The following is a 60948-nucleotide window of genomic DNA, read 5'->3' on the forward strand; positions in this document are numbered from 1 at the left end:
GTACTGTCTTGGAGGGTGCTAATTACTGTCACGCTTTGTTAATTACCATCCCCTTCATTTACCATCCCGATGCGAAAGCTCCCTACTAATTTATAGGTTTAAAGCTTGTATTGAGAATATAAGGTTGAGGTGTTACTTATACCCCTTTCACATCTCCTTACAAAACGGTCTACACATGCTGGAGTGTTGTCCACTAACATGTGGTGTGTGTCTCCATCTCCAGATGAAAGGGGTACTAGATTGCAACCTGGTTAGTGATACTCTGGTTTTGGAGTTACTATTTTTTACATTTTTATTTATACAACTTAGTAGCTTGCTAGTCTTAAGCACTACAGTATACAAGTACATTACATTGAACCTGATTTGCATTTGTATTTACATAGCTTGGTTAGATTTTAGATTTAAACATTTTTTCATTAATTTAGATAATATTAATTTCCAGGATGGCTTGCGACATAATGTTGGTAACCCCCTTGCTAAAGATTTCTTAAGCAAGATGGAAGATGGAACATTAAAGGCATCGGGAGGTACACAAGCAGATCGCATTCTTGAAATCAACAAATTAATTTCATTTTGGCGCAATGCAAAAAAGAGGATAACGTAAGTTGATTAATTTGCAAACATTTAATCCACAAAAAATGGTTTAATATTGTCATATTTAAAACATTCCTTTAAACGTTTAAAATTTCCATTGTTTAATGTAAAATATATTTGCAATCACATTGGATTGTTTGCTTTGACGCCACAGTTTAGATTGCCAATGATTACATCATTATTATTTGTATGTGTATTTTCAATATCATCTAGTATATGTTCAAAAGATTTAATTAAATGTATGCTTGAATTTGGTGGCTGACACCAGGCTATCAGAAGAATTGGTTTCATGTTTGGTTGTTTGATTTCCATAGTGATTAATTCTAGTTCCACTAAATTTTCTATAATTTTGTACATGAAACCATTTTTTTAATATTGCAACCCCACCGGTCTTTCCTAAAAATTTCATAATTACTTATAGCAATTTCATTATCATTAATTAAATAGTAGTATTTTGTTGTTATCTAAAAGAAACTTGAATTAATTCATTCATTATTGAGACCTGCAATTAACCTTTATTATCAAATATATCACATTAATCAGTGAATATTTTATTCTTATAAATATTATTAGGCCACCCTCATCCAGTTACTGTTATCACTGTGTTGAAAGCGGAAACTCAACACGAGTTTACAGACATGCAAAAAACCTTCATTTGATCATAACCATTTTTATTGTACAAAAACAATTTTTATTGTGGAAAATCGGTAAAGCAAAATTAATTTCATATTTTTGTTTAGATCCCAGTTTGTAGTTGGCCTTGAAAAGAGTAATTTGTCTCAAACGACGATTGAAAATGAACATTATGATGAAGATAACTTTTATGGTGCTATTCTACCACGTGTTATAACATGTGGTACAGTTACGAGAAGAGCTGTGGAGCCTACATGGTTAACTGCAAGTAATGCAAGGGTAAGGAATTATAATTGTTAAATATTAGAGGTTGGGATGCTTAACATGACTTTTTTTGTCCTATTCCACACTATTCATAACATAAAGCAATGAATATAATACATTTCTTGTACGGATTTCCTCCTTACCCTATCTGTCTCACATGTTCCGTGAAACGTAGATTGAGTAACATTTGTATTCAAAATTACAATATTGCTCCATATTTCTCTTTTATTGTTTTTGTTAATTTTGAGCTTATTTTTTATGATTTTTTCTTTTAAATTTGTCTTTGTATTTAATATGAATATGAAATGAAAAAAAAATGATATTATAAAGGGTTCTAAAACAAGATTTCTTATTTCATCTTCCGGGTTTATGCTGCCCTCTCTAGATATCGGCAACATTCATATTTTGCATTTTTCGTGTGAAGTTAAACTACAAAATAATAACGATCTAATTAAATGCATTCAGAAGTCATTGGCGTGTATTGTGGAGAAATTGTAAAATCAGTAGGCTATATTAAATTACTGTATATGTCAGAAATCAGGTAAAAATTACATTAGGCCTACATCTGGAGAACTTGATAGCCATAGATTTGTTTGAAATCAGGTTAAGCCCGATAGCCAAATGGAAGCTGAGTTGTTGAGTTAGCTGGCAGGTTTGTAACAGGGTTGAGCGCTATCTGTGTTATACCACTGTTAAGACCCGGGATAATCTAGCCCATGTTGCAAGCCGTTAAAACAGCCCACTGTGTCATGGACGGATTATCAAAATCCACTTCCCCTTTCTCTCTCTCCCTCCCGAGTGTGATTGATTCCCTAATTGCCTAATAAAATTAATTAGGAACAACAAAATATATGTATAAATAGTGAGGGTAATCAATTATTATTATTATTGTTGTTATTACAGTTCCACTGTCCTAACCGCTCGGCCACTTTACTCTGTCAATATACTGTAATTATATCTAATGACTGCATACAATTGTAACCCTCAGGAAGATCGAGTGGGCAGTGAATTGAAAGCAATGATACAAGCCCCTCCAGGATATCATTTTGTTGGTGCTGATGTTGACTCACAAGAACTCTGGATTGCTGCTCTTCTTGGTGATGCGAACTTCTGTGGTCTTCATGGTATTAAATGTTTTGTTATAGCTTCCTGTTCATTATTATTAGTAGGTTGACCAAGTCCCAATACACACATACTGTATAGATGGCTTGAGTAGTCTGATCACACTAAATTTTAATCTATTCCATCGTTTAAGCTATTTTTGGTGTATTGAAAGGAACAGTCGTACAACAAAATGCACTGATATAACACAGTGTTTTATCAAAAGCCATAGGGGGCGCTATATAGGCGTAAATATAGTCTGGGGATTGTATCGACGACTAGGCAGAGATACAGCCACTATAGAGCCTGTATTAAAAGGTGACATGCAATCTGGCCATTGGCCACAAGTTGTAACATTACTATATTGTTTTTGTATTATATAATATACAGTAATAATAATAATAACACTGATTTTAAAAAAGAAATTTTTACTTGGACATTGGAATATATAAATATACAATTCTTTATATTAATTAGTCATTGTATTGATCACAATTAGGATGGGTCTTATGGTATTTCTGTTTTTCATGCTAGGCTGTACGGCATTTGGTTGGATGAATTTACAAGGGAAAAAATCAAACGGAACAGACCTTCACAGTAAGACTGCGAGCACTGTTGCTATAAGCAGAGACCAGGCTAAGGTACCAGTATTCATACAATATAGCATCCTCAACCATAACCAGTTTTGTTCAGATTATACAACATGGCACTTGAGATTTTACTATGCAGTAGAGCATAGCAATGATTTGTGATACCACAAGAGGAACCAACTTCAAACAAATACTTGTAGTGAAGTGATAGTTAGTAGCAGGGTGTTGTTTCTGAGAGTAATGTGTTCTCATGTGTATTATTCCAAATTCCAAATGATTCCACATAAGGGTCAAATTGTGTAATTTTATTTAGGGACACCATTCTAATTTAATTCTGACCTTTAGGGCGATAATAGGTTCAGCATCGGCACTAACAGTAGGTTCTATTATACACATAGCCAACATACTATCTAATTTTAATTCTAATTCTGACTGGGTACATCCTGTTACATAGTTACATTATATCCAGTCCTAATTTTCCTGATAGTGTACACTTCTCCATTTTATTTTCTACACTATCCATAACTACTTGGGGTCTATATGAATGTATTCCTTCACATCTTAAGCCATCTTTAACAGGGCCCTTCTTAGCTTCATTAATCTTTCCTTTGGCTACCATCTTAGGACAATCCCCTATTTTATGTCCCTTCTCCTTACAATTAAAGCATAGGCCATTAATCCATTCATTCAAAGGGTCTCTCTGTTACAAATTTGCCTCCCCTTTCCGTAATACCTATTGTATGTTTGCTATTTTCTTAGGCCTTATAATACATAGACAATTTCAGAATTTATGGCATTCCAATAGCCACTGCCACCTCTATTTCCTATTAAAAAAAATGTCACTGACTTCTCCGGCACGTCACAAATTTTCTGCTGCCACCATGTAATGGTAGTTAGTAGCATGGTGTTGTTTCCGATATTTCAATCACAAACATAATATTATGACAACTTATTATTTATTCCTATCTGTTAAAGTTATTTCCTACAAAGTTTTAATTTCTCAAAATTCTAATTTCTCATGATATAATGCAGAGGATCAAGTAATACATAAAGTATTTTTTACAACAAAACTCTGTATACTAGAGGTTAGTATAATGTCGATTTCTATTTTTTTTTCAAAAGGTTTTTAATTATGGAAGAATTTATGGAGCTGGTCAAACATTTGCTGTTCGTCTATTAATGCAGTTTAACCACCGATTGAGTGTAGAAGAAGCAAAAGAGAAAGCAAAAACTATGTATGAATCCACTAAAGGAACACGTATGTAAGTTGATGTAGTATGTAAGTTATATGATAAAGTTAATACAGCACTGCAAAAACTAAAACTAATTATTAATATCAATAAGTTATACTTAACTAGACCCCATAATGAGCGAACTACCTAGATCCTAGAATGAGTCCCGGCCTATAGTCTACAGTAGCCTAGGCCCCATAAAAAGTAGAAACTGTGTTTACAATGAGTTAAAATTGTATGCAAAAATTTAATAATAATTAAACAATTATTGATAATGTTAACATGTCTTTCAAGTAAATGTTTTCCCTTGTAGATGAACCACCGCATTTATCTGTAACAATACAGTAATATACAAGATGTTTCTTGTGTCTACACAATATAATGTATTTACAATTTATACATAAGATGTTTTGTATATATGCATTTTAATGTTTACCCTCTTGATACTATTTAACTACTAAACTAAACTGGCTTAACATGATGTTTAAATGTGATTAAAATGTATATATATATGTAAGTGTTTTGTACTTGTTTGGGTGAAAGGGCTAGGAAAGAAATATTTAAATATAGTCCTCTCTGGTATCATTAAACCATGTTGATTTTTTTATTTTATATATATCTCCCTTACTTTTTACAGGTTTAAATTGACAGAAGCAGGCATTCAGTCCATGGAATCTGTGAACATCAAACCAGACAGAGATAACATCTACATTGGCTATAACAAACTCAGAACTTTAGCAAGAAAACTTCATACTAAGTACTATTTAAACAAAATTATGTTCTATGTTATTGTACATTGAAGTTATTGAATTATCCCATAGCACACTGTAGTGCGCAGTCCAGGGAGTTGGATGAGACATACATAAAGAAAAGGAAAATAAATCTAAATTTATAACTCCCATTTATTCAAAATTGATCTTTTCAATTGTTTTTTCTTGTAAAACAGTCAAGAACTGGTAAATGATGAACTTACCGATGGAATGGAGTGGACAGGAGGCAGGTAACAGAAACAACAACTATACAAACTGTATTTAATTTTATATAATACCTTAATAAATTCCTGTCACTTGATTGGACGATTGTGGGTCACATGGCATGCAATAGTACTTTTTAAAAGGCAAAGATTTTTTGTTTTTCCTTAGTGAGTCAGCCATGTTCAACAAGCTTGAGAGTATTGCTGGGTCATCTAAACCTAAAACGCCAGTCTTGCAATGTAGCATCAGCCGAGCATTAGAACCAGAGAGTGTTAATAATGAGGTATGTCAACAATTTTATTATCAGATCAGCTTTTAGTATTAAAATCAAAATCAAATTCAAGAGTAAATTGAATTGTGGCAATTTTTACAATGTCAAAACTTTTAAAATATTGAATTGAAACATAATCTAAAATATACTTGGTCACAGTACTACAATATCACTTTGAATAAAATAAAATATTACCGCTAAATCATCATAAAAAGGGACTTTGTATGTTATAATACTGTCATGTTTTTATATCATAGACCTATGTAAAATGCAATTATTATACTATACAATGATATAAGTATTTTTGTCACACCTTCATTCCTCTGAGCAGAATTCATTCTTAAATGCTAGTAGACAGGTCCAAGCCAGGCAAAAACTGCCAATTTTTTCTGTCAAGGTTTTTATTCCCAGTGAATTTTTCATCAGTATACTTTTTGAAATAAGCTTGGGGCCACCCGGATATTTTCTACAAATCTAAGATGGTGGCCAAAATTAAAACTAAATTGTATTTATAATTCGTATTAAATGCCCTTTCCAAACTTATTAGACAGAATATGTCATCTTAAGAAGGTAACATATAAATGAGTATGTCACTTTCGACTCAAAATCCAAAATGGCTGCCATCATATTTATTATGGTTGTACATAATATTTATTATGTCATATAGAGGTAAAAATAGCAATGCACTTCTCAGGCAAATGAATCGAACATTCCTAAATAAAATCAAGAAACAACCATAGATAAAAATAATTCTCAATGCTAACGTGTAAATAGTTAAGCAACGGTGACTAAATAACGGTATCTATGCGTAACAAGTAACTTTGCGTGAAATATTTTATACACGTGTGTTCAATTGACAATCTGCGAATTGCATGATTAAGTATATATGAACTATGAACTATCAATGATAAATAAATACATGTCTCTCTCAAGTTGAGAACATTTATCGAATGTTATACATCGGTCCTGGCTGTATTAACAACTGTTCAAGGTTAGGCCTACGCCAACATCATTGGCCTTGAGAAGAGATAAACAATGACTATTAAGAGCCTGGCCCACACGCATGACGTAAACCATGGCTTACGCCTTGTGTGTGAAGTAGGCAATGGCGTTATTAACGCAACTCACTGCACCACGTCCTTGGCGTTATTAACAACATACTAACACCAGCGACTTGAATAATTTTGAGCTTATTTCAATATTTTTACAAATTACTTCATGTTTTTTACTGTATGTATTGTACATTTTATTGCTATTCAGCTGCTCTTTGATCTGAAAGCGCATAAATTGTTTAGGGTGAAATAAAATTAAATAAATGTGTTTTTCGGGAAAGAATTTAACTCAGAAACTGGAAATCGAGCACTGACTATAATTAAGATGGCCGTATTTCAAGATAATATAAAAAAAATAATAAAAGACGGTCATCAAGACAGTGTAAAATCCAGGAACCCTGGGTTAGTACTTTTAAATAGCAAGAAGCTGAAGAATGCATAGAATGTTTATTATAAAATAGGTACTCTACTTTTTATTGCAAATAAATCTTAATCATTTATAATTTATCAGTTTCTGACAAGCAGAGTAAATTGGGTGGTTCAAAGTTCAGCTGTGGATTACCTTCACTTAATGTTGGTATGTATGCGATGGTTGTTTGACGAGTATCAAATTGATGGCCGTTTCTGCATCAGCATTCATGATGAAGTGCGATATCTGGTGAATAGTGAGGACCGGTATCGGGCTGCTCTGGCACTTCAAATCACAAACATACTTACTCGTTCTGTATTTGCATATAATGTTGGTATGCATGATTTACCGCAGGTAAACTAAACATAAATATGTAGTTTAAAGTTTCTAAAGCCTGTTGTCCCTTAAGTAAATGTTTTTGCGTGATTCAAAAGCATCAGCAGCACATGCATCTCTTTCTGTAACAAGTTTTTTGCTTCAGCAAAATTTTGAATAGTTTCTATTTACAAAGCAAAAAAAAATTTGGCAACCAACACCTAAGAAAATGAGTTGTTACAATAGGCTCAGTAGATATGCTATGGAATGAAAATCAGTCTTGCAGTGATCATGTATAAAATGGTAGCACAAATTTTTTCTCTGCAAAGTGGAAAACAGGCTTTAAAGTAAAAAATCGTTGATGCACTGTATATTCTATGATACATGGATATGACCTGCTTACTCTGCTCAAGTCAAAGTCATTTGGTGAAAAGTGTACTGTATTTACTTTTTTATTGACTAATTTAAAATGAAACAAGATAAATACTTTTTCATTCTTCTTGTAGTCTGTGGCTTTCTTTAGTGCTGTTGACATTGACACTGTATTGCGGAAAGAGGTGACAATGGACTGCAAGTCTCCATCTAACCCTCATGGCTTAGAGAAAGGCTATGGAATTGCTCTGGGTAAGTTAAATGTACACACAGTAATTAAGTAAAACGTTAATGTAGAAAACAAAGTGACTAGATTTTCAATGCTAAGCCAATGATGAAAATTTAAAAAATTAGAAAATCTGCAAAATCAATCTGACCCAAAAGAAATACAAATATATAAGTGCTATTAATTCAGCTGATTCAAAGGTCATGTAAACACCAGTCATGCATAATTCTATAATTATTAATTTGTAATTCTTTTGTTCTACAGGAGAGGAAATGGACATTATAGAAATATTGAATATAACACAAGGATCTTTAGAAAAGCAAACTGAACAAAAGTAGAAGAGAAACTGGTAATATAAACACAATCAAAGATACAGAATACAGAACCATTAAATCAAAAATGTATTGTCAGTTGTGGATTTTACTTGATTAAAAATTGAGATGTGTAAATAAAATTAATGAATTTGTAAATCTCCGTGTGTAGAATCTTTTATCTGTAACTATTTAGTTGAATAATCATTGTTGCATCATATGCAATAATTGAATGAACAGGATGGAAAATCAAACTATTTTAAATCATTGTTCAGTATTTGCAAGTAGATTTCTAAACAGGCACTTATTTGTTGGTTTCTGCTAAAAAACTACTGCAAAGTTGTACATCTTGTCGTCTTAGTGGCATTTTCCCATATTTATAACCTCTATTTTATGTCATTACAATTCTGTGAATGAAAGCAATGTGGAAATATATTTTTTTTTTAATCAACAAAAAGCACAAAAACTAATTTTACAAGATAAAATGAATAAAACATAAATATATGTAGTAGAATGTCTCATTTGAGAGACACTTTCCTTTGAAACCAACTTGTGTTTAGGGGTCTCCTCCTCAATAGAGGTTTTACTGTATACTGAAATAATATTTTGTTAAATCGAAAACCTATATTTAATTAAAAAAAAAAGCTAGTGTATATATTTAATGTAACTATTATATTATGTACCATATTTATTCGTATAAATACCCCGGGGCGGTTATTGTTCGGACAGGTTTTAGGGGAGTTTATTTGAGGGAGGCGTAATGTGTATAATCAAATAAATTTCCCCCAGATATGAAAAAATACAATAAAAAAATTTAAAAAATACAACACAATTAATATCAAGTGCTAAATATTAACAATTAAATATATATAAAATGCTTGATAATTGAAGTCAATGAATTCTACTACAAATAGAACTGTGTTATAATACAGTATTGATATAATGCATGTGGCAGGGTGTTTATTCAAATAAATACAGTAAATATTAACAGTAGGAAAATAAAATTGCAACATTTAAAAAAATGGTTGCAAAATGTAAGATACACTTCCTTATTAGGTATTGTTATGTTTTACAAAACATCAGAGGGTCACTCTAAATAATTACGTAATTAAAAACTCCATTCATGACAAACAATAATATAAACATTAAATATAAATAAGTTTTAAATAAACACAAACTAAACCAAAAGAACAAAAACAAACATAAGTAAATATGCAAACATTCCTTTTTAGGATAATTTAAAAAATAACCAGAAAATAACATTATGCATACTGATCACAATAAACTTGAATACTACTGTAGGCATATTAATAATATTTTTTACAAAAAAGAAACAATAATTTCCATATTATCCACAAGCAACAGAAATTTATATGGTGGGTCTGGTCATGCTCAAATTACTTTAAAGGTTCCTATAGGTAGAACTTCCAAAATAAAGATCAAAACTATATTTACAATAACAACACTATATTATTATGTAATGTATTACTAATTTAATTTTGTTAGCACTTCATATTTACAAACAAAACATGGTATTTAATGCAAGTAAACATTTAAATAATTTCTAATAATAACTATTATTTAATTATTAATAATTATACAAATTCACTATGAAATAAATATTATTTTCCATTTAAAAACATTGAAATATACAAAGAATAAAAATATTTTGGTGCCCTATTATCAACTAGTCTTGTTCAAACAGTAGCTTCCCATAACAACTGAAACCATAAGGAAATGTTTGTACTGTAAAATTTAAATGGATGTGAAAGAGAAAGTATAAACATTACAGAGGCATCCATTATTGTTACAAATAATTATGTAGCCCACAATTACTGCACTACAAGACAACAAAGCTGATTTAATGTTTTAATTAAAGATTTTCAAATTTACATGATTTAATTGAATCTTTACAATTCAAATCTCATCTATTAATAAATTTACAAAATAATATTTGATATTTTGGAAACCTAAATTCAAAAGATGACCTTGTATACATGTTAATATCTAAGGCAATACATACATAAACTTTGAAAGACATGGCATTTAATGTATAACCTAAATATTAAGAATTCTTTAGGTTTTAATGTTCATGGAATAATCTACTAATAATACATACTAAATCATATTTAGGTGATCATTTAGAATAAATTAATATTATTTATTTCTCTCTGTACACTATTTTGTTTAACAATTATCTCTGAAAGTTAGATGTCAATGCTCACCAAAATTATCAGTCATACTGTACAGTATCTCTATAACTCGTCATCACATATTAATCAAATTCACTATACATGTATATACAGGTCATGGGTAAAAATATTAGCAAAAAAAAAAAAGGTACGCGCACAGAAGGTCATGCTCGTAAAATCGTGCGTTAAAAATTTAAAAATGCTTAAAAATGTTTTGATCAAATTAGAGCAGGAATTAGGCCATTTCCGTGACAAGACAATTACACACAAAACAAAATATGAATTGTTTTTACAAATCGCATTCCACTCATCGTCCTTAGTGCATTTACCAAATTTGAGACCGTTCCAACTTCAAAAAGCAGGTTAAAAATGCGCACATTAATTGAAAAAGTGCTGAAAATGGTAACAAATAAGGCCTTTTTAAAATGGAAAGACATTGAGTTGTAGATATGAATTCACATACACATTTGACAGGTTTTTTTCTCTTTCTTCATAGACCATCATATTCAACAGCATCTCGCTTATCTGTGATTGATTTTATTTCCAATTTTAATATGTCCAAGCTCAACCAATCTTTCTCTTATGTTTTTTAATTTTGATGACGCCTAAAAATTTGAATAACGTTGGTTGTGTAAAATTAAATCTTTTTGCTGAAATCATTATCTTCCGAAATTGTCATCTTCATCTTTGATTTTGATAATGTCGTCATACCAAAAGAAAATAGAACATATGCATAGATACCAACCGTCTTGGATCCTGCATTTAAAATGATTTTTAAACATATATTTTGAAAAACACATGCATGACCACATATTAGTGATAATTTCACAATTCGAGAAGAAAATGCATTCAAATTAATTGGTATATTTTAAAAGTATACAACATTATGCGAGTATTCATATTATAACAACACACCAATCAACTTTTCTTTAAAATGTTAATTATAATACAGTAGTTTTCCATGCCTCAAAGGTGTAGGATAATATTTGTTTTTAAACTGAACAGAATCAACTCATGGAATAAGTAAATTGCTTCATGGAATAACCTACTACAAAATATGATGTCTCCAGGAATAAAGAATTAAAATTGAAGATGGAACGTGGGATGCTCGCTAATACATACATGGATTAAAATAAAGGAATGGTTATAGAACATTTTGACTGCAATGCTAAACAGTAAACATATGCTAAAACATAATCATTAAATGTATTTGCTGCATAAATGAAAGCTCAGCCTTGATATTGCACATTGTATCTCGAATTGAAATCATTTTGACTAAAATTAATTTCCGTTTATATGATTATCATTCTTTTAAAAGGGGGCTTATGCGATCTATAATTAAGGAAACAGTATCACTATATTTCACTTTTGATTTCAGACACATTTTACAGATTGCACCCGAAGTACAACACCATATATCATTGGGATTCTGTGTTCATGTTGGATACTATTTGTTTAACATAGTAGATTATACTATTTTAACTATTTTCAAATTAGTTCATTTGTATTTAATAATCACCATTTAAAAGCATTTTTTAGGGGTTTTTTTTCATGTAAAAATGTCAAAATAGAGTACTAAATTATTTCTACACATTAATCATGATGTGACCAAATGAATCAAGGCTTGAAAAATAAAATTATCCTTAAAAATAACATTCCTGTCAAGAAAAATTACAATATCCAACACTTTGCCATGACATTATGGCAACAACTAACATGCAAATTAAATTACTGAATGGAATGAAAACAGTTAACAAGAAAAAAGAAATAGTATAAAAATATTTTATATATTATTAAAATTTGAAAGTTACAATACTATAGCATATACGTGCATATAAAATCCATATATATATAAATACATAAAACCTGTTCTCATCTTTTACTTTTTATATTACAATAAAAACATTTGAAGATGTGTACATTTTAAAACGGAGTTTAATTTTATGAAATACAGTAGAGTAAACAAATCTTGTCCAAAATTATTAATTATTTTTTTAAACATTGCTACTTTGGCATGATTTACTTCAACTCAATAACTATATTTGTTAGTACATATTTCAATGTGGTAAGTAGTAATGTATGGACACCTGCAATAGTTTAATGAAGAAGAAGTATTAAATTTAATTCACACATTTATAAATGTATAAAGTTGCATAGTTATTGCCCTACAAGCAACACCTGTTAAAACTTTATCTGTTGTCAATATTTCTCCCAAACTGCAACGTGACTAGATGACTTTCACAATGATCTGAATGAGGATGTACACTATGTAATGTGCCATGCAAGAATTCAACGGTGTAGTGAAATTCTATCACATTGTACAGTTTTGTACCATTTAGCACTCATCCATATTATATGGATTTAAAAGTGGAAGCATTTCTTCAGCCAATTCTTGTTGATTTATTTCCATCATAGTCTTTTCCATTCTATCGATACCTTCTGTCATTGGCATATCATTTTCTTCAACACTCAAATTTGTTTGTTCTTCCATGTAACACTGTTGATTTTCAGTTGGCTCTTTACATAAGGCACGTTTGGGTGCTTCCAAACGAATGTGCCGTTTTCTCTTTATAGCTCTAGCACTGTTGTTGAGCTGTGCAATTATTTTTACTATAGGATGTGTAGAATCCAAGCCTTTTTGACTTTTATTGTTTTCTTTTCTTTCAATATTTTCAACCATACTATTAAGATGGTTTCCACTTATTTGGTCATTAGTAAAACTGACGTCTTCAATTGATGTTATTGGTTCATTTACATTTTCAACAATTGCATCATCGATGTATGATTTTTGAGCTGAAAGATCAATTGCATCTACATTTGTCGGGGGTGTGGGTAATGAGTGATAGATAATTTCATTTGGCTTTTTGTCTTCAATCCCATGTTTTACCTTCATGTGTCTCTTCCAATTACCTTTAAGGTTAAAGCGACTTGAACAGACACGGCATTTAAATGGTTTTGAGCCACTATGAAGAATCATATGGTTTGTTAGGTTTCGTTCACGGCTGAACGATCTTTGGCAAACGCTGCATGTAAATGGCTTGTCTTCTCGATGAACGATCATATGGGCTTGCAATGTATGTTTTTCTTTGAAAGCTTTTTGACATTGTTCGCACTTGTAAGGTCGGACGTCACTGTGTGTACGTAAATGTCGTTTAAGGTTTGCATCTTGACAAAACCCACGACCGCATTTAGGACATTTATATGGTTTCACACCCATATGTGTAAACATGTGTTTTTTCAAATGAGCTAAAAGCATAAATTCCATTCCACATTCTTTACAAATATGAGGGCGCACTCCACTATGTCTCATTTTATGCAACAGCAACTGGCTAGGATAAGAGAACTTGCGATCACACTGATCACAATCATACCGTCCATGATTACCTTGTAACAGAAGATGTCGCTGAAGGTGACCAGGAGTTGCAAAATCTTTGCCACACATAACACATATGTTGTTCTTAGCTGGGTGGGGTTTAGCCATATGAGCGCGGTACTCGCTGGGATAAACAAATTTTCTACCGCACTGATCACATTTAAACGGTGCATCATCACTGTGCCGTAACATGTGCTTCTTCAAATGTCCACTTTGCTTGAAGGTTTTGCTACAAACCTGACAAGCATACAGATTCTTACCTCCTATACGAATGGTACGATAGAGTCCTTTACGCGAAATGCCACCTGTCCTTGGAATAGTACTGGAATTATCGGTTTCAATCTCAACTTTTGCGTCATCAGCAGTGATTTCTTTTTTCTCTCCATGTTTTATCTTGATGTGTGTTTTTAAGTTACTTTTCAAATTAAATCGTGAACTACAAATGTTACACTTAAATGGTTTTATTCCATTATGTAGTCGTTCATGACTTTCCAAGTTAAATTTACGACTAAAACCTTTACCACAGTGTTTACACGCAAATGGCTTGCTTTGGCTATGAACAATCATATGGGCTTTCAATGTTTGTTTCTGTGCAAATTTTTTATCACAGACTTCACATTTATATGGCCGTAAACCTGTGTGTATGAACATATGACGTTTAAGGTTGCCTTCAAGACTAAATGATTTCTTACAGACCGAACATTCATGTTCCTTCTCTCCTGAATGTGTTTTTTGGTGTTGTTTCAGATGAGTTGGTTGTAGGAATTGCATGCCACATTCACCACAAATGTGTGGTCGAATGTCTTTGTGCCGCTTTATATGCGCCGACAGCTGATGAGGAAACTGGAATGTTTTATCGCATTCTTCACATCGCAGTGGTCCATGGCTCTCGTGATATGCAATATGCCGCTGCAAATGTCCTATGGTAGAAAATGTCCGTCCACAGACGCCACAACAATTGTCTTTGGTGGGATGTGGCTTTGCCATGTGAGATTGCAGCTCGCTAGCATATGCAAACTTGCGTCCACATTGGCTACAGACATATGGAGCAAGTTCAGAATGTGTAAGCATGTGACGTTTCAAGTGGCTCGTCTGTGTGAAAGATCTACTACAAACGTTACAAGAGTGTGGCTTAACTTTTTCATGTGTTAGTTTGTGCGTGGCAAGATGTCCTTGTTGACGAAATGATTTTCCACAAACATTGCAAATGTAAGGCCGTATGCCACTGTGTGAGAGCAAGTGGCTTTGTAAACTATGTTTTGATTGGTAGATTTTAGGGCATTGATTACACTGCCAACATCGTTTACCATCACGTTCAATTGCAAAACTTTCATCTACAAATGCAGGGATATAATTGTTTGGGGTTTTCTTCAACTTCACTTCAGTCTGCAGTTGCTCTCCCTCAGATGTCTCAGTCAAGTCTCCTGCCAGTTCTTCAATTTCTTGTTTCACAAATACTTCATCCAAGGCTGACACTGTTGTATTTTCGTCCTCCATTGTTTTTTGGTGTCACAAACAAATCTGAAGAAATAGATAATAGAAATAAAATCGTTAAAAAAATTGTTAAAAACTTAAATGAAGAATTAATTAGGTTATATGCATTATTATATATAACCTTATTGTTTGCAACATGGACCTATAAATTAGTCAGTCTACAAAAATCCAAAACTCAGTCGATATATAGCTTTGCGTTGATAAAGCTTCTGAATGATATCTTCTGAGAAATAACTGCCTAAAACGTGGTGCAAAAAACATAAAAACTTCAATTAAGTATTTAGTATCCTATATAGGCCTACTGTACTCCGTTACCTGTGTAAGAGAGAATAAAAAATATATACATATATATAATAATTAGCATAATAAATACTCAATGCTAAGTTATGGTTATATTGTGACCATCAATATCCTTGTACTGTGTAAACCACAATTTGGGCCTGATTGTCTTATTTGTTGGGCCTGACCAGAATTTGGAGGGGGGAAAACATGCAAGTCGTGGGAACAGTTTAGATAGTACAGTATTACATTTCATTTCATGTTACACAAAATCCAGGTACACGATTTTAATTACTGTTTTATCGTCGTCAGACGGCAGGCACCCTCTCGTACTAAGACAAGTGAGACTGAGAGGTTGCGGTAAAATATTGCGTTTCATGCCATGTGACCAAAAAAACTAGGTCTGTATTAATTTTTATTTTATTTATTTGTTACGATCTTTAGTACTGCATACTGTAGTTTCTGGATCACTGGACGTTTGCTATATGATTTTAATTAGTTTAACCAGTTTATTGAGGTTCACCTACATCTACTGTATATTTATTTACAGGAATTTGTTGAGGAAATTAAATATATCAATGTAAATAGGTGGTATTGATACAGTTAAGTACAGTATGTATCGGCTGGTGGGCCTAGAAAAAAACAATTGGATGCTATAATGTAAACTACAGTACACTACCAAAGATATTATAGTGCATATTAATACACTTCATAGCCACACATAAATCCTGTAGGTTCCATTTTTTGATGTACTGTACATCGGAAGGCTATACTTTTTATGCATGCTGACTGCCAGTGATATAAACAATAGGTACACGGTTGTCTGGCGGTGTAATTTGTACGAATCGCTGTAGTGCGGTATTCGCGTCAATATCATGTTACATCTAGGGACCAAAAATTTGTATTTATATTTCAGTTGAAAATCGGCAATTCATTTGCAACGCTTAGAATTTACAGACATGTATAGCTCGTACAGTACGCTCATTCGGGGAATTGAAGAAGGTATTGTACTGTATTAGTTATTTATGAGTTTATATTCATGAACAAATTTTTCAATTTACGAATAACCTTTTGTACTGTGGGGCACGTATTTGGAGGATTTTCAGAGATGAGGCGAGGGTATTGGGCATGTTGGGATGGGGTTCGCAGGGTGAATCCGTTCGCAGTAAATGGGGGGTTCGCCCGAACTATAAAAAAAAACCCTGGCTACGGGCCTGTAACATAATCAGTATTAATTTAGATTATTTTTTATATTTAAAAACATATAAAACATACAATTAAATATTATATTACCATACTATTATTAGTAGTATGTACTTTATAACATTTTATATCATAAAGCCTGTCATACATTGTCAGGCACTACCTGGCGAAGATTTATAGCATGACCCATAATTTAAAATATTTTGCTCAGGCCTTTGTTGGGCCCGAGCATCTTACAATGGGCCCGGCCCCGATCGTCCGTGGTTCCAAAACAACATCAATAAGAATTCGCCACACTAGCCTAGCTAGGCCACCACCAACACTCAACAAGCGGCTGGTTGTTGTGGTGGAAAGGTAGGCCTGGAGATCACAATTCTCGTTGAAAGTCTCCATGGTATAATCAATTATTTTTAAAAACACTCACCAGACCATGTCTTGATTATTCCATCGTATCAGATGTAGGTACCATATGGTATCTTTATACTTCTTTGTCTCTTTTTTTCACTCAAATTTATTCTGCCTTTGTCCTCATTTTCTTTCGCTTTCTTTTTTCTGCTCATTATTTTCCCTTTCTTTCAATGACCTTTGGCCTTTCAATTGCAGCGAGCGCCACCTAGAAGCAGAAGAAAAGTAAGTGCAATCAAAGATCTTATGTGCAATCCAAATCAACAGTTTTCAGTCGCGCAAACGCGACTCTACAGCTCACTATGTCGGTCGGTCGGTAAACACTAACTCAACTTTGCGCACGGGACTGCAGCCATGTATATGGCCTACCTCGATGGTACGAAAGCCACATGAATATAAATATATTTTGACATAGCAAAAATAAATAAAATTATTTCGAAATTAAAAAAACAAAAATACAGTGCACATTGGCCGCCGGTTCATTTCGATCACCGAGTATGGAACGCCTAAAGTTCCAGTGGGCCATGTCTAATATTAGAGCTTAAAAAGAATTTCATAACGCCTGTTTGTTAACGTTAATTAAATTCTAACCATGTCTGCATTAATTGTTTTATTTATGTTAACGAACTTTCAAATTCATCCTGGCAATTTTTTTTTCGATTCTCGTTTGTTTGCCAATGAGGCCTACTTATTCATACATTTTCTTCTTGATTTGTCAAATATTTGTTGAGTTTAAATCAGTTAGTAGATGGTGTAATTTAAATTAACTTAAAAAATACTTAAATAAGTTTTCAATCAAATTTTAAATATATTATTATCCAAGGTAATTTTACTACATCAAAGCCTGTAGACGACGTAAACAGTGGAGTCCTGCAGGAATCGGTCCTCGGCGTACCAATTCTATTAATCTTACTCATAAATGACCTTCCAGACAAGATAATCAGTTTAATCAGGATAATGTTTGCGGATGATGCCAAAATGAAAAAAAAACATTAAAGAGGAAACTGATTCAACTACACTCCAATACGATCTTGATAGGGCTCAGAAATGGTTGATGAAATTTAATATAAAGTTACTCAGTGAGACATTGTTGGCATTGGCTGAAGAAAAAGACCTAGCTATTTTTTTTTTCCATAAGTGATTCTGATTGTAAGGTAAGCCAAGTCGGCAGTGTGCAACAGCAGCAGGCTGAGCAATAAACAGTATGACAACTGTGAAAAGGACATTCAAAAACATTGATAGGGAAAGTTTTCAAGTAAGCTTCAAGTCATGATATCCGTCCACATATGGAATATTGCATTCAGTCTTGGTCACCGTATTACAGTAAAGAGAACGTACAGAGGAGAGCCAAGCCACAAAGATGGTGAGTGGGTTAAGGGAACTACCTTATGATCAAAGGCTGGAATAGTTGGCCTCCAACCACTGGAGATAAGAAAGATACTTAATAGAGACCTTCAAGATTCTAAAAGGTGTCAATGATATAACCCAGACGACTTCTTCACCATCTCTCATAACAGAACAGAACTCTTGGTCACAGTCTGAAGCTTTATCGTCCTAAACTCAAAGCAAATCTCTTGTGCATAAGTAACTTTTTTTTTCAATCAGAATAATTAAGCATTGGCCGCGTCAGTTATTCAATCCCCACTCAGTCAACACATTTAAGTCTAGACTTAATTTTTACAATTTTTTAAGACTAGACATGGAAGCAAATAGGCACTAGCCTGAACTAATTCCATCAAACATTAAGTGTAAGTGTAGTATTAACAATAAATCAAAGATGTTTCTGCTTGATAATATCTACAAGATACAAGTCAACTTTATTGTCAAAAAAGTTTGAGATATGTTTTGTATATTAGTCTTGTCTTATCATCTGCCACATTTGGCAGGTCGATGACAGTCTTCTTTCCTTCCCCATGCTTCTCTATTTAGTGCTTCTTCTTTTAGTTCCAAATATGTATTGTTATTGTTTAATCTATCAAGCATAGCAGCTATCCTTAGTAATATCATTAAATAATACAAGTTACTATCTTTTTAAGTGTTGATTAAATAAATTGCATGCCATCAGTGTTGAAAATCTGAAGCAGTTTGTGGGAATTGTTTTCTGTGTTTTCTAGCCCTTCCTGATCTGCTAATAATGTCTGAGTGTAATGGGTGGATGAGTCTTGTATAATTGAGTTAATTTTAAAGTATAAACACTTTAAACATATCATCTAAAGATGTCACTTCGACACCGATAACTTTGCTGGCCTTATTTACAATTATTTTAATTTCACTTTTACTGTTAACATTGATATAAGAAAACCAAATAATAATACATAAGAAAGGATTGATTGAACAACAGAGGAATAAAACATATAAATAAGATGGGAGCTAACATTAAACCGTTTCATTTTATATACAAAGTACATTTTTTTATATATTCACCTTAGTAGGCCTACGGAGTTCTTTAGTGTTACTTTCCCAGTTTAGTTCATTATCAATTATTAATCCAAAGTTCTTGTGTCTATCTACTATTTCCTCATTCTCATCAATTACATTATTTTTCTTCCTAAGGTAAACAATAACCTCTTTAGTTTTCTTGGCATTTACTTCAAGAAAATATTGTTTACACCATATTATTCATTAAACAAGGATGTGTTATTATTTCAAATTAAACCAATTAGACAAGTGTCATCTGCAAACTAAATGATCAATATTACTGTAAAAATCTGAAGAATATACTGAAAACTCAGATCTAGAAAACTCAGATATATCTGAGATCTGAGTTTTCTAGATCTGAGTTTTCTAGACACCCAAAACTTCATACTGAAGATGGAAAACAATTTCCAAAAAATGTATGATCGTATAAGAAATCAACATGAGGGTGCTATTCTACTACTCCAGTCAATGTTTAACTAATTTGTCTAAATAGGATGACTTTATGACATAAGCATTGTCACTGGCTTTCATTTAATGTATAATTTAGCGTTCAACGACAAGTAGTTTATTGTAAATTTCAACCAAAAATAATGAAAATAAGTATTTTCTAAAGTTTTGATGACTTATGATAGGTTTATAAGAAAAGCCCCCATTACAATGAATATAAATATTATCATTGGATTTCAGTTAATGAATGATTTAGCATTCTCAGTCTACGACAAGTATTACGAGATAGCATTTTTTGTTTGCGATATTATATCATGTCATAATTATTCTAATAAATTATTCATGATTTCTGCCTTAATTGGATAGGAGAAAAAATAATGCGTCCTGGAGTATTCTAAGCAAATTACAAGTTCCTAATTTGCATATCCAAATTGCGATATGTTAATTGTTAAATTGCAGATATATGTTTAAGACGTTGTGAACGACTTGATTTATGTACTAAAAATTAGACCTATTTAGTTGATCCAAATGATATTGGTTTCACTAACTGCAAATGTGTAATAAGTTATGCAAAATTTGAAAGTGGAGCTTTCTTAAAACTAAGTTTAAGATTTTAAAACTGCGTAAAATTCGATACTATTATTAAATAAGTAGCATCTTTGTACTTTTTGATTACACATCTATAATTAATTCAAAGTGAAATTTTTGAATGAAAATTAATAGACATGTTCGTCACAGGATTTGTTGTCTGGAAGTAAAAGTTTCTGAAAATGTTTAATTTTATTATTGTGTCTTTTGCACGCATAGAAATTCGCCTATAATCTCATTCAACAATGAAATGTAAATGACACCATTTGGTGTGTTCTGATTAGATCTCAGATAGGATTGTGAGAATCTTGCATTTATTTGGCTTTGCAATGAATGAACAGCTAGAATATGATTAGTGTTCAAGTTGTTTAATCTATGGAATGTTGAATTAGCTAATAATGTGTGCATAGATATCCTACAGTTATATTTGAGCAGAAAGGCAACATTTAAATAGAAGAAGCGTGTTTCCCAACTAAATACTGAAAAACTCCTGCTTCGATACACTGAGTGCAGTTGTGAGGAGGTGGTGTATATCAATATCGGATCATTTTGGACAAAGCTACATTGTTGTTACCGTTGGATGGAACTTCAGTGTTTTGATAGTGAATTAGAAATATGATGGTGTGTTTTATATATACTAAATATATATTTATATTACCCCACTAGTGTAACACGATTATTCTTTTTAATTTTTAAATAAAAACTGACACAGACATATAAAGTAAAAAGACATTATAAGAAAACGATATTTCCAATTCACTATTAAAACGGTAACGGTAATAACAAAGTGCGATGCAAGGAAGCATGCAATGCACGCCCTTTACGCATATTTGCTAAAGTGTGATTTTAGGCCCAGTCTTGTCAATTGTCGGGCGATCGGGTCTGGACGATTGGTAATCACACGCGCTCCAGAAATCTCTCGCAATGTTTATAGCCAATCATATAACATAGTCTTTTTCTATTCTTTGCGACATGTTCTTTGATCGGCATATCAGTTATACCTTTATTCAACGCCAGTTATTGAACTGTTTTGCTGGCCATCGCTGAGTTTGTAGTTCGTGAGGTGGTTCACTTTTCCCTGGTGCGGATGAACATTTTGCGCAATATATTATATTAATAATGCTCGTACGAAAGGAATATTTTCTACCTTTTTTCTCACTCAAACGCAACAAGTAAATTAGTAATGCTTATAAATTGAGCCAAACGAGAGGTACACGTTTTGATTTTCTAGAGAATTGAATGTCAAAAATGTCTATCGCACGCCGCCCAGAAAGATTTAGTTTGTGCGTTCGTCTACCGGATTATCGACGCGCGTGGGTTGACAAAATATTATACTTTCACTCTGCTATGTTTGAGGGACATGTTAGATATTTAATTGTAAAGTGAACACCCTCAAAATAGACTATAACCTATTGGATACAAAAATAATATAAGCTTTAGGGCCGGTTTTTTTAGCGCCAGCTGTTATCGTTCCAAGGAACAATAGATATAAAAAGACTACCGGGCCAGGCCTACTTGGGTAGGCTACAGAAACGTAAAATAGTGGCCGTGGTTAAGTTACAAATTATTCGAGGACACAGTGTGAGTAGAATATCTTGACCGTAGTAGACCTGTGCCTAGCTAGGAGGCAGTGTTGTGCATGTATACTACGGCTACATGTTTAAAAAACTCATGGTCTAGCTGACGTTTTTTGTCGGTGGGTTTTTGTGGACGCAGTTTGACCCGCTGGTTTTACCAAATTTCTTCTGTGAGACAATAATTATAAACACCTTGCAACGGTACGAAGTATGCAGTGTACAAAGACCTCAGTGCCAATACAAGCACTGAGTCATTCGATGTTGATCGAATCGATTATTGATATCGGAAGACTGTCGGTAGAATAAAAAAAAGGGACGCATACGATTACGAATGAAAATTAACCACAAACAGGTGAAAATGTGGCCACTGCTGTTAAAGTGAATTCAAATAATTTGACAGGATATGAATTGAATGAAATACAAAAACAATCGTTACATAGATATAGCCCACGGAAACTCCTTCGGGCCACTATACTGTATCTTAAGAGGTGTTATCTGGCGGCCGCCAGTTATTATAATAGCTCTTTAAACATTTAACTAGTGGCCCGAACGGGCTTCCGTAATTACAGCCTATTATAAAAATATAAATAATTTATTTAATATCATAGCTTAGTATAGCACGTTAAGATATGCCTCGTACTTTTGTTGAAATTGTCAACTATATGCCAGCATGCCTCCTCGCACTTTTGGAAATGATAAAATACATCATAACTATTAGCATAAATATTAGACGTGCCTCGCATACCTCACATGCCTCGCTGCCCCGCACTTTGTCAACGCTAACACTGAAGTGTAGTGGCCTACTGAAAACTTAGTTCAACACGATTGTAAAACATAAATGTGTTGCGTGACCAGAAGCTAATATAACGGATATTGTTGTACTGTTTTGCAACTCAAGTCACCAGCTGGTTGGCTTATTTTCAGATACATATAGCGTTTTGTTACAGCAATAGATGACAAGTGAGGCGCTTTCAAAAAGAAAATCGATTGATTGGCATTATGAAAGCCAGTGTCTTACGGAGAGTCGGCAGTACGTTAGTGTGTGTGCTGGCTGGTGGTGGTGTTTTAAGCGCCGTTGCTGGTTGCACCGAAAACATAAATACAATATCTAAGATGGGGGTTGATTATGCCACAGAATCAAACGCTGTCTCAGAACAAGTTTGGGAACTTTATAAATCAACTGATTGGAAAGAAGCCAAAGTAACTGTAAGTAAAAAGCTTTATTATTGATTACCTATAAGGTTTGTTTTGATTTTGCATTGCCTGTCATTTCAGACCATTACAATTAGTAGATGATGATAGACTGACATTTACAATTATTATTAATTTAAATTAGTATCAAAACCAATTAGATACAGTTTATTATCAATTCTTTATAATTGTATCTAACTTTAAATGATAATAGGTTTATACTTTTTAAATTTGAATGTGATTTGTTGATGTTACTTTTAATAAAAGTTTTCAACGGTAAAATTTTAATTGGTTTCTGATTGAAGACAATGTTCAGAAAATAAACCAATAATATAACTAATTATGTCAGTAACAGCTAGACTTTAATTTGATAATGACATTTATATTTCTTTCTAATTCTCTTTACAAAAGGAAATATCTGATATAACTAAGGTAAGTTAATAATAATAAAATATTCTAAAGTGTAATTGAATTTAATTAAAGCCCCATTCCTTACAATTTTTGAAGGTTTTAAAAAATAATGCATATATATTATTTTAAAAACAATAAACCAGGTCATTTATGGTAAATTATGATAAAAAGAGAGAAACAATAACTACCAGGTAGTTTACATCGAATATCCTCTTGTGGACGGTCTTTTAGGCCCAGCCTAGCTAGGCTTAGTTTGGGTGTCACGAAACCTAAGATCAAGTCTAGACCCCCTAAGATCACGAAATCTAAGACCCAAGATTACCAATCTTTCGCACCTGCCTTGTATTTTAACTCCAAATTTGTTAACCATCTTTATCCTGAATACCACACCTTAGAACAAGTACTTTTATGACTTAGACAAATCAAATAAAAAGTAACAATAACTCCTTTAAATTTTACAGATGTTTTTCTTACGCATACACTACAAATTTGCATACTCTTTGTTCAATATTTGCATTTCTATGGAATGCCGAAAGAGCAACATTAATAGAGGGCTAAAAACTATGTGGAATCCATTTGAACACATTTTTTGGTTATAAAAGCATGTTCAATGTCAATATATTTTGTCAAATAAAGTGTTACTGTTGATACTGTACACGGTTTTGTTAACTTTAAGAATAAAATAAACAAATTCATCATATCCCCCTTAGGACGCCCTTTTTGACTAGGCCTGGGTAGGTAGTGATGCTGATTTTAAGATCGATTAATTTTTTTTTAAACAAAAAAGTATCAGCAGTTACATATTAAAGCATTTATATTGACAAATTGACAAAATATATTGAAATTAAGCATGCATTTCCCCAATAAATTCATTAAAAGTAGACGTATTCTGACACCAAGTTTTTAGCTCTCTATTATTTAAATTCATTAAAATAAAAGTAGACGTATTCTGACACCAAGTTTTTAGCCCTCTATTATTTTTGCTCATTTGGTGCTCCATAGAAACGAAAATACATAGAGTTTATTATACGAAATTTGCAAAAAGTGTGCAAACACGTCTGTAAAATCATTAATTTAAAGGATTTATTTGTAACTTTTTATATGATTCTCCTTCTAAGGTGTGGTATTCAGGATAAGTTAGTTAAGTATTTACTCAACAGCAAAAGTATTGTGAGTTCATTTCTGTTTGTGATTATAAGTATTTAATTATATTTATGGTAAATTATGTTTACTACTATGTTTAAATTATGTATAGATACACAGTTATTGTTTTTAAGCTGTCGTATATCTCTAAGAATTTGTAATCTTAGGTTTTAGGTTTCGTGATCTTAGGTCTTAGAGGGTCTTAGGTTTCGTGGCACCCGGCTTAGTTTTGTAGGCCTAGCTGGTAAACAGCAGTTAACATACAAACGTTAGCTATAGGTCTAGCCTGACGTTGTCTAGGTGCTGCATTAATTGTCTTTCTGTTTTTGTCAGAAACTGTAAAATAAAAATTGGGGGAAACCCAATATTTTCACTGAAAAGTTACGATTCTTCCATTTGTTTTGGCCTTCATGATTGATCGAATCACAAAAGAAAAACAAAAATATCAATCCGCACGCAATGCATGTTAGGATTTATAGCGGGCCTCTTAAATTATCAGAATCAATTTATTTTTTTACATTTTTAACCATTTAAAGACAAGTTATCACAATAGGACCATATAGTATTTATTTTTACAATAAATGTAGTTTTATGACCTTAAATTAGATCTAAAAAATGTATTTTGTGTCTGTTTGTGACAGCTTTCTGAACTGATTGATTGTTTATGGGTTCATATTATTTTGTTTAGGCTTTATTGTTTGATATGATTATTACTTTTCATTTAATCATCTTGCATATTATGGCCACTAAAAATGTTTAAATATATATAGTTTATATATATATGTATAGTTTATATATATATGACGTTATCCAAATTCCTTCACTTGCACTGATGAAGGGCTAGTGTTGCCCGAAAGCTCTGCTAACTTTTCTGGCTGTTTTACTTCTCGTTTTGATTTAGCTTTTCGTTTTTATTTTGTATCTCCATTGAGATCCAGCCACTGATACCCACAGCATTGTCATTTTTTCAGTAATTTGCCTTTGGATTTATATATATGTATAGATGTATGCCTGCTCTGTGCTCTGTTGTTGCATTCTGTATTTTTACTGTAGGCGTACCTCTTGTGCTTTTGTTGTGGCAATAATTGTATAAAGTGCAATGAATTCTCTTAACCCTTTTTTTGTCAATTATCAAGTCAAGTATTTTTTATTATTACCAGTACTATATTGAAAATATGTCAACTGTATTGCTTTCATTTGTTATCATCAAGAAGTAATGTATTAACGTCTAAATAAATTCCTGTCACTTGATTGTACGATTGTAGGTCAAATATAGTATGGTGTGCAATAGTATACAAACAATGAATGTTTATAACTGTGATAATACAAATAATTTCAAGAGGGAAAAGATAAAATTCTATTTTTAACAATTGTACAATTTTTTCATTTTTTCGTGTATGAAAAAAATATTTGCGTACCAAAATCTTAAGACCATTACTGTGAACAACAAAATTGCGTGAAATCCAACAGTTTCCCCCTTCCCCCCACCCTTCTTTTTTTTACACAATAACAAAATAACATTCAAAATCGCACGATATCAGCAGAACTAAACTGTAACATTTTTGGAGAGCAATGTACTAATTTAGACCCAAAAAAAGCACTTAAATTAGCTTTAGATCTTTTTGTATTATTTTGATTTATTAATGGGAAAAACATTTACTTTACTTTACGAGACGTGGAATTGCTGGATTCAGCCAGATCAGTTCTATTGCCTCGTGATGGGGTTTCGTAACTAATAACATGGAGGCTGCCAGCCAAGCTCGTAGGCCAAGGATTATTTAATTGTTGACATAATTAACAGTATTATTATATTTTATTAAATATAATAATCTCAATCCCGTTTTATTTTCTATCACTTCACTTTAGTAATAGAAGATTATTCTTTAATATGGTATTCTTTCTATTAAAATCCATAGACCTTGCTCACGCTGTAAGGACCTTTTTTGTTCCCTTTAATAGAGTTAACTGTAATAAGGATGGTTTCGTCCATCGATCGCCCCTCTCATATAATAATTTGTTAATAATAATCCTTCTATTGATATTTTCTATTGAAGTCTAAGTGCCTTTAAAACATTAACTCAATTTTCAACCATTGGTTGTCATTTGCTAGTTGTCCTTTCCATCTAAAGGGCGAGCGTTCATATACCCTTAATTTTAACCATTTTCAAACGTAACCAATTTTTGTCTTCTTGTTGTTCTTGTTGTTTCTGTGTTTTTCAAAAATATATATTTATATTGTATCTTATAAGACATCCTGTTACTGGTCTTTGGCTGTTAGATGTGAATTAAAATAAAATTAAAATAAGTCCTCCTAAACTACGAATGTTCGTACAATGAACACCACACACACCATATTCAAAAAATTGCAACGCCCCCCCTAGGGCGTTTATTAGTACCCATGCGGTATATATATATATATAATAATTGTTTTGCAATTTACAGTAGTCAAAGATGTTACTCTTTCAATGTGAATCAAATTTATTAATCGATCTGAATCAATTGATAGGAATCTATTTAGACGTTATGTAAATAATGAATGTTATTATAATTCGTGGAATGGAACAAATAATTTCATTCACCTCATAAAATTATTTGTACCATTCCACTCATAAACATTCATTAGTTGTCATTTGCATTAATTAGGATATCAACTTGAATTCTATTGAAATTATTTGAGAAGACAGGACACAAATAAAGTCAGTTGGTGATTTAAAGCTGCCTTAGTTATAATTTTCTTTTATAGGCAGAAGTGTCCTGTTATTAGTCCTACTTAATTTGCATAGTAGTAACCAGTATTATTAAACTGATGAATCATGTTAGAAATTTACATCTGTATATATATGGAGTGAATTCTTTGAATAGTAACACTTGCTATATGCCTGTACATTCATGAATTCATATCTGAATTATGGTTGCAAAGACTCTTTAATAAAATCAATACAAATCAGTGAAGGATGTAGTTGGGCTGTTCCGTAATTGATCACTTTGTGTGCATTCATGTTTCACAAAAATCTGGAATCACTGAGGCATGCTTTCTTTACCAGTTTCCTTAAACACAAGACTGTACAGAGTCTACAATAATCAAGTTTATTTATAGTACAGTACAATCAAAATCATGTATTAGTAGGATTAATATAGTTATTGCACCACTATCCTAATTTAATAATACAAATATTCATTGTACCTGTCAGTATTAGATTGTTATGCACTTGTCAATTGTATGACCCACTATATGACCCCCGGGAGAGGTGCGTCATGGGTGCGTCATTTACAAATAATTACTGACGCAGGGGTACGTAAAAAAATCTAGATGGTACGTCACATCAATGAACAATGGTATGTCAATGCAGTCCGTCACTTTACCACACACCATATGATCATAAACAACATAGTCACAGTGCGTCAAAATGCGTGCGTCGTGGTCACCTAAAGGTAAGTAACATTTGTTACGCATTCCTGGTATTCATAAGATATTACGCACATCAAACAAATTACGCACCTTTCCCGTGGGTCCTAGTCGGTCATACAATTGACAAGTGCAATATGATTATTTAAGAAAGTAATACTTTTTAAATACTCAATAAAAGAGGGCATCAATGTTCTATTTATTACATTGATTTTGTGTAAAGATGATTCATTGGAATTGATGATCTAGCATATTTAAAGTATTGTTATGTTTTTTGAGAAACAGGTTGTTCAATGATTTTTAAAATTGATATTTAAAATTGTTTAGCCGTTTCTTTAAAGATATATACCAGCATATCCTACAGTTTTTTACTTTTTCATATATTTGCATAAACCACCTTTTTAGCTGTACTTAGAAATAGTAAAGTCCTTACCTGTTGTCTTCTTAGAATAGCTACTGTATATTGCATACTAGAGAAGCTCGCATTGTCTCTTTTCTTAGAAAAAGAAAAATCTAACTGTATTTTTATTTACTTGGTTTTACAGGAAGTGCATTTTTGTATATTTATTAACAAATTGAATAGTTATACTGGTTTCTTTTCATAGAAAGAAGTGAAAGTTTCTTACAAGAAATCTACAGAGTTTGATGGTCATGCGTAAGTATCAATGTATAATATATAATATATAAAAACATCAGGCATAGAACATTCATTCTAAACCGCCCGGTGGTATACTGAAATTTAATTCATTTGAAACGATAAAGATGAGGAAATCTGTGAGAATGAGAAAAAGTCGCCCCAACCGAGACTCGAACCCGGAACCTTCTGCTTGATATGCAGATGTCCTAACCATTAGACCACTGGGGCTTTCATGGCATTGTTCAATTTCGATTGGATGGCGACTCTTTAACATTCTCGGCGTGGTACGGCGGAAAAGTATTCATTAAATGATTATTTATTAGCATCAGATCAGAAAATAAACCTCTCTAGGCCTAAAGCACTTGACAGGTAGATTTTGAATATATGTAATATGCATTGTGTGAATTGTAACAATCATAGGTGGGCGTTGATCATTATTACACAGTGATTGATCATAATTATTTTAATCAGATGATTTTTTTTTAATATTGAAAACACAGCTATAAACAACTTTCTCTAAACCATGTATTTAATATCTATAATTAATCAATGTCCTGAATACATGAATGAATGTTTTCTTACATTGTCAGATAAACACATTTATTCCACTAGAGGCAGTCTGCATAATTTCCATGTCGGTAAAATAAAGGGTAGAATGACTTCCATGTTTTATTATGTTGCCAAAACCGCATGGAATAACATACCACCAGATTTAATGTGAATGTAAATTAATCACAGGGGGAAATTTAAAAAGACTGAAAATATTGTTAATTAATGATTGTTTGTTTTCAGTTTTTGTTGCTAAAAATAAATTCAAACAATTGTTTTGCTATAAAAGATGGGTTTTGATAATTAATAAACAATTATATAATCTCCTTGTTAGATATTGTAATATTCTGAGTCTCGTTTGGTCTTGTTTGTTTCCGTTTTGGTGTTTAGTAGGACTGGCACAGTCTTCAAACTTGGTGGGTGGGTGCAGCTCAGTATAAGAAAGAACAAGTTTTTGTTTGTTAGGTCGAGCTGAAACTTGGGTAAAGTAATCCTGAGGATATATAGAGTATGAATCTGATAAATGATGTTTTTAGATGCACAAAAAATTGTTTAGAGAATGATTTACATGATATAATAACATAATATATAATATAATAACATTATTATATTCTGGTTTTCTAAGACGGGTTAAATATTTGAAATTACTATGGATATTTGCCAGAGGTTTACTTGGAAGAAAGTACAATTGCTTAGAATTGTAGCCAAGTTCAATGTAAAGGATTAACAAAAGGACAGCATTCTGTGACCTTTGTTTATGAGCACTACATTTATATTGAAAGCAAAATCATTGATGAGGGCCATTATATTTGTCGTTTGTCGTAGTCAGAAAAATATCTTTTTTTTCACACAATTATACTGTAGTATTCATTTGAAGTGTTGAAAGCCCCTAATATTAAGCAAACAACATAATATGTTTTCATGAATGGAGAGAATTTATCCAAATTGTCAAGACAAGTTTTAACCAGATTAGTTTGGATGAGAAAGTCAAAAAGGTTATTACCTAGAGACCTGTTTCTGCTCCATAATGCAGAATAACCCTTTATTGGTTATTAAGAAAAATATGAAATTTAGAACCACAGTTTGGTTTAGGCCAAATATAAAACAAGAAATATTTCTTACAAAAAACGCTGCTTGACTTGTTGACGTAACAGTTATAATGATTGTTCTTTCTTCAGGGAAATAGTGATTTATTATCAATTATTTTTGTTTAACAATCAGTAGTTAAACATTTTGTGTAACATGAATATAGTCTGTCCTACTCTACAGAACAAAAATATAACCATAAACTAAACTATAGTACTGTACATTCCAGGGTAGGGGAGTTATTTCCTTAGGTCGTAGTGACAACATACTATAGGGATGGATAATGATGCAAAAGTTAATATTTTTCAAACAAATTATACATTGTCTGCATTTTGTATCAATATTATAATAAAAAAATAATTATGAAAATCTGACTTTTTTTAATCGAAATATAGGGTCTAAACATCGCCGAAAGTTCATTTTTAGCCATGAACGAAGTAAACAAATTATGCCTTCAGTTGGAAATTGTAATTAATTATTAATTCAGCTAATAAAAGAAATTCGCTAAATCTGAATCTCAATGTTGCATACAACAAGTAGATTGTTCCATTTCTTCAAAGATTGAAATATGACAGTACTGTTTATAAGAATTTCAGAAATTTCTTTAAAGCAAGAGACAAAATTATGGTATATAATACTACCACCAGTGAAGAGGAGCCTGTTGAAACTTGTTCAGAAGTAATTCCATTCAGATTTTTATCTCTATGATGTCTCAATTGTTATTAAGATCTTATTTAAAGGTTTCATACTCATGCTGTGCAGCAGGCATGGCCTTTAATGTAATCGAATCATTAATGATATTTTCAGATATCTCTTCAAATCAAACTGTATGTATAGGGCTATACATATTAATTCCTTGCTATGGTGATTGTTTACACAGCTAATCTTGTTGGACTTCCTGTCTACTAGGATATTGCTAGTCTCTGTGAGCACTGTAACAAGTCAAGTCATACTGTAATGTAGTAAAAACCTCTTGTAGTGGTTTCTTCTTTTTAGTTATGATATCCGCATTAGCGGATAACTCCTTGTGGTTGTATGGAATCATCTTTTTTTAAGGCTACTGTTATCTGCTATACATACACATATGTATTAGTAGTTTAATACACTGATTGATTTGATACACAGTGCATCAGACAATTATTGGTTATCCGCACTTGCCGTATAAGTTGCAGTTATGAATTCATGAACAATTTTTACCTGAAAAAAATAGGATTTTTGTCTCTTTCGTCATACAGTAGCTCATGTGCACTTCAAAGAACCTAGTACATCTTTCGAGACGAGTAGGGGGATTACCCCGGGGTACTAGTATACACACAGCCACTGTCACACTCATCAAGAGGGCCTCTTGATTGTCAGCATACGCTGTTTAGGCCACCCTCTATAAATAATGTCAAATAATAATAATAAATAATAATAATAATCATTTAATAGAGTGTATCTCGCTAATATCTGTAATATTTTCTTGCTCAATCAACTATCTTCTGCCTGAGTTACAAATATTTGAATGTTGATGTCATAATGTAACAAAATTTGAATAACCTTGGTCACTTAATTTCATCATTACAGTATGTTATAATAGCTTCTCTGAATTGAGTCATGATTAAAGGTGTTATGGAAGCTGTTGAATTGTAGATATGGATTCATGTAAAAATTGTGCCTATATAGGAAGTTGTGACATCATCATATGGCCAATTTAATTTAATCTAAATTACAGAATTTAGATAAGATGAATGAACATACGGAACCAACCAACACCTATACTACACGGTATGTAGTATACAGTATCTTCTCTGTACTAAATGAAATAAAATAGACTGGTCAACTTTCTGTAAAATAGAAAATGGCGTGCTATGCAATGATTTACACGCATATGTGCATTTAGAAATTTAAAATGCGCAAATCAATTTCTAATCTACAATTTTTTTGCCGTTTCACACACAAAAATAAAGTATTAAAGTAGAAAAAAATGAAAAGAGTAAATCACTCTCTGCCAATATTATGATAAAGTGTCTGTATATGTTGTGATATTTATGATAAACCTTATAATAACTCTGTCCTGTATGATTAATGGAATTAATCTGATAATAGCTATAGCTATGTTGTAAAGTGACAGTTGAAAGTACTACATATAAATTATTTATTTCCTTTTCAAAATCTCCCTCAAAAGTTGACTAAATCATCTTATTTTTATAAAATTTAATTTTCAATTGAACAAAGAAGTGTTGAAAAGAAATGTATTTTGTGTATTGTGCAACAGATAATGAACATATAGAAAATCCTTCATTGGCATCCAACATGTTTATACAGTAGTATTGTGATGATATAATGTATAAATAAGATTGTAAATGGTACTCATTATGGAGAAAGACATTTTAAATCAGTTACAACCTGCAAAAGAAGAAAAAATAGCATGACTTTATGTGGGAAGTGGTGAGGTGCGGAGTGGTGAGGTGGGAGGAGTGGTCAGGTGAGGTGGGGGGAATTGGGGAGTGATTGTTGTTTCTGGTTTACATTTTCAATAAAGTGACATTTAGTACATCTACATACACATTAGTTCACTTTCATAATAAATAAGACAATGGTTTTTTTTCGCACCTTTATGCAGTTATATTCAAGAAGACGTAGGCATGGGGACACTGTATCACACGCGGAAACTATATTACTACGGTTGACATACCGTACTGTTTCTAATAAATGCCCCAGGGGCGTTGCATTTTTTCAAAAGGAGGGGGCGTTAATTGTTGAAAGAGAAATAGAAAGTAAGACTTCTATGACACGCATGACGTATCGTATGTAGTTTAAGAAAATACAGTATCTAAGAAGAATTGATTTTGCGTGAAAGTAACCAGTAGCACATCAGGACCTGTAACCCAAAATAATTGTATTCTTCCGGGCGGAATTTTTATGTGCTCAGATATCGATTGAAACAACCTATAAATTATTCAAAGAGCCGGGCTCCCAGGGGCCTTCGCCACCTGGACCCCGACTGAGGGAGCCCTTGGCGCCCCTCTGCCTAATGTTGCTCGTTTCGCTCACAAAGTATTTCATTTTTATACATCCCCCCACTATTAAAAACAGATCTGCGTCGTTGGTACAGTAGGCCAGATTTTATATTTTATTTGATTGTTAAACAAAAATAATTGACTAATAAATCATTATTTCTGAGGAAAGAACAATAATTATCTGTTACATCAAAAAGTTGAGTGGCGTTTTTTGTAAGAATTATTTCTTAATGCTACTGTACAGTATATCACATAAATATCTGCTGGTCAATATCATGTTGAAAGTAAAACAGAGACTACACATCTTAATAGTTGAGTCTAGAGCATTAATTTCTGCAAATGTTCTTTATACCCTAGCTAAGTGTGAATTTGATACATTCAACTCCTTTGAGATTCATTTTATGGTTGCATATCAAACACCCAAGTACATGTAAACAGCTACTATGACATTTAGGTTTAATCTAAAATCTGTAATTTACTTTCTTCATCTATCATTAAAAGGCAATTTCAGGTTGTAGATTTGTTTATTTTTCTATGTTTCTATTTACCAATGGATGGATTTTGTATTGTTTATTTTAAATACTCTAACAAACACATTTGTTTGAAATATTTAAATTTTTGGTATTGATAAAATCTCGGAATATCCTTGTAAACCTAAGCTAGGGGACACCCTACAGAAAGATATCTGCGTCAGTGATGTGTAAAGGTAGTCGAGAAGGCATGTTGCAGCTATTTTTTGGTCCAAAAGAAACACATGTATTTTGTACAAAGGGTTTGGCAATGCTTACATTTGAATGTCTTATTTACAACCATCAAAATCAGCATCTTTTAGGCAAAACAATCAATTTCTACCAATCTTATCGCAAAGGCTTATATAAAAGTACAGAAACAGAAATTCCCTTTAATATGATATTTCTCATCGGAGACAAAAGTCTGTGGTTGATATTAAAGTTGATAATTAATTAGTTTATGATGTGATTATTCATATCGATGAAGATCTAATTAACAACTAGAATTTAATTCGTCACTTTGACGAATTATAGGTGATCATTTTTATAATTTTAATGAAATTAAATCTAACTAGAATTTAATTCGTCACTTTGACGAATTATAGGTGATCATTTTTATCATTTTACTGAAATTAATTTTTTTTAAAACATGCACGTACGTTAACATACGATCGGAAAATGTTGATGTATGCCATCCTATTATATGCTTATAGTGCTGAGTTGTGCCTATATGCCATATACAATATGTACAGTATATACTGTATATCTATATACAGTGTAGCATAGGTGAAATTGCGGGACACATGTTCTAATTTTTTGGCATGATGACGTTATCAAACTAAACTTTAAGATGACAATTTCGAAAGATAATTAATTGAGCAAAACAATATAAGATTTGGAAAACAATTTGGCACGTAGAAGCGCTGTGCGCGCTCTTTGAATTGTGTATAACTTTGACGAAAAATATGAAAAAACTACTTTTTCACTTCAACTGGCCATATGTTAACGTCACAACATCCGATAGGCTTAATTTTTATATGAATAAATATCTACATTTCATCAGCTTTCATAATAAATTATAATCATCAAGGTAACCTTCAATTCTGAAGAGCTGTAAGATATTCAAATTTACTGCGAAGGTGAAATTACACGGCCTACGTTATTCAAGTTTTTACGCGTGATGACGTCATTAAAATGAAGATAGTGTCAACTCATGATAAAGATAATTAATTAAGCAAGCACATACTGAAAGTTGTGCGAAATTCGAGCACACATAACCAAGATGCGCTCTGTTGAATGTGATAATCTACACAAAAAGATAACAAATCCTAATTTTTAAATTCAAGTGGCCATTTGATGACGTCAAAACATTTTGTACGTAAAATGTGTACATGAATTCATATCTACAACTCAATGGCTTCCAGAATAAGTTAAAAAAATCGGGGGTCATCTTGCATTCTGAAGAATTATTTTCATTTTAAAAAAGACCTATTTTTCACCATTTTCAGAACTTTTGTAAAATAAATGTGCGCATTTTGTCATTTTTAACGTGCTCGTATAGCGTTATTTTAAGTCGGAACTGACTCAAATTTGGTGAATGTACTAAGGATGGTGAGTAGAATGAGATTTGTAAAAAAAATTCATATTTTTTACGCTTTTTAAGTATCGCGCGCGCAAAAACGCATTTTTGCGCAGTAATTTTTTGAAACACGCAAATGGCCTAATTCATGCTCTAAATTGATCAAAACTTAATTTTGAGCTTTTTAAATTTTTAACGCGCGATATCACGCGCATGAACCTACGTGCGCGTGCGTTTTTATTTGCTAATATTTTTACCCTTGATCTGAAGTTTACGTGTAGTGAATTTCATTAATATGTGATAATGAATTATGGAGATATGATTGATAATGTGATTTCGCAAAATGGCGTATAAATGTCGTCACGGATGAGTGATCACGCTGGAAAGCTTATTAGGATTAAGTTGTATTATTTGAAAGATATTCTGAAATTTTTGTAATCATTGACATTAAACTTTTTGAGATAATTGTTACACAAAATAGTGTACAGAAACAATAAAAAGAAAAAAAAAAATAAAAAAAAAAATAATAACTAGAATTTAATTCGTCACTTTGACGAATTATAGGTGATCATTTTTATCATTTTACTGAAATTAATTTTTTTTAAACATGCACGTACGTTAACATACGATCGGAAAATGTTGATGTATGCCATCCTATTATATGCTTATAGTGCTGAGTTGTGCCTATATGCCATATACAATATGTACAGTATATACTGTATATCTATATACAGTGTAGCATAGGTGAAATTACGGGACACACATGTTCTAATTTTTTGGCATGATGACGTTATCAAACTAAACTTTAAGATGACAATTTCGAAAGATAATTAATTGAGCAAAAAAATATAAGATTTGGAAAAAAATTTGGCACGTCGAAGCGCTGTGCGCGCTCTTTGATTTGTGTATAACTTTGACGAAAAATATGAAAAAACTACTTTTTCACTTCAACTGGCCATATGTTAACGTCACAACATCCGATAGGCTTAATTTTTATATGAATTAATATCTACATTTCATCAGCTTTCATAATAAATTATAATCATCAAGGTAACCTTCAATTCTGAAGAGCTGTAAGATATTCAAATTTACTGCGAAGGTGAAATTACACGGCCTACGTTATTCAAGTTTTTACGCGTGATGACGTCATTAAAATGAAGATAGTGTCAACTCATGATAAAGATAATTAATTAAGCAAGCACATACTGAAAGTTGTGCGAAATTCGAGCACACATAACCAAGATGCGCTCTGTTGAATGTGATAATCTACACAAAAAGATAACAAATCCTAATTTTTAAATTCAAGTGGCCATTTGATGACGTCAAAACATTTTGTACGTAAAATGTGTACATGAATTCATATCTACAACTCAATGGCTTCCAGAATAAGTTAAAAAAATCGGGGGTCATCTTGCATTCTGAAGAATTATTTTCATTTTAAAAAAGACCTATTTTTCACCATTTTCAGAACTTTTGTAAAATTAATGTGCGCATTTTGTCATTTTTAACGTGCTCGTATAGCGTTATTTTAAGTCGGAACTGACTCAAATTTGGTGAATGTACTAAGGATGGTGAGTAGAATGAGATTTGTAAAAAAAATTCATGTTTTTTACGCTTTTTAAGTATCGCGCGCGCAAAAACGCATTTTTGCGCAGTAATTTTTTGAAACACGCAAATGGCCTAATTCATGCTCTAAATTGATCAAAACTTAATTTTGAGCGTTTTAAATTTTTAACGCGCGATATCACGCGCATGAACCTACGTGCGCGTGCGTTTTTATTTGCTAATATTTTTACCCTTGATCTGAAGTTTACGTGTAATGAATTTCATTAATATGTGATAATGAATTATGGAGATATGATTGATAATGTGATTTCGCAAAATGGCGTATAAATGTCGTCACGGATGAGTGATCACGCTGGAAAGCTTATTAGGATTAAGTTATATTATTTGAAAGATATTCTGAAATTTTTGTAATCATTGACATTAAACTTTTTGAGATAATTGTTACACAAAATAGTGTACAGAAACAATAAAAAGAAAAAAAAAAATAATAATAAAGATTTTATACAATAACAATAGGTGATCATTTTATTCTAAATGATCACCTAATAAAGATTTTATACAATAACAATAGGTGATCATTTTATTCTAAATGATCACCTAATTATGGTAATATAGGTATGTGTGTCTCTTCCTCCTCATGAAATTGAATGTTTTGTGCTTTAAATTAATTTCTTAAAGAGGTGATTTAGCATATCCAGAAAGCAGTTACTTTTATCTTGAATCAATCATTGATATATAATATTATATAAATCAATTATTTGTTATACAATAAAAAGTAATCTAATATGCCTAATATTTAATATGCCTAAAATTAATATGATTATATATAAGAATATGATCTCATATCTTGGTTGTTTACTTGATGAAGAACTGTCTGTAGAATCTATAGTTCAAAAAGTTCTTAGTAAACTAACTCAAGACTTACATCTTTGTATAGACAAATTCTATGTTCTATGTTTCTTATGGAAAATTAGTACCTTATTTTACTGAAAAGTTTAAAAGAGTTTCATCTAACCACCACCATTCTAGAAGTAGTGTCAATGGTTTTTCAGTTCCTAAATCTGATAGTCAAATATCTAAAACTTTTTATTAAACAGGCATAAAGGCATGGAATAACCTACCTCAATCCATTCAGCAAATTGAAAACAAAAGTAATTTTAAGAAAAATGTTAAATCACATTTCTGTTCAACCAAATAACTAAAAGTCAATCATAGTCTTTTTAATTAACTTATTTTATATATATTATTGTTTTTGTTATATTTATGTGTTTAATGCAATACTTTGTAATGTTTATATTTTTTATTTTAGATTATAAAAGGATCCCAATGGAATTAAGCTAATCAGCTTTTTGAGCTATCCTGCCTCCCTTGAATAAACGCCCCCATAGAACATCATTTGGAACAAACTTCCCTCTTGAATAAACGTCCTCCTGGGTCCTTTAGTAATAATATAGTAATAGTGTTTGATTTTTAAAACAGTGAAATAAACATACAAACTACACTTAATGATCATTTGTTCAACATTTAATACCAGTACTTACTACCTAGAACTTGTAGCTTTTAACTGTGTAGCCTTACAGAAAGGGAACAAATATAAATTGTGGCGGGCGTATATCATGCAATTTATATTTATTGCATTATATTGCTCTTAGATATGATTTAAAAGAACAAAAGATAGAAATGTACTTTCATTATACATAATTCTTTCAAATAAAGAGGAATAAATTTGGGATAAGATCAAAGATAACGAAATGAATATGCCGCTATAAAAGCTTTCAAAAGATTTCCAGATCTAATTATTTTGAAGATCTAATCCCAACGATAGATGTAAAGATTCTGGGATTAGAACTCGACATGGTGGGTGCAATTAAGACTTAGTACCAGTTCCGATAGATCTTGCTAAAAATACCCGGAAACAAAAGCTTAATTAGACGAGATTTAATGGGAAGAATTAAGGATATTGGCATTTAATGGGTCTTACAGGTTTTAGCAGTTTCTAGTTTAATTAATTAGTTTTCTAATGAAGAATACAAAATCTAAAGCTTCAAGAAAGTACTGGTGAAGGCCAAGTGTTTTATTAAAGAGCATTAACATTATAGGATTGACTCATATAGTACGCTAGCATTATTACCCGTCTTCAACGGGTGGGAGTCCTGCTGAATTACAGATTTCAATTGAGAAAACTTGTCAAACGCATGTAAAATTATATAAAATACAATTGAAATTTCATTTTCTTTGTTTTAAATGCATTGATCAATTTATTGATTTATTGAAATAAAGTTTAACAAAACATACGTCTGGTAGACTGAATGCTTATATAAGTATGCAATGTACACCGTGAGTAAAATGCATTTTTAACAAAAATAAATACTTTAAAGATGTATTGTCCCTTTGACTAATTCCAAAAAAATAAAAAATAAATATTTCGAAAAAAAGTGAGTCATTTTGAAGTATCATAATAGTTATTAACTTTCACCAAAAATTAGTTGAAAAAAAAATAATTTAACTGAAATACAGACGTTTTTTTGTTCAAAAAATAACTTTGATTTCCAGTCAAAGTTTTCTATCAAAACATATCTCATAATGCAACGCGCTTGTTTGGCTACTCTGTATGTATAATCATAAAACTTCCTCTGTGTGAAAACACCTTCTCAATCGTGACGAGTTGTAAACAATCCTAATTAGCATCATGCATAATGCATACTCGTGGTTTGAAATCTTTGTTTACTTTCACTCGCGATGATTTTCAAGACGAAATGCAATCAAATTAATTTACCTGTTAATTACGTTTTTGGTTCGAATTTTCGACTTGAAGTGAATAACTTTAATATGACTTTGATATATGGCCAATTTAAATTTAGAATATTTTGTTTTTCATTTTTTGTGTTTCAAGGGACAATACATCTTTAAACATTTTACACTATATTTTATATACACTTGCAAGTTTTAGGTACTGTACCATTCATAATCTGAAGTTCGAAAAGTACAGTTATTTACGAATAGGTATTGCTAGAACATGTGGGAAAATAGTGGTACCTCTGTAGATATGTAAATAATTAAACATTATTATTTAAATTCATGATTACCATACAGTACAAAGAAATGTTTCCTTACAGTAGTGGCCGTTTATTACTGAAATACAATCCACACTTTTATCGATAGGCTTATGAAAGGATTACTCCATGAACTTAAATACATTATTTTTACTACTATTTAACTGTAAGACTTTCAATTACAAAATTTACTTGGATTGGATAGACAAAAATAGAAAAACTAACATTTAAGCTATATAGAGACAAATGTTACTATACTGATCAATAAACTGGAAATTAGTAGACTTTTATGAATTAAATCAACTACAGGTGGTCCAATGTTGACAATTCCAAATACCATGATACAATGGGAGGTACAGTATTATATTCCTCATATAAACTGATGTAAGCACTACAAAGTAAAATTTTTAAAATGTTTAATTTTATATACATTTTGATTACAAATTAGGAAATCCAAAGTAAACAAATTATGATAGGTGCTAAAAGCCCTTTATAATATCTTTCTCGAGAGAAAAATCCAAGGCGGAGATCTTTACAAAAGTTTTTCCATTGTGCTCGCCTATGTCAGAATTAAGCATAATTTATATTATGGTAAAATTTTCTATACAAATTGGCCATTAAAGCGTTTCTAATTTTATCTTTCCAGGTATCGTGCAGAATGTACAATTGAAGATTCACCAGAAAAGATTATCAACTTCCTTTTACCATGCCCAAAAGGTCAAAGGGGAAAATGGGACAAGAGCGTCAAAGAGTCATCCATCGTAGAAAATATAAATGAGGTAAAAATGTAAACAGATTTTTATAACTTTCCATTTTCACAAATATTAGGATTATCCCTGACATATGCTTTTGCACATTTTGCAAATGTTATCACTTTGTAGTATATTGTTTGTAAATTAATAAAATCAAACCAAACAAAACAATTATTGCCAAAGAGTAAAATGAAATATTGAATGGAATCTTCTCTAGTAGTTCTAGAGATAAATTTAGTGATATTCATTTATTCGTTGCAGTGAAAAATTATTTACATTTATTGTCATTTACACATAGCTAGGTTGGGCAAAGTTTGATTTCATTGGGCTACATATTCCGCGACACATCATTACCTATCTTGTTGAAAATACAGGTGTTCAACCAATGCATCATACCAACCCTTATATACAGTTCGGAAACATTACTAAGCGTCTAGAAAAAAAACTGAGAGTAACAGAAAGGGCAATGCAAAGAGTACTAATAATTGTCACAAAGAAAGATAAAGTGTCAAATACAAATCTCAGATTAAAATCAGGAGTTCAGGACATAATAAGTAGCATAAAATCAAAGAAATGGAGGTGGGCATGACATCTGGCCAGGAGATGTGACAACAGATGGACAGTCAGACTAACAAATTGGACTCCAAGAACCTACAACAGAGGCAGAGGGAGACAAAAGATGAGATGGAGGGATGAACTAACAACACATGGTGACATTGCATGGCAAAGAGTAGCTAGAGACAGAAGTGAATGGTCAATTGGTGAAGAGGCTTTCATCCTTCAGTGGAAAGAAATAGGTTAAAGAAGAAGAAGAAGAACATATAAAATACTCATAGATATCATGATTGGTGCAAAAGTGATTGTGACTGAAACTTGTGCACATGTCAATCTGCACTTCAAACTTTGCTAGATTGATTGAAGTAGTAGTTTTATACCCTTATTTGTTTACAATAAATCTACTAGTAACAAAGTTCTTTACAGCTTAAATTTCCACTGCTTTAACACTCAGTTACTCTATGTGTAAAATTTGCACCGATGAAGGGCTAGTGTTGCCCAAACACTCTGCAAATTTGTTTGGCTGTTTTACTTTATCATTTTGATTTAGCTTTTTGCTTCATTAATATTTAGCATCTCCATTGAGATCCAGCCACTGATACCCTACAGCATTGTAATTTTTTTCAGTAATTTGCTTTTGGATAAATATAAAAGTCTACCCAACTCTTCACTCACCTTGTACAACCAAATGTCATGTAAGTTTAATGACCGGAGATCATTTATAGCCTTTTATTCTTTAATCCTTTAAAAAGCAAACACACACTTGTACTATTATTACTTATAACAATTAGAATGTCCCCAGGTTAGAGTTAAAAGGTAGGATTAACATTCATTCATTAAACACATCCAACTAATGAGTACAAGTTTAATAGGCCATCACCTGTAATCTGTATCTTTCAGTTGCGTCTTGACAAACGATGGATTCAGCGATTATTTATAAATAAGACATAGCCAAAAGTTTGCACAAATCTATCTGTCCAAAGAATATTAAAATAACTTCATTTATTTATTTCTGTGAACAAATTAACAGAAAATTGCAGCGAATATTGGTCATGTGATTCAAAATAACCAATCCAGAACAACAATTATTACCAATCCAACCACACCGTTGGACGTTCTAAGTGGAGAATAACCACTACATAAATTTATTCAAAGCGACAAACTTCAGTGTATAATACATTATGTCAATATATACACTTGAAAAACCCTGTGTCTTCAGAAGAAGTAAGCAAGACAAGACTAGTTTGATAAGGCCTGGCCCGAGTGAAAAAACTGGATGGTGAAAAGACTAGATTAGATTTTTTTTTTTAATTTTTAAATCAATCAATTAAATCTGCAATAAAACAATCAACTTTTATTTCAGAAAAAAGTTCATGGCCTAGTAGTGATATACTGAGAACAGAAATTATATATAATAATAGTAAAGGCAAATTCGTAAATACCATTTTTAATAATTCGATCAGAAACATTTAGTAAGCAAAGTTAATGTATATACGCTATTACAACTTACATACATTAACATTCAGTATATTGCTAAAAATAAATATATTGTACAATGGCTTTTTGTATTAATATTAAAAAAGCTATAGAGCATAATGGGTACATAATTTGCCTGTTTACTTAGAGAATAATAGCAAAATAAGAATAAAATACTGTTTCATGGCTTTATATATTAAAGTCTTAAATGCGACATAAGCTAAACTCTGATAATTATACAGTAAGTATTAATAATCAATTTCATAGTGACATGTTTCAGTTATGTCATATTACATCATGCTTAACAATTTTGTGCTAGTGTAAAAAGTAAAAATCTTTTTAGGAGGGTGGGAGAGGAAGGCTGGCAATGCAGGCATAGTAAAACTCTAGCAAGGGGTCACCAAGGCAAATTTACGTATTATGGCACATTTGGGGGAACACTCAGAACAATAATAAAAATATCAAAATACGTTATAGTGCTCTTTTCCACAGTCTTACAGAGCATTATGACTTGAGCCTACTTACTACTACTCTAGGTGACTATACTACTACTAGGCATCTAGGCTGAAGAAAACATAAAAATCTCTTTTTTTATTTTGGCATTGTGATGATACAAACAGTTTTGCTGGGATACAGCGTCATCAATCAAATAGTGTTAGAAAGCAGTTTAAATAAGTAAAACTGTTTAGCTCACTGCGTGGTGTGAATGTGTACTTTGTGTACTGGTGACGATGAGTAACAATATTCTGTACATACTGAAATTCGTCTGGAGATAATTATTATTACAGTATGATTATTATTATTATTTGGAATCAATCTTTGAGTTACAGAATAAATAATAATGTATGCTGTATTTGATCAATTTTATTGTAACGAAATTAATTTGGTCTGGCATCAGCATCAGGTGTACAGTATTTTTGCGCCCCTACCTCATCTCGGCTGGATCTGCCACTGTTAGTTGTCTATAATTTCATGATGGTATGTTATCTACTCTCCTGTTGGTTCTTGTGAGAGTTATAAGTACATAACTCGTCCATGGACAAAAATCTCTAATGAGTAGAGGGTTGGTTTTTTGTTCAAAGAAAAAATGGGTATAGAAACAAAGCAACTAGTTGATACCTGTCTAATACAGACCTTAGTTCTGGCCAATGTTGAACATTTCCATAAATTGGTTATCAGTATTAATAAATTTGGGGAATTTAAACAGTTTATGGATGAAAAAAAAGATTGTATGCTATACAGTACATATACATTTTTGTAAACTTATATTCATTAATGAAATTTAATAAAGTTTGGTTTTCATTATATTTGCTTAAATTTGTTTAATTAACACAATCTTCCTATCTTTTTTTAAACTGTTGCAGGACCTCCTGGTTTCACGGACTGCCACACATAGTGCTGCCATGGGTCTTATTTCTTCCAGAGAATTCTGTGACCTAATATTAATCAAGAAGTATGCTGGTGACATTCTGAGTACTAACTCTAAAAGCATATCACACAGTGACTGTCCTCCAAGAGATGGATGTGTCAGAGGGTTTAACCATCCTGGGGGAACATTTTGCATACCACAAAGGTAAGCACAGACAGTACATTTTGAGTGGGGAATGCAAACACTCAAATTTAATATATTTTATTTACGAATACAGTTTGGCCCGTGCGTGCATGAGGTATGTTTTACTACATTCACAGTTCACATATATTCTATGCTACAATTAAAGTTATATTTAGGTCATGGACTAAAATGCTCTAAAACACAGCTTGTAAAGTCCTCAATATTGAGCTCCTACCGCCCCCCCCCCCCCCCTAAATTGACACATATAATTCATGATAAATGGCAGAAATAACATTCCCAATAAGCAAAAAAATGATCGAACTGTACTTTTTTCTGCCGGTAAACATGCATGTCTAACATTGTTTTTGCTGTATGTTAGATGTGCGTACAGTACTGTATATTGTATATGGATCATAAAGTTGGACTATTACAAAAAAAAACTTGAGAAAATTGATGGCAGTCATGCACGTACGTTAGAATACAAACATTATTCACATTTTTATAAATGGCGCCATCAAATTGAAAATGGTGGTAACCCACAATTAAGAGATTTGTTTGAGAAATAACATATACCAATTTGCGAGAAAATCAGGGAATATATAAGTGAGATCCGCTCGGTTGAATGCGATCATCTATGAAAAAAGTGAAAAAAAACCTATTTTTTAAATTCATGTGGCCAAATGATGACATCATACCATTTTGTACGTGTAATATGTATAATTCATATCTACAACTCATTGGCTTCCATAATAAGTTAAAAAAATCGCTATGCTATAAAATTTGTTTACACAAATTTGCATTAAATTTCCCATTGGAGAGCGCACGATTATTTAAATTTCATGTGCACATGTGTCGTTATTTGATATTTAAGAGTTCATGGAAATAAAAGCAATTTATCATGTATTATATAAAATCCTTATTAGGTGATCATTTAAAATAAAATGATCACCTATTGTTATTGTATAAATCTTATTTCTTTAATCTTTCTGTACAGAATTTCACAATAATTTTCAAATAATTGTATTTATTCTAATAAGCTTACAGCATGATCACTCATCCGTGACGTCATTTATACGCCTTTTTGTAAAACTACATTATCAGTCAAATCTCTATAACTCGTCATGACATATTAATCAAATTCACTATACTTCAGGTCAAGGGTAAACATATTAGGAAATGCATACACATTGAAAATCATGCATTAAAAATTTAAAATGTTCAAAATTACATTTTGATCAATGTTTGTAGCCATAAAAAATCACTGCGCAAAAACATGTTTTTTTTTTTATTCTTTGGAAATGTAAAAAATACAATGTTTTTGTACAAATCGCATTCTACTCATCCTCCTTAGTAAATTAACTGGATTTGAGTCCATTCCGACTTGAAATAGTGCTATACGAGCACATTAAAATAACAATGCTATAAATGCGCACATTCATTTCACAAAAGTGCTGAATATTTTTTTAATGAAAATAAAATGGTATTTTAAAAAATGGTCCGACAAATTTCCGAGCCGGATGACACCCATCTTAATTTTCTCCTGGTCTATAGGCCTATGTAGAAAATAATTTAATCAATTTTGATATAATAATATTCCTGTTTTAGTAGGCTAGGTAGTACGAACTATTTTCACTGTTGTCCACGTACTAGGCCTAGGCTACATTCATTTCGTTGACTTCCTGCCTCACACTTTTTGTTGATAGTAAAACAATACCTCACATAAATCTTTGACTTGCCTTGCATGCCTCGTTGCCTCGCACTTTTTTATTACCCCTCAAATAATGCACTGAGCTCTTTTATCTGTACATAAAACCTAATGTCATAATCAAGTACAGGCAAACTATACCTGCAAACCAGTCATAATGAAGGATTAAATTTGATGTTGTGAAATATTTCAATATTACATGATAAACTAATTGTTAAATAAATCAGTTTAGTTGTTGATGTGTACAGTATTTTGAGTTAACATTTTAGAATCACCAGTGAATTCATCTTCAAGTTTTATTTATCTGTAACTCAAATCATATTATTCTGCCCCATTGAAAAAGGTTTGTCCTGCACCTTTTTGGCTTAGGGGTACAGTATTCTAACATCCTTGATTTTGATAACGTAGTAACAATACTATTGCAAGTGTTTGCAAAGAAGCATAATTATAAAATTAATTTTAACATTTCAAATCAACAACCAATCAACAATCTCTTATTGATAGATATGCTTTTAAAGTGATCACACTAGATGTCCCTTAAAAAAATTAACTTTAGTACATTTTGAAGAAAAGTAACTATGCTACAGGAAATTCTGCTAAATTCTTGGAAGGAGTGTAAAAGACAATTTAAATATGTGTGTGTTTTTTATTTATAATTTCTACTTATAGAATAGGTATATAGTGTATAATATACTATAATTAAATTAGGTCTCTTTATTAATACTAACACATTCATTTTCCATTTAAAATAGCTTAAAGTTGTGTTTTCAAATAGTGTTAAATTTGAATTTAAACCAACTATGTATTCAATTTCAAAACATTTACAAGAACTTAAGAATCCATGTGGATAAAAGAGTTTGGTTTTGGTAATCAGGGTTGGGTACCTACTAATAGCAAGCAATCACCCAGCTCAGTGCAAGTATGTTATCTATGGTGAGGCCATCCCATTAAGCAGCGGGATAACTGTATCAGGATTGCAGACCTAACTTAATTAAACGGCTGACAATTTCAAAACATGCTTGAGCGCATCATCTGTGGCAGTCCCATGGAGCCTGAGCCTGAATGTGACACCCTTGTCTGATAGGCTAATTGAAGGCTTGCAGGTGGGCATGTTTTACCACTGAGTCTGACCCCATTCAAGGTGACCCATGGCGGATAAACACCTGTTTGTTGCCAACTGAAAGATAGAAGGTCCATTCGGATGTAACGTTTGTTTTCATACTTCCAATTTTGATAATGTTAATTATATTATTCACCATCTCTGTGTGTTGCTTTATCTACTACTGTATATTTAATGTGATTTACTTTCCTCCACGGTATTTTATGGAAGGCCTTTATTACTTGAACATTTTTAAACACATATCTGTAAATATTTTACTTTAAATTCGGGTTTGTTTATATTTCATATATTTTATTATATAATGTATTGTAAACTATACTTAAATTAGTGTATAAACAGTTTATAGCTTTGTTACTGTATTTTTTTTAACAAGTGCTAACAGCGTCTTGTAATTTCAGTCACACTTCGTCGGATTCGCTTTGTGAACAATTTACAATATGAGTTGGTTAAAAATTGAGGGAAAAAGTCTTTCTCGTTAAATCACACATTTTGTACAACGCAACATCAAGAAATGATCTTTACAATATATTCTGAACCTACTGTGTAAGTTTCATTAGTGTAACTAAGAGCATTTTTTTAGATAATACAGTAGGTACAAAAATACTGTACAGTAAGAAATAAAAAGGAGAAAAAAAAATAATAAGGTTTTGTACAATAACAATAGGTGATCATTTTATTCTAAATGATCACCTAATTTACGTGGAATATCCTTTTTATATTACCAAATATGAAGATATAGTCATGGACATCAATCACCTGTCAACTTTTCACTTCCTGTGCTTACTTTTAGGTTTTGTAAAGTGCATTTGTTTATTTATTACATGTACATCATTACTTGCACGTGCCCATCTCCAAGTGAATGTATCCTGTTTCATGTTTTTTCATGTTTATAATGGATGTACTTTATGAACTTATGATTAAAAGCAAAGCAAAAGAAATCATTCTGTTTAAAGATAAGTGTTCAAGGAATGTTTGATTATGACACCATGTTGTACTTGTGAATCTTAATTGTAGGTAATGGATGTAATTACTGTAGTGACAACTAAATGGACTGATGAATGTTATTTCAAATGCATTGTTTATCCGTTCATAGTATAATTGATGGCTATGTATGTTATTTCACGTATCCTCTGTTTTTGTGTTTCAGGATAACACCACAATTATAGTAGAGTCGTAAAAGATATAATTAATGTCAGTTAAAAAATGTCTGTAGTTTATTACATGGCAACTGTGTCATTGAGTCAATTTGTGCATATTTCTGAGCATGATTGTTGGACTTGCATACATGCCAACTCTCCCATTTTGGTCAGGAGACTCCCGTATTTCAGACTCGTCTCCCGGCCTAACGTCGTGCTCCCGTTTTCCCACATTTTCTCCCAAATTATAAAGATAACTGAATTTGTATGTTTATATGTTGTTATCTGCATTCAATATAACAAAAAAAGCTCAAACACACAAGTGAATTTACACTATTTCAGCATCAGTGGTCATAATTTTTTTATTCCCCTCACATAGCCACCACTACGTGATACCACTTTTCACATCACACACTGCACACTTACTTCTCCTGGTCTGGAAAATAAATAGAGGGCGCTGTTGACCTATAAACACCACCCATTTTTTAAACTTCAGATGCTCTACATGTAGTTATGAAAACCAACTGTATTTTGACACTTGTACGGTTGTGGGAATATCAGGAAGCGGGGCTTTTCGTGGCATGGGTTATTGATTTCCATACTTTTTGTGTTGTGCTGAAGATTTCCAGTTGTACAGTAGGCCAATTGATAATGTATTACAGAGTTTGAATGCATTTCCGTAATATTTATCTCCAATCCGATAAACAAATCTTGAGTAGATTCAGTGAAGTAAGAAACTACTTTTGCAATACTTTTTTAGTTGTTTGCTTTCATAACTAATGTAAAGTAAATATAACTAATGTACTGCATGGTTGTGCTCATAGTATTCCTAATGTATTCTCTTACTGATATTTTATTTTTTCCAGTGATGGTAGTACTAAGGTAGTTAACATCGTTCAGACAGAGCTCGGTGGCATGCTGCCTACATCTCTTGTTGAGTCAGCTGTACCAAGTAGCCTTATAAACTTCTTTGTAGATTTGGAACAAGCAGTGAAAAATAGCGGATCGACATAACTGACAGCCACAAGCACGGTTTATTAACGTTCAGTAAAAATAATGGGAAGAAACATTATAAAGAAATGAATACAATAGTAATGAGAATACTAGGATCCTGTAACATCCATATTCATGACAAGAAAAAAACAAATGGCGTAATTGAATTACCAAATGATACTACTTTGTAGAAAACTGGTCTTTTATATTTTTCAATAAGATATGACTTTTATGGCATCCAAGGCCTATTATGAAGGTTTTTATGTGTGTACCATATATTCAATATTATCGCTGTAAACTATGTTTTTCTCTCTAATAAATAAACAAACAAACAAAGCATTGAAATAAGGTATAAACCCTCTAAGCTACAATTTTGAAATTGGTACCCGATACTGTAGGCTTAAAATCACCACTTACATGAATATGCTATGTACAATATTCTTAATCAATAAAGTCTTTTGGGGTACTGTTTCTGCTGAAAAACTTTTTTAGGAAACTGATTTTAGTTAAAGATCATGTTGCAGCTTCTTTTTTACTCAAAATAAACCAGTTTTTTTATTAGTTGTCTGTGGCTGGTTGTGTAATGATATCATTATTATCCACAGAGTGCAGTCAATGTCCACACCAGTCAATGACCTTCTGAATCATTTTAGGTCAAAATCAGACCACAATTGTGTTGCAGCAAAAAATTGCTCCACAGAAACCATTTTAAAAACAGGGGTTTTTTTTTACAATTTAACCTCAATCAATTTAACCTCAATCAATTTTGTAGTTCCTAATCTAAAGGATACTACCAAGTAAGAATAGGCCTATCTACCTGAATGAAAATCATTAATCATATCCTCCTGCCCCTGGATAGGTATATTTGTTTTCTATTGAACGTTTCTATTTAAACATTTTGCAGAATTATGCCTACCGTATATGGTTTGTCTGCCACTTGTCTCCCCAGTTGTTGACATGACCTAATTAATGTGTGCTAAAAATAACCCCTTATGTGCTTTATGGACTCGTTAATGTTATGTCTTGTGAGCCTGGTTGGCTGGTGCTTAGTAAATTAAGATGACATTGGTTCTTCAATGTCCATTATCCAATTAAAATACATTATTTTAATATTATTTGAAATTGTATTTTATAGTCATTAGTACTTATTTTTCATTTATGTTAGAAAAATAATGTGAAGAAATTGCAACTTTTAGTATAAAACAGTAACCAAATATTTTTTTAAACTAGCTGCATGTAATATTTTTTTACCCTGCATATTGCCTACTGTATATAATCTCATTCCATTTTTAACATTAACTAACTAACTAACTGCATATCTACCGAAATTATGGATTAGCCAATTGAAAAATAACAATATTTACCTTGTTATTTCATCAATATTAAACATTTCTCTTTTTTAAAGAGAACTGACAGGCTCTCTCATGGTTTTTATATGTTAAAAAATATCAAGCAAAGTAGTATTAGCATAATTTAGGATGACAGTCATAGGTATATGATACTGTATTATTTATTTTTATTATAAACTGACAAATTATACCTACTTTGTTTCATTGCGCAGCTGTTATAAACAAGTTAAAATGTATATTGTTAGATTAATGCATTCCCTATGTGGTAAAGACAGTGCTCATTGTATAAAGAATAATGCTATACTTGCTAATAAATATGTAAATTGCTATTAAACTTGATTGATTGATTGTATAAACCAGAGTCACCAATAGGATCTACAAACAATATTATTATAAACTAACATCTAAAATAATTTTAAAAATCATGAGTTAAATCCCCAAAACTTCATTGACTTATACGCAGAACCGTTCTGTATACAAGTGTCCTAATTAACGGCTCTATATATTGTACGAGTGTTGTAATACTCACAGAATGCCATTTTCTGACGACAGCTATGGATACGTATTGAGGAGATCGGGCATCCGGTTTGTGCATTTTAATAAATTAATTTAATTAAACAATGCATAAATCACTGAATAATGCATTATTTTGTAAGTGAAAGAATTAGATTAGCTGACGTACTTTGTAAATATAAAAACTACTTTGTAAATATAAAAACTACTTCCTAAATATAACAAGGCCATATACATGGCTGCAGTCGCGTGCTAAAATTTGAGTTAGTGTTTACCGACCGACCAACCAGCCATCCGACCGACATAATGAGCTGTAGAATCGCGTTGCACGCAATTAAAAACTACTTCGTAAATGTAAAAACTATTTTGTAAATATAACAACTTTTTCCTAAATATAAAAACTTTTCCTAAATATAAAAACTTTTCCTAAATATAAAAACTTTTCCTAAATATAGAAACTTTTCCTACATATAAAACTTTTCCTAAATATAAAACTTTTCCTAAATATAAAAACTTTTCTTAAATATAACTTTTCCTAAATATAAAAATGTGTCCTAAATATAGAAACTCCCTCCTAAATATAAAAACTTTTCTTAAATATAATAACTTTTCCTAAATATAACAATTTTTCCTAAATATAAAAACTCCTTCCTAAATATGAAAACTACTTTCTAAATATAAAAACTATTTCGTAAACATAAAAACTACTTTTTTTTAAATTATAAAAACTACTTCCTAAATATAAAAACTACTTTTAAATATAAAAACTACTTGTAAAATATAAAAAACAACTTCCTAATAAAAACTACTTCCTAAATATAAAAGCTCCTTCCTAAATGTTAACTAATTCCTACTATCCTAAAATCTAACCCTCTGAATAATCTCTCACAAATTAATTTGCTTGTGTACATTATTGTTTTGTTCAAATAACATTCACTTCTCAATATGTAACCAGACTATGGGTCTATTATAGAACCTAACCCACTGAATACTATCTGTCAAATTAAATCTGAAGAAACTTTAATGTCCTATAGTGATAATTGAGGGTGATTGCTGTATTCATAGCTATGCTATAGTGAATTATATCAATAGCATGAGTTATAGCAATTGCAGCAATAGCAACTATAGCAGAACATCTAATTGAAGGTGTTAGCTTTAGTCATAGCTATTATGATACTTAGTGAGTATCATAATATATATAGCATAACATATCAGCAGGCTCCAGATCCTACCGATCCAGGCTTCAGGTTATAAATCTATTTTTACTTTAAACCAGAAAATAGTCATGATGTTCCCTTAATATTTCCAAAAGAATGTAGTAGAGGCCTTTGGTAATTATTCAACAATTTCAATTTCGTTTTAACTAAATTATAGATTACTAAAAAGGAATAATAACCTTGAAATTTTGTATGCTAAAAAGAGAAAAGTATTCGACAAATCGACTAAAATTCAGTTATCAATACTTCCTGTTTTGGCGCACTATATTGCAATCTATAAAATGTATTGCTGTTTCCAGGTCTCCTGTTTCTAATAGTCCTTTAGCAATATTGATATTCCATCATGGATGAGACCCAGGATACATTTATCACGTCATCAATGACGCAATAAATTATATTTATTGCATCTGGTTTACAAATAGCCGTCCGAGGAGAGTTGAACAAGTTAAAAAGTCCACAAAATACGAAATGCATATCAATATAAATTAAAATGGAAGTTTAATTGGAAGAAAACACTACTTTCAAATAACAAAACATGAACACTAATGGTATCTAAAAATTCCACTATTAAAAAAATCACGGGTTTCAGTTTTTTTAGGCCTTCCTAAAATCTTTTTTTTGTTGGCCATAATAATAATCAGATAATAGATGTGAAAGAAAGTTTTCTTGGTCAGTTTATGATTATTATATGATTATGAATCTGACAGAAAATTCGCTCCTGTTTTTCCTGTTATTCAATTCAATATATATATAAATCCAAAGGCAAATTACTGAAAAAATGACAATACTGTGGGTATCAGTGGCTGGATCTCAATGGAGATACAAAAAAAAAGCGAAAAGCTAAATCAAAACGATAAAGTAAACAGCCAGAAAAGTTAGCAGAGCTTTCGGGCAACACTAGCCCTTCATCAGTGCAAGTGAGGGAATTTGGATAAAGTCATAGCATATGAGTTGGCAAGTGCTGCCTGGGTGGACAGGAATAAAAGAAATATAACAATAGAAACAACAACACAGAATAAGTTCAGAACGATAAAGATGGAAAAGTCGCAATAACCGAGATTCGAACACGGATGATTGTTCAAATTCGATTGGAGAGAATCCTTTAGGCCCACATCCTCGTCGTGGTATGGCGAAACATAGATATATATTCATAACTATCAAAATGTACTAAAAAAGTTTAGCAGTTAGCCCATTTTTGTTCAGCTTTGATAAAGTTACATGCATGTTCATATTTTATTAAATTGGAAAGTTCCGTTTTGTATATGTTCCATATTGTTTGTGAAACGTTTTCTTCGTTTAATGAAAATTATTATAGGTTATACATGACTTATATATAACAAGAAATATTTCTTACAAAAAACGCTGCTTGCTTGTTGACGTAACAGTTTTAAAGATATATTGTCCCCCTGAAAAATGTTTTTAATTTCAAATTTGTTTTTGAATGTGTCATTTTATTGTCACATAAATAGTTATTCACGTTAACCAACCAATTATTTACCTGAAAAAATGTAATTTAAAGCAAAAAATACTTAAATTGTCAGACAATGGTTTTTGGGTTATAATTAAACGTTTCTTTTCTCTTTTTATACGTGAATAAATATTTTTGTTCTAGAAGTGAATAACTTTTGTATTTGAAGTAAAATACAACAAGAATTCATACTTTAATATGTCATAAAAAGATGATGTGCCTAAATAATTTAAATAAAAATGATGTCTAAATAATAATACTTAATTATTATTACTCAATTTCTGTCACTTTAGTTTATTTTATTGCTAAGGTCAAGTCACTTCATCAAGCCTAAATGCTTCAAGTGTGAACAAATTGTTTCCTACAAACAAAAACTTTACTATTATATGGACTGTTTTGATAATAATTCAATGATTATCTGACAGCGAATTACAGTATTATAATATCGGTCTAGATTGACAGTCAAATGGGACTCATTGTAAATACCAGAAATAATGTTTTGATTATTTGACAGTGAATTAGGCCTATTATAATACTGGCCTAGGTTGACAGCAAGAACAAAGTCATTATTTATTGAACAAGATTTTACAGATTACTGTCTACATGCATCTATTAATACTGTATTATCAGCAAATTTTTTCATAGACTCTCTTCTCCCAGACGTGCTTTGGGGTTTGTAATTTTAGCATGACCCGTCCTAGTTTACAAATTATCAAAAACGCCTCTAGAACTATAACTGCTGCTTTAGCTTCTGAATGAGTAGTCCTCTTGGGAAGTAACTGGCTAAAGCAGCAGCGTGAAAACAGAAAATAGAAATTAACTCATTTATGAGTTTGTTGTTAGTATTCCATACAATGTTGATCAAACTATACAATTGATGGCGTGTTTCGTTTGCAGGGAAACACGTTACAAACTACAAAGGTTAAATATGTTTTATTAGAAATGTTGCAGGTCAAAGGTCTATATTGACCAATAATAGCAATATTTATGTTCATACAGTAGTTGTAATATAATTATTTTAATAAATGGAATATGTTCAGTTGGAAAATTCTCCTATGTACAGTTGACCAATTTGGTTTAGTTTGTCGTTGTATGTCTAGGCCTATATTTGTCTAATATTAACCTAGAAAGGTTTAGAAATTGAAACAGATAAATATAAGAACTTCTTCAAACGGTTATTTAGATCGTTGATCTCTGAAATAATTGAGAAACTTTTTTTGTTTGAAGAGATTGTATTGAATATGTTCTGAAACTGCTGTTTTCCTTCCATGTTTTATTATTTTATTCTGGGATTTATTTACAGCTAATAAACTTTTATAAAAAAAATTATCATTTGGTTGCTGGATTAAGTAACATAACGTATCTATTCATTCGCTAGGAAATGTAAATACTGCTGGGACAGTCCCATGACAGAATAATTTAATTCGTTTGGACGAAAAACTCCAGGAAAAATTAAAACGAAAAATGTAACAAAACAGGCAGGTGTTCTCAATGAATATGTAATGTTAAGCTATAGTATTTTACGGAGTGACATTACATGAACTTTAAGGACTACACAAATAGATAGGCTTACATATTTCTTTGAAAGAGAATATTTTTACTGGCATTTCTTGTTTATTGTTACACAGGGTAGTAAACACCTGGCGCGTGGTTAAGTAATGTCTGCTTCTCTTCCTCAATTGTCAATTCTTGGTCACACTGTTGAGGAATTGGTTTTTATCACCTGTCACACTTCCCATTTATCTTGTATGAAGCTTTTTGTTTGTATATTCGTATTTAATTGTGTTTGTGGAAACTCCTTTTCTTGTGGCTCTGATCAGGTGTTCATGAATACCCAATTCATTTTAGTGAATCTAATGGCTCTAATGCATCTTAATTTGTTCTTGGTTCCAATTCGAGACAGTAGTGCAAAAAATGAAATAAGCCTCTTGCAAATGGGTTCCCGCTCGTTGTCACCTGGCATTTTGCCACCCGGCCCATTGCCACCTCCTCTTTTGTCATTGCCACCCGACCAAGTCCAATGCATTAATATTCATCAATCAATATTTTAAAAAAGTCTTAGGAAACTATGGAGGTTTTTCCCCTGGTGATGAGCTAGCGTATTACTTTGTGTTCAAATTGTGCAATAATATCATTGCGTAATTTTACGCACTTGTAAACTATTTTACCGTTTTGTGTTGGGGCGACTGTGGCGGGGGCTTGACTTTGTTTTGGGGCGACTTGACTAGCATTCAGGATGGCATTTCGAGAAAAAAATGGGTTTGTACACTTAATATTGGTAAAAAGATAAATATTTTGGCACACATGGTGTTTCATACATATAACACTTAAACTGGGAACACCCAGTATTTACATACAAAATCCAAACGCTGACTGGAATACTAGCAACACGAGACAATAATTAGATACTTGGGGCAAGAATAAGATCATAGCTGCGCTCCTGATCTCTGGTCTCGATAATAGAGGGCATTGTTGAATATATTTTTTTTTTCCAAGACCGAACATCTCATGTTTTTACTTCAGATATATCATGTAACTGTATAAGGCTAACACTGTATATTTTTTATACACCGTGTCCGTGTGTATAAAAAATATGATGGTGTATATTGGTGATTTCAACAATTCTTGTCTTTACATGTGACTCCGGGGTTGAGGACTTCACGTTCTGGTGCGACTGTGAAGCAAATAACTGTAGGCTCCCCTACAGATTCCTTCTGAATTTAAAATAAGGAAACACAAAGCATGGGCTATCATCACATGCTAGTGTCAACACCTAATTTTACCCCAACCACAGCTCGCAGAATTCATTTTTTGTTATCCAAAGTTTGGTTGCCCTTATTTTCTTTTTAATTTTCCCACAAATTTGTTCATTATTATAAAGAATACTATATATGACTCTAGCAGTACTACGACTGTACTACTACAGTAATATCAAAGGCATCTATCTATCATCAATTGACAAATAAATATTGAAATATATATTGAGAGATGAACTGAAAATCTGAGTTTAAATACAATAGGAGGCCTTTATATGTAATGTTTTACAATAACAACTTCTTTATTTACAACATTTTAGTATAGCAGTAAATTGTACATGCATTATCCTTGGAGTGTAGTACTGATTCTGTGAGCATTGCCAACCCTAACTTGATCAAAGTGAGTAAATTGACACATGTACAGTACTTGGATGAACAGAGTACTTGGATAAACAGAGTAAAAGTAAAAGTGTTTTCAAATTGGTATAACTAAAAACACACAAAAAAAAAATAACCATGAATTTTACAATTTTTAAACGTTTGGTATTTCCAAATAAATTTGTTGACAGGTTATAATAAATTATTTCAACACTGTTTTAGGTCATGCAATCATTTCTGATATCAAGCTTTTAACAAGTTTTCACATCTTTTTTTAAGTCAATCCAGGTTCACAATTCTTCCAATTTTCAAAATATATACAGTATTATTCAATCTTTCTGCAGCTGACATTGACAATATAGATCTTATTATTTTAAAGTTTTCTATTAAGCCTTGCTTCTCGTAATGCCTTTTCCCGCTGTTCCAGTTGTTCCTTGATTGTGTCCTGTAGGAGTGGACTTGTAAACCAATTGGCTGCAAAATCATGAATACGGTCTGGACGTTTACTTAATACATCTCTATAAAAAAATAATTTAAAATTGATCTTAAATAATTTGATAAAATAAAAATATCAATATTGTTAAGAAAAATATGCATATTTAGATTAATTTGAAATTACCCCAAAAAAGCTGCAAGTAATAAGTCTACTTCAGGATGTTCACGTAAATACTTCTCATTTGCAAGTCTTGTAGCAACCTAAATTATATATATATAAAAAAAGCTCTGCATGATTGTGACTATGGTAGTACAGTACTAGTTTAGTAGCTATTGTCGATGAGGTCAAATTATTATCCAAAATAACTAAGGGCAACTAATTTCATGGTTAAAAAAGCACCGATCGCCTCATGCGTTGGCCCAATCGTCTCGTGTTCAGAACCATATTGGTCCAGATCGTCCTAGGCCTATTCGTTAGCCCGATTTTCTTAGTTCGCACAGGGCCTGATCGTCTGGATATTGTGATAAAGATAAAATCAAATTTTATATACGCCCTATACTGGAGTATGCTGTAGCTGTGAGGAATGGATGACTAATCATCGATTAGCACACACAGCTTTTCTGTATTTTCTCTCATATACTCTCGACATCTGGAGGTTGCCGAGACACCTCTGAGGTAGTTGAGGGCATAACCCTGGTTTTGTGCTGCCTTTCATGCCATGGTGGCTCACGCGTAATGAAGCACTTGGAGAAAGTGACTTTTGGAAACCTTGCTATTTTTATTCTTTTACAAATTTTCGTGTACGATTTGTATATATTTATATCTTTTAACTATTAACTATTATTATGTCATGTATGTAAGGGAGTGGGCCAATTTTTTTTTTTTAGCCGATTTTGAAAATTTAAAACCTCTAGATGGTTGGAAATGGCACTCTCACGTTATTATAAATGTATTAAAAATTGATATTTTAAATATCAAAACTGAGGTACTAGCCTATTAAAGGGTGAAATTTTCCCTATTTAGGCCTATTTTGAGTAAAAGCATAACAACAGGGCGTTTTGCGCAAGTCGGCGGGAAAAGGTGCTTTTCCAGGGCCGTCGACAGGACCTGTGGCGAAGCGAACTTTGTTAAACGACGCCCCAGATGGCCGGAAGAAATGGTACTCTCGCACATAAAATTCATGATAAATGGTACCTCTATTGCAGGAAAAGACACTCTCATATGTAGCATGCTACCACTGAGCAAAACGATCATACTTTTTCCCTCCAATAAACACACATGACTAATTACAGGACAATATAACATTTTGTTGCCTATTTCATTCACTCAGTGTTTAGTTTTGATTGCGTTGCATTCAAGTTCAATGCGAACGTACATCTAGGGGAAGCCCCGAAAATGTAATGCTTATTATAGCTCAATATTTATTTACATCAATTTGTTGAAGAAATTAAATATATAAATAGGTATTGATACAGTTGGGTGGGTGACCTAGAAAAAAAATCGGTTGCTATAATGTATACTACAGTACACAGTTAGTGTAGGCCTACGATATTATTATTAACATATCCATTATGATGATGATCTGTAGGTAACCACGGAATTCCATTTTTGACGTTTATACACCATTTATGCTTGCTGACTGCCAGCGATCTAAACAATAGGTAGGCCTACGCGGTTGTACTGTATGGCGGTGTCCTTTGTACGAATCGTTCTTGCCCCGAGTATGGGTACGATACACGCATCAATATCATGTCACATCCAGGGACCAAAATGGCAAATTTATTTTTCAGGTAAAAATAGGCAATTTATTTTGCAACTCTTACAAATTTACAGACAGCAACGGTAATGGTGAACTCTAATAAAAAGTAAATTAGCACGGCGCTGAAACAATGTATTTTAATCAAAAGTGAAAGTACTTTACTTTACTCTTTTTACGTTCTTTTCCCAAATTTTTGTTTCTCCAGATTTATAGGGGGGGGGGGCGTGCGGAGGGTGCGCCACTCACCCCCTGGATCCGCCACTGGGCTTTCTAGACTAAAGGGTCAATCGGGCCAATGCGAATAAATAAACAAAGTTGAATGAGTCATAGCCTAGGGCTGGGCCTAGATACAAAATCCTGGCGCCCAGGCCTACGCTATAATAAGTAGGTTAACTAGTTAGGCTAGACGGTGATAGGCCTAGCTATGTCTATGATAGCCTAGGCCTATAGGCTAGCATAGCTAGGCCTAGGCCTATATCCTAGGCCTAGCTAGGCGCGGCCTGTTCACAACCTTCGTCGTCAAGGAGAAAAAAACACAACAAAAAGAAGCGTGATTGCAGATCCCCTACTTTGAACTGATTTAGTTTATCTTGCTGCTCTTCACTTAGTGCCCCAAAGTCGTAATTTTCCATTCCGTGAGGTGGATTGTGATTTGGGACAGCCATACTGCCGCCGTTGCTTTGTAAAAAGCTGTTGCAATGTTATGGCAGGCAGGTAGCAGTCACAGCAGCAGCGCAGCATGCAGTCTAGCAGAGGAGGCTTGTTGTGTCAAGCTAGCCAACAAAGACAGCCCACTTCTATTTTCTCCAGCAATAACTATGAAACGCCGTTTGTGTATTTTTTTTTACTTATGACATTTATGGGGTACTAGAAATTAAATATTTTGTGAGAAAATGGCGGAATGCTCCTGGGATTGGTGGGATTATACTATGGTTCCTCCTTAGTCGTCCACTATAGGTTAGAGTAGGACCACTGGTCCCGTTTACTCAGCCCTCATATTTAAAATTTGAGTGTAACTCAATTACGATTTTTAAAATATAGTGACATTTGAAACTGTACTTGTGGGAAAATGGCGGATTGTTCATAGTTGTTTTCCCAGACAATATTACAGTAAGAAATAAAAGGTAAAACAAGTGAACAATAAATCATGCGAAGGACTTCTTTGGGCAAGTAAAATGAGAGACGATATAAATTCCAATATTTTTCGAAATTTTAGTTTCAATTTCTTTAATGTGGTGTATGAAGTTTAGTTCGTCGTCTATTTCTACTCCAAAAAAATTGGTATGCTTAACAAGAGGAATTTTGTGGGCGGCAAGGTAAACATTATGAGA

The 60948-nt window shown here is 32.1% G+C and overlaps 4 protein-coding genes and 1 non-coding gene across 6 annotated transcripts in view; 2 read left to right on the forward strand and 3 right to left on the reverse strand.

Annotated features, from left to right (window-relative positions):
- Nucleotides 1–8503, forward strand: part of LOC144844178 (DNA polymerase subunit gamma-1-like) — a 16495-nt gene extending 7992 nt beyond the window's left edge. For both annotated transcript variants that reach the window (XM_078700933.1, XM_078700932.1), the window contains 11 exons: nt 443–600; nt 1335–1506; nt 2480–2615; nt 3127–3233; nt 4305–4444; nt 5052–5171; nt 5361–5414; nt 5557–5671; nt 7223–7474; nt 7942–8059; nt 8298–8503. In XM_078700933.1, the coding sequence (XP_078557059.1) occupies nt 443–600; nt 1335–1506; nt 2480–2615; nt 3127–3233; nt 4305–4444; nt 5052–5171; nt 5361–5414; nt 5557–5671; nt 7223–7474; nt 7942–8059; nt 8298–8371 (1446 nt within the window). In that variant the 3' untranslated portion in view covers nt 8372–8503. The remainder of the gene's footprint in view (nt 1–442; nt 601–1334; nt 1507–2479; nt 2616–3126; nt 3234–4304; nt 4445–5051; nt 5172–5360; nt 5415–5556; nt 5672–7222; nt 7475–7941; nt 8060–8297) is intronic.
- A 3955-nt stretch (nt 8504–12458) lies between these two features.
- Nucleotides 12459–17452, reverse strand: LOC144845314 (uncharacterized). Its single transcript, XM_078702551.1, has 2 exons — nt 17310–17452; nt 12459–15430 (listed from the first exon to the last, which is right to left on the reverse strand). The coding sequence occupies exon 2, from the start codon at nt 15404–15406 to the stop codon at nt 12872–12874; it is 2535 nt and encodes an 844-aa protein (XP_078558677.1). The 5' UTR covers nt 15407–15430; nt 17310–17452; the 3' UTR covers nt 12459–12871.
- A 5675-nt stretch (nt 17453–23127) lies between these two features.
- Nucleotides 23128–51424, forward strand: LOC144845339 (stAR-related lipid transfer protein 5-like). The gene is made up of 5 exons (XM_078702607.1): nt 23128–23526; nt 29077–29126; nt 41099–41231; nt 44600–44808; nt 49615–51424. The coding sequence occupies exons 1-5, from the start codon at nt 23320–23322 to the stop codon at nt 49760–49762; spliced, it is 747 nt and encodes a 248-aa protein (XP_078558733.1). The 5' UTR covers nt 23128–23319; the 3' UTR covers nt 49763–51424.
- Nucleotides 29264–29336, reverse strand: Trnad-auc (transfer RNA aspartic acid (anticodon AUC)). The gene has a single exon. It is a non-coding gene; the product is annotated as a tRNA-Asp (tRNA).
- A 5898-nt stretch (nt 51425–57322) lies between the features above and the next one.
- LOC144844298 (RIIa domain-containing protein 1-like) lies at nt 57323–60379 on the reverse strand. The gene is made up of 3 exons (XM_078701139.1): nt 60187–60379; nt 58042–58118; nt 57323–57940 (listed from the first exon to the last, which is right to left on the reverse strand). The coding sequence occupies exons 1-3, from the start codon at nt 60280–60282 to the stop codon at nt 57796–57798; spliced, it is 318 nt and encodes a 105-aa protein (XP_078557265.1). The 5' UTR covers nt 60283–60379; the 3' UTR covers nt 57323–57795.
- Nucleotides 60380–60948: the final 569 nt, after the last annotated feature.

Source organism: Antedon bifida, chromosome 6 (genome assembly GCF_963402885.1).
Source record: "Antedon bifida chromosome 6, ecAntBifi1.1, whole genome shotgun sequence".
In the NCBI taxonomy this organism is placed as follows: Eukaryota; Metazoa; Echinodermata; class Crinoidea; order Comatulida; family Antedonidae; genus Antedon; species Antedon bifida.

What these genes read in the sequence shown, in the direction of transcription:
- LOC144845314 (XM_078702551.1), bottom strand. Translation starts at nt 15,406, where the DNA reads ATGGAGGACGAAAATACAACAGTGTCAGCCTTGGATGAAGTATTTGTG.
- LOC144845339 (XM_078702607.1), top strand. Translation starts at nt 23,320, where the DNA reads ATGAAAGCCAGTGTCTTACGGAGAGTCGGCAGTACGTTAGTGTGTGTG. An exon ending in ACAGAGTTTGATGGTCATGC is followed by an intron (nt 29,127 to 41,098) that starts GTAAGTATCAAT and finishes TTATCTTTCCAG; the next exon opens with GTATCGTGCAGAATGTACAA. An exon ending in TCGTAGAAAATATAAATGAG is followed by an intron (nt 41,232 to 44,599) that starts GTAAAAATGTAA and finishes AAACTGTTGCAG; the next exon opens with GACCTCCTGGTTTCACGGAC.
- LOC144844298 (XM_078701139.1), bottom strand. Translation starts at nt 60,282, where the DNA reads ATGGCTGTCCCAAATCACAATCCACCTCACGGAATGGAAAATTACGAC. An exon ending in ATAAACTAAATCAGTTCAAA is followed by an intron (nt 58,119 to 60,186) that starts GTAGGGGATCTG and finishes TATATAATTTAG; the next exon opens with GTTGCTACAAGACTTGCAAA. An exon ending in TTACTTGCAGCTTTTTTGGG is followed by an intron (nt 57,941 to 58,041) that starts GTAATTTCAAAT and finishes ATTTTTTTATAG; the next exon opens with AGATGTATTAAGTAAACGTC.